The sequence below is a fragment of the Bos mutus genome, chromosome 16, assembly GCF_027580195.1.
Source record: "Bos mutus isolate GX-2022 chromosome 16, NWIPB_WYAK_1.1, whole genome shotgun sequence".
NCBI classification, from domain to species: domain Eukaryota; kingdom Metazoa; phylum Chordata; class Mammalia; order Artiodactyla; family Bovidae; genus Bos; species Bos mutus.
The window spans coordinates 40,785,117-40,846,517 of record NC_091632.1 but is presented as its reverse complement, the minus strand read 5'-3'; the positions used below and the strand labels follow the sequence as shown (position 1 = coordinate 40,846,517).

Here is a 61,401-nt window from a genome sequence, read left to right as displayed (position 1 = left end):
TCTCAAAATTAATAGTTTCCTTATTTTCTTCCTTTCTTCTTTTTTTGGCCACACAGCATGCAGGATCACTGTTGCCTGATTAGGGATCAAACCTGCACCCCCTGCATTGGAAGTGCAGTCTTAATCACTAGACTGCAAGGCAAGTCCCTTTCCCTTTTTAAAGATAGTTGCCTTATATTTTGGATTTCCTTTGTTTTTCATATCTGTACTTTTTCCCCTCATCCCTTAACTTTCCTTCTTCCCAGCTGATAATCAGTTGGTTCCATTTTTGTCTCCAAGAGGCTCCTTCCTGGAACCCAGGCTCACTGATTGTGGCTAAACTTCGTTCCCCTCTGCCGGCAGGTGCCATAAATTTGTCCTTGGACTTCCCCTCACCACCACCCTGGAAATTCCCTTTGCTCCTCTAAGCCTGCCTTCCTGGGACTTCCTCTTCCTCGTTCTTGGCTATTCAGGTTCCTCCCTCCCCTTCGTGGACCACATCTTCCAGCAGCTTCCTGAGAAAGTATACAGAGCCAGCTGAAAGGTAGGTGCTGGAGTAAGAGAGATGGAGGTCAGAACAGCAGCTTTCTTACTGCCAGGCCTGTTTGGAGGAGGTGGCTCCCTGTCAGCCAGCCAAGGGCACATCCTCCCTCTACACCCTAGAATTAAGTGCACCCACCCAGCTGTGCCGGAAAGCGGCAGCCTCCCCAGATGGGCGAGACCGATGGGACACCTGCTCTCCGCAGGCTGGCAGAGACTGAGGAGCAGAGAGGGAGGGGAGCACGAGGAAGTCCAGTTCCTTCTCCCCAGTGTCCCCAGCCATGCAAGTCATAATCCTGGAGAGAAGGTGTGAGTTGAGGGGCGAAGCGGGAGGATGTGGCTAGGCCTGAGCATCAGAATTTTTAAAGTCTCTTGGGTGATTGGATGTAGCCAGGGCAAGAACCTCTGGCCTAAACAGAAGTGAGCAAGTTGGAAGAAAAAAAGGATTACCTTGGCGATTCAGTGGTTGAGACTCCACACTTCCACTACAGGGGGCACAAGTTTGATCCCAGGTCAGGGAACTCAGATCTCACATGCCACAGGGTGCAGTCTAAAAAGAAGTGAGCAGGTGTTTTTTAAGGGCTCCTGTCTCCAGCCCCCTCCTCACCTGGCCTCCTCTCTACTCCACAGGCTTTGGGCTCCTTGCCTCCACCTGCTCTCCTCCCCTGTATCACCAATCCTGCCCCTCTCCCCCTCTATCACCAGTAACAGCTCAGTTGCATGTTTCTCTCTTGTTTCAACTAGGACTGAGTTTGTGTTTCGGTTTTGTGTTCTTCTTATTTTAAGAGAGATTTCCACCAGCGGAGTGGATGGAGGGGGGAATAAAAGACACTTTCTGCTATCTCAAAAACAAACCATGGGGCACAGCCCAGTTGAATGACTTCTTTTACCAAGAGTTTTCTTACACTTTTTAGAAATGACTCAGAGAGATAACAAATGGGTCTATGTCTTTGAAAATATTTCTTGTTTTGAAAGGGAGTAACAGATAAAGGATCTGAGCATCTGCTGCCAAGAGTGGATGGCTTTTAGGTCACAAGTGGTGGAGGTGGGTGGTACCCAGACTGCAGGCCTCGGTGTAGTGGAGAGGGGAGTACAGCCAGACTCTCTCCTTATGAAGCCTCTTTAAATGATATGATATAGTTCCGTTTATTATGGCGACTTCCCCCAATAACCCCTTTAATCAGCACCACACAACAGAATCATTCATCTTCCCTTACGTGAGCAGGGAGTCTAGTTTTGGGCACTCACCAGCAGCTGCACAATTTTGGCCTAAGCCTCACTTTTAACATCTCTGAAATAGACATACTTTTATGTGTGCCATATGCCTCTAAGAGTAAACATGAGGTACCGATTTGATCACATATGATGAGTTAAAAGGCATTTATCAGAGGTGTTACCATTATAATTCACCCAATCCTTTTTCCTCCAAGTCCAGGGGGAAGTCTCAACTGGGTGGCAGCCTTGCACAGGACATATCCTTCTGCATGACCTAAATAAATAAATTAAAAGTTTCATTCTGCTTTCACATTCAAATAACAATTGCCAGGGGATCAGAAAAAGCAAAGTGCAAACATAAAATAGTCTATATTTTTAAGCAAGTTGTGCAGCTAAATTCATATACAATATCCTGGGAAGGAAGAATTTAGGGGATCATGCTAGATGGTGCTAGTGGTAATGAACCCGCTTACCGATGCAGGAGACATAAGAGACTAGGTTCCATCCCTGAGTCAGGAAGATCCCCTGGAGGAGGGCATGGCAATCTACTTTAGTATTCTTGCCTGTAGAGTCCCATGGACAGAGGAGCCTGGTGGGCTACAGTCCATGGGGTTGCAAAGAGTTGGACACACCTGAGGCACCTTGGCATGCACTCATGCACCACATTTAACTTAGAAATGAACTGGGGGCAAATCACACTGTAGCAGTCTGCTCCAGCTGCCATGACACAACACGGCAGACAGCAATAGAAATTATTTTCTCACAGTTCTGGAGGCTGAAGGCCCAAGGTCAAGGTCCAGCATGGTCAGGCTCTGGTGAGAGCACCCTTCCTGTCTTGCAGATGGCCACCTTCTGGCTGTGTGCTCACAAGATGGGGAGAGAGTTAGGGTATCTCTTCCTTTTCTTATAAAGACACCAGTTCTGTTTGGATTAGGGCCCCACCCTTGTGACCTCATTTAACCTGACTTCCTTAAAGGCCCTGTCTCTGAATATAGTCTTATTGAGGGTCAGAAATTCAACTCATGGATTCAGGGGGACACAATTCAGTTCCTCCTCTCACATGTGGGTTCTGTCTTCCTGAATGAGCAGTGATAGAAAAAGTGAGTGTCTGGGACTGTAGCCAGTGTCTAGTCTAGACCAGAAGTAGAAATAAACTGGAATTTCCAGAATTAAAACTGTGGATCATGGCCAAGCTGATCTCCCAGGCTTGGGGGAGCTTTCCAGACTCTGGGATATCAATATGAACTGCCTCCTGAAAGCCCTAATGTCTGCTCGCTGCTCATTAATGCTTTTGGAAATCAGCTGAACCCTTGTAAACATTTAACCGCTGTTCTGAAGCATAGCTGCCTTCACACTGATGATTCTGGAAGCATTTTCCTTTGATAACTCATTGGAGGAGGTTGATGGAAATACTACATTTCTGAATCTGAAACCGCAAGAAGATTTAAGTCTCTGCCTGTTGGCGTTGAGGTCAGAGGATCTGCCACCACGGAATTCAAAGTTCTTTGTGGTTTGACATAATAGCTACCTATTAAGTTTGCCTTCTGCTTGACCTGTGCAACTGCCATTTAGGAAAGGGAAAGCTGTCATCCATCATGTGTCTTTATAAAGAACTTCTTTAAACTTTATCTTATGAAACTGTTTTCATAATTATTTAGCTTTGCTCCATTTCCAGAGCCTGCACAAGATGTACAAAGAGAGAAAAAATGCAACCCTTTAGGATCAAGCCAAAAAAATCTTCCAAACTAACAAGAATAAAAGGGGTTGGTAATTTTTTTTTAAAAGAACGTAAATCATATCATGGGTATTCCCTGGTGGCTTAGATGGTAAAAAATCTGCCTGCAATGCGAGAAACCCAGGTTTGATCCCTGGGTCAGGAAGATACCCTGGAGAAGGAAATGGCAACCCACTCCAGTATTCTTGCCTAACATATCATGAAATAGGCCCAAAATAAAATCTACTTTATTAAAAAAAAAAAAAAAACAATAACAAAACTGCCAGATTTTGTTCTGGTGTTCCTTGAGTGATTCCTTCAGCATGCATCATCCAACATCATTATGTCCACACCCCTCTACAATGATATCTAATGCTCAGAATGCTGATCCCAAGGCCCAGTACATCCTGAGTCATAATTCATGATGAACTAATTTGCAGTGGAAAACTGAAAAGAGCACCGAAATATTTGGTTTCTTGGATAATTTGCTGACTTTTAAGTCATATAAAAGCTGTATCTTTATGCATATTTTTTAAAGTTCATTATGAAGTATACTGTCAAGGTAAGAGAATAGAACATATTTTGTGTAACAGTTTGTGCACTTGATTGATAATTCTAAAAACTGGGCAAAATATATAGGCTTTGTTTGTACTTTCGCCCAGGCCCTACAAAGGTTAGAGCAGACCTACCTTCCACAACATGCCACTCCAGACTCCTTCTATCTTTATGTTCTACCATCCTTAGCATGTCACTTTCGGCTTTGTGGATTCTGACCTCATGGTTCAAGGTGGCTGCTCCAGCTCCAGTTTCATGGCCACGTTCCAAGGAGGAAGATGAAAACAAAGAAGAAGAGGATAAGGCGGCAGTGTATCACAAAAACAAAGTATTTAGATTGCAAAGATAATTGTGGTTTCAGGCAGTGAATTTTAAATCATTAAATCTAGGTTGAAACACATCTTTATTAATCAAAATAGGAACCATTATTATCAACACATTTTTGTCAAGGAGAAATAAGTTTGCTTATTCCTGTAGTGTAAAGATCCATGCTTTGGGATTCAACGAACTGTTGGAAAGCATTTTCTGCATACTGCTGGTTGTGAAGGGTTTTCCTTGCAAAAAGTTGTTGAGATGTTTGAAGAAGTGGTAGTCAGTTAGTGAGAAGTAAGGTGAATATGGAAGATGAGGCAAAACTTCGTAGTCTAAATTGTTTAACTTTTAAAGTGGTGATTGTGCAATGTGCAGTCAGGTGTTCTCATGGAGAATTGAGCCCTTTCTGTTGACCGTTACTGCCTGCAGGCATTACAGTTTTCGGTACATCTAATTGATTTGTGAATTAGAATGAAGAGACATCACTTTGCTGACAAAGGTCCATCTAGGCAAAGCTGTGGTTTTTCCAGTAGTCATGAACAGATGTGAGACTTGGACCATAAAGAAGGCTGAGTGCCAAAGAATTGATGCTTTTGAACTGTGGTGCTGGAGAAGACTCTTGAGAGTCCCTTGGACTGCAAGGAGATCAAACCAGTCAATTCTAAAGGAAATTAACCCTGAATATTCATTGTAAGAACTGATGCTGAAGCTGAAGACCCCAATACTTTAGCCACCTGATGCCAAGAGCCAACTCATTGGAAAAGACCCTGATGCTGGGAAAGATTGAAGGCAGGAGGAGAAGGGGACAACTGAGTATGAGATGATTGGATGGCCTCATGGACTGGATGGACATGAATTTGAGCAAGCTCCAGAAGGTACTGAAGGACAAGGAAGCCTGGTGTGCTGCAGCCCGTGGGGTCACAAACAGTCGGACATGACTGAGTAACTGAACAACAACAAAAGCAACACTGATTTGCTGAGCATACTTCTCAGGTGTAATGGTCTCGCTGGGATTTAGAAAGCTGTAATGGATCAGACAGACAGCAGACCACCAAACAGTGACCATGACCTTTTTCTGGTGCAAGTTTGGCTTTGGGAAGTGCTTTGGAGTTTCTTCTCTGTCCAACCACTGAGCTGGTCATCACTGGTTTTCATATAAAATCCACTTTTCATTGCATATCACAATCCAATTGAGAAATGGTTCATTGTTGTGTAGAATAAGAGAAGAAGACACTTCAAAATGACATTTTAAAAAAAATTTGTGGTCAGCTCATGAGGCACCCACTTTTTCACCTTTCCAGTTTGCTTCAAATGGGGAACAACCCTAGAATGGTCAACACTGAGTTCTTTGACAAAGACTGGTGCGGGGAAAGGTGAAGGCAAAAGGAGAAGGGGAATACAGAGGATTAGATAAGGTTAGATAGCATCACTGACTCAATGGACATGAATTTGAGCAAACTCCAAGAGATAGTAAAGGACAGGGAAACCTGGCATGCTGCAGTCCATGGGGTCTCAAAGAGTCAGACACTACTGAGGGACTGAATAACAACAGCAATTGGAGAAAAGGAGATAATGGTTATTAAACAGGCAAGTACCAGTGTCTGCCACATGCAAGGGCCAAGAGCAATGACTCCTAGGGATGCCTGGTCCCAGGATTCATGAGTCACGTGAAGTTGCCTAATCACACCTGAGTGACTGTCCACACAAGATGCTACTGACAGGTCAAGGTTCTGATGGACCTGAACGTGGAACCTGGGGTAGAGCTGAGACCACAGACAAGGGGGCCATCAGGGAGCCCAGCGTGGAGCAGCTATGGAAGAAAGAGGCACATGGACCAATGCACAAGGTTTCCAAATTTGTTCTAGAAGGCCACCTGGCAACTCATCTCAAAAGCTTTGAGAAAATAGGAACTTGCACTTCTGAAGAGGCTGATTATAGCTCAGCTCAGATTATAGCTCCACCCAGGTCCTGGAGTTATTCTGAGAACAGGTGACTCAGACTGCCCATTTTTTTGAGCTCCCTCAGGACCACCTCTGGACATGAGTTTGAGCAAACTCTGGGGATTAGTGGAGGACAGGGGAGGCTCGCATGCTGCAGTCCATGGGCTTGCAAAGAGTCAGACACGACTTAGCGACCGAACAACAGGACCTCCTGTGCCTTTGTGCCTCCATCAGCCAGAGCTGGTTTGAGTGGCAGTCTCAGATCTTCCATGTGAAGGGCCTGAGGGGCAGCATTCTGGCAGACAGTGAGATGAAGAGACACAGCAAAGCTGCCAGGCAGGATTTGCACAGCAAGATGCTAGCATTTGCAGATTATTTTTTATTTAGGTTGCTGGGATGGTAGTGGGGGGATTAATGGTAAATTTCAAACACAATCACCGAATCTCAACCTATATTAAAAATGTTTATTTAAACTTTATCACATTTAAGGAAAGACATACTCTTCAGTGTTAGTCATGTCCTACTCTTTGGGACCTCATGGACTGTAGCCCACCAGACTCCTCTGTCCAAGGAATTTCCCAGGCAAGAATACTGGAGTGGGTTGCCATTCTCTTCTCCAGGGGATCTTCCCAACCCAGGGATCGAATCCGGGTCTCCTGCATTAGAAGGCAGATTCTTTATGGTCTGAGCCACCACGGAATGCCACACAAGAAGTTAAGTTCCAACTGAGAGTCCCAGGGATTGAACCTGGAGCCTCATGCTTAATTTACTCTAAATGAATTCCTTTAGGAAAAGTATAATTTATCAGCAAGTTTTAAAGCAATGTATTTTGTGACAAATGTAGATTCAAAGTTAAGTATGTATTGATGGCATCAAAAAAAGAACTGATTTTATAGATTATTTGGAAATTTTTGCATTTTTAAAACTAGGTTTTAATAACTGAGGTTTTTATTTATAGATAAATCACACTATTTTTCCTTCTAAATGACAAATGGGAAGGTTCCAGACTACCAGTTGAAAGCACCCTCAGCAAAAACACAACCTGGGTGTGCATAATCTTTATTCCTAAAAAATGACAAGCAAGATTGGACATCATTGTCCTATCAGATCAGATCAGTCGCTCAGTCGTGTCCGACTCTTTGTGACCCCATGAATCGCAGCACGCCAGGCCTCCCTGTCCATCACCAACTCCCGGAGTTCACTCAGACTCACGTCCATCAAGTCAGTGATGCCATCCAGCCATCTCATCCTCTGTCATCCCCTTCTCCTCCTGCCCCCAATCCCTCCCAGCATCAGAGTTTTTTCCAATGAGTCAACTCTTCCCATGAGGTGGCCAAAGTTTCAGCTTCAGCATTATTCCTTCCAAAGAAATCCCAGGGCTGATCTCCTTCAGAATGGACTGGTTGGATCTCCTTGCAGTCCAAGGGACTCTCAAGAGTCTTCTCCAACACCACAGTTCAAAAGCATCAATTCTTTGGCTCTCAGCCTTCTTCACAGTCCAACTCTCACATCCATACATGACCACAGGAAAAACCATAGCCTTGACTAGACGAACCTTTGTTGGCAAAGTAACGTCTCTGCTTTTGAATATGCTATCTAGGTTGGTCATAACTTTCCATCCAAGTAGTAAGCGTCTTTTAATTTCATGGCTGCAGTCACCATCTGCAGTGATTTTGGAGCCCCCAAAAATAAAGTCTGACACTGTTTCCACTGTTTCCCCATCTATTTGCCATGAAGTGATGGGACCAGATGCCATAATCTTCGTTTTCTGAATGTTGAGCTTTAAACCAGGTTTTTCACTCCCCTCTTTCACTTTCATCAAGAGGCTTTTGAGTTCCTCTTTACTTTCTGCCATAAGCGTGGTGTCATCTGCATATCTGAGGTTATTGATATTTCTCCTGCCAATCTTGATTCCAGCTTGTGTTTCTTCCAGTCCAGCGTTTCTCATGATGTACTCTGCATAGAAGTTAAATAAACAGGGTGACAATATACAGCCTTGACGAACTCCTTTTCCTATTTGGAACCAGTCTGTTGTTGCATGTCCAGTTCTAACTGTTGCTTCCTGACCTGCATACAAATTTCTCAAGAGGCAGATCAGGTGTTTTGGTATTCCCATCTCTTTCAGAATTTTCCAGTTTATTGTGATCCACACAGTCAAAGGCTTTGGCATAGTCAAGAAAGCAGAAATAGATGTTTTTCTGGAACTCTCTTGCTTTTTCCATGATCCAGCGGATGTTGGCAATTTGATACTTTTAGCTTTTAATTTTGGAAAATTTTAATTTGGATCTGATGAAAACAACTAAGAAAGCTGGGAAACCATATTATAGCCAATTTGTGGAAATGTTATCATTCTGGTGGTGCAGCGGTGAAGGATCCACCTGCCAGTGCAGGGGACACAAGAGAGGTAGGTTCACTCCCTGAGTCGGGAAGATCCTCTGGAGAAGGGCATGGCTACCCACTCCTGCATTCTTGCCTGGAAAATTGCATGGACAGAAGAGGCTGGCAGGCTACAGTCCATGGCGTCGCAAAGAGTCAGCCCCAGCTGAGCGCACACATGCACATACACACACATCTTGCCATTTAGCCTTTATTTCTCATCATCAGTGTTTCTTAAGCTTTCTTTAATCCAAGAGGCATTATGGTTAGAAATTTAAAAATGGGGACGTCCTTGATGGTCCAGTGGCTAGGAGCTTCCCCTGTGAGGGCACGTGTTCTCTCCTTGCTCGGGAACTAAGACCCTGCATGCCATGTGGCACAGCCAAAAAATAAAGTAGAATAAAATCTGTTCTAAAAAAAGAAATTTAAAAATGAAAATGATTTCTGTGTACCAGACTGAGGGCCCAAGGTGTTGATACAACTCAAGGCTCAGAGAAAACCAACCAAAGATTAAGTTTAGTCATTGTTCTACTTTAAAAAATAGAAATTGGAAGCATGTCACTGCTGTCTTTAAGGCTGTAAACCTTTGGGTCTACCACGACAAACTTCACTTCCTCCCAAATCTCTTGCTGATATCTCAGATTCTTGAGCTCAGGGCCCATCTTTCCAGTCCACTGACTGCTCCTCTGTCTAACTCTGCTCAGATGTCCTGTAATTTCTGTGACCAGAGAAGACATTCAGCCATGCTGTCCCTCGGCCAAGATGAACTAAGCCTGCGCCCCCAGAGAGCTGGTAAGACAGCAGCTGTAGAAACATACAGTTCTGGGTTTCAACATGCAAACGACCACATTTCCTTGACCCCGGGTGTCCTCGGAAACATTCCCCACCAATGAGTACAAATTCTGCTCTTGGAATGTGGTAAATTGAGAAATTCAACACAAACACCCCAATCTGACAGCCTTCCTTCTGGCCTTTCATGGCATTGTTTATGGAGCTAGATTTTCGCAAATGCATTCCTTTAGGTTCAAGGTTTTAGACTTTTTTTTTTTTTTTTTCATTTTTCCCTTCAGCCCAGAAACTAAATTTTTTCCTAAAAGGAAGCTGGTCGTGGTTCTCTTGTTCTACGGTACGGGCAAGTGGACTGGGTCAGGTTTCAGTCGCCCTGTAATCATCCTGCCATTCTGATGGCCAACCAACTTCCTTTTATGGAATTGCTTCTTCCCCTTCAGGGCAACCTGATGGGACTGAAAACCCTGGCTCAGGCCTCCCACTGAGGGCTTGAAAGGACATGCTTCCAGGTCTCCCAGAACCAGAACCGGAACTGCATCATTTCCATTCCAAACCCAGGGCCCACACCACACATCCCTTCTAAGAGCCAGTGTGGCCCTTCTAATGCATTCCCTTTTGCTTAAATTCAGTTCTAACCAGTGCTGCTGCTGTCTGCGTGCTCAGTCGTGTCTGACTCTTTGTGACCCCATGGACTGTAGCCTGCCAGGCTCCTCTCCATGGGATTCTTCAGGCAAGAATACAGGAGTGGGTTGCCATGCCCCCCCCTCCCCCACCAGGGGATCTTCCCGACCTGGGGATCAAATCCATGTCTCTTATGTCTCCTGCATTGGCAGGTGGGTTCTTTACCAGCTGAGCCAACTCTACCAGTGACCCCAGTGTAAACCACAGGAGCCCATCCCTGTCTGTTCCAGTCAGAATTCTGGGCAGAAATTAGCTTTAGCTCAAATATTGATATATATTGGAGTAGGAAATGGCAACCCACTCCAGTACTGTTGCCTGAAAAATCCCATGGACAGAGGAACCTGGTGGACTACAGTCCATAGGGTCGAAAAAAGTCAGACACGACTGATTGACTGAGCACGCATTGATATATACTCTCTGTCAGAAAAAATGTGGACCTGTTAGGTACCAATGAGATGTGCTCAAACCTCCTGGAAGTCTGTCCCAGAGGTGAATCCTCACATAGCCACAGTTGTTTTTACTAAAGTATTTTATTTTCTTTTCCATGAAAATCTTCAAAGGATTAATACAATCTTCTTAGAATGGGATTATGGGCCTCACACCAAACTCTGCATGAAACATTCATTTTAAGGAGCATTCATCCAGAGTCCTGGGGTCAATTCTGGGAAACAAAGTATCCAGAACGTTGGGCATCTGGAACCGGAGCTAGAGCTCACGGAAACCCAGGCACCAACTTCAATTTCTCTTACCCAGTGAGGATATGACCTGAAACTGAGTTTGGTTCAAGAAACAAGAGAATCCAATGTTGATAAGCACTTTCTTGAACACCACCGTGATTGCTGGAGCAAGCTCTTCTTCAGCGAGGATAATGAGCCCAGGGTATAAAAAGTTCAAGGACATAGAAAAAAAACATGGACTGTATTGATGGGCCCCTTTGTGTCCATGGGTTTCCCTGATTACACAGTTGGTAAAGAATCCGCCTGCAGTGCAGGAGACCCCGGTTGGATTCCTGGGTTGGGAAGATCCTCTGGAGAAGGGATAAGCTATCCACTCCAGTATTCTTGGGCTTCCTTGGTGACTCAGCTGGTAAAGAATCCACCTCCAAGGCAGGAGACCTGGGTTCGATCCCTGGGTTGGTAAGATCCCCTGGAGAAGGGAAAGGCTACCCACTCCAGTATTTTGGCCTGGAGAAGTCCATGGACTGTACATTCCATGGGGTTTCAAAGAGCCAGACAAGATTCAGCAACTTTCACTTTGAGTCCATGGAGGCGTCCACTTTGGTTCCTAGAAAGCTACTCTGAGTTGTATCTCAGAATACAGTATGTCCCCTACATACAAACCTTCAAGTTTTGAACTTCCTAAGATATCAACATGCATTCCACAGTGTCAGGTGTGACTGACATTGCAGCTTGTCCTCCATCTCTTACTGCTAATGATCCTTCAGCTCTGCCATCTCCCACCTCCTATCCCTCCCCAGTCAGTAACTCTTCTTGCCTCTTCACTTGATGGCAGCCCCTGTGTGCCGGCTGTTGGACTATACTATTGTAATTTGCAAGGTACTGTACTGTAAGATTAAAAATGTTTCCTATATTTTTTGTGCTTTTTATGTATTATTTGTGTGAAAAGTATTATAAACCTATTACAGTATAGTACTATATAGCTGCTGCTTGCTCCTTGGAAGGAAAGCTGTGACAAACCTAGACCCCATGTTAAAAAGCAAAGACATCGCTTTGCCAACAAAGGTCCATACAAAGCTATGATTTTTCCAGTAGTCATGTATGGCTATGAGAGTTGGACCATAAAGAAGGCTGAACGCTGAAGAATTGATGCTTTCAAATTGTGGTGTTGGAGAAGACTCTTGAGAGTCCCTTGGACAGCAAGGAAATCAAGCCAGTCCATCCCAAAGGCAATCAGTCATGAATATTCATTGGAGGGACTGATGCTGAAGCTGAAGCTCCAATACTTTGGCCATCTAATGTAAAGAATGGACTCACTGGAAAAGACCCTGATGCTGGGAAAGATTGAAGACAAAGAGGAAAAGGGGATGACAGAGGACAAGATGGCTGGATGGCATCACTGACTCAACGGACATGGGTTTGAGCAAATTCCAGGAGGTAGTGAAGGATGGGGAAGCCTGGCATGCTTCAGGCAACAATTATATAGCTAAGTGTGTTAGTTGAGTATCTAGGCTAATTTGTTGGACCTACAAAAGCACTCTCAAAGTGGAGCTCATTCATATGTGGGGTCTTAGGGTACATCTGCTTCCACGCTTGGGAAGGAAAGGCTGCCCCACTTCCTATGAGCCTTTGTTCAAAAAATATGGACTTTAACCTAATCTTATAGAGAAGGTGTATGTGTGGGCTCTTCCCACTAGATGCTAATCCAACCAACATACCAAGATGGTGTCAAAACTGAAATTGGCATCACCATTCTTGCAATATTCATCCAGTTGAAAGAAGAACCAGTGAACTAGCTATTGCCAAGATGGAAACAGATGAGCCCATGGTGTGAGGCCAGGGGTGGTTGAAAGAATTATATCTGTAGAATTTACCCAGTTCCCTAGAGGAGACCATTTATGATCAGTGATGACTCAAAGGAAGTTGACTTAGGGCAGTGTAGTCCAATGACTGCTTCCTGGCTTTCCCAACCCTATCAGTCTGGGATGTGGGACAGCTCTGGATCTCAGAGGGAGTCAAAAACATAAGGAACCTCAGGGCATTTTGCCTAAACAGAACAAGAACAAAAGCCAGAACCCTCTCAAACTTCTAGACCTCACTACCATGATCACAGGAGGATGGGATCAGCCAGATTCCAAATATGGGGACTTTCTTTTTTCCCCAGAACTTTTAACTGTTTATTTTGTATTGGGGGTAGAACTGATTAACAATGCTGTGGTAGTTTCAGGTGAACAGTGAGGGGACTCAGCCACACATATACATATACATGTATCCATTCTCCCCCGAACCCTCCTCCCATCCATGCTGCCACGTAATACTGAGCAGAGTTCCATGTACTATACAATAGATCCTTGTTGGTTATCCATTTTATTTATTTAATTTTATCTTTGAAGCTTCAGTATATTTTTCATTAGTTAATTATATTCAGTTCAGTTCAGTTCAGTCAGTCATGTCGACTCTTTGCAACCCCATGGACTGCAGCACACCAGGCTTCCCTGTTTATCACCAACTCCCAGAGCTTGCTCAAACTCATATCCACCAAGTCGGTGACGCCATCCAACCATCTCATCCTCTGTCGCTCCCTTCTCCTCCTACCTTTAATCTTTCCTGGCATCAGGGACTTTACTTAGATTGGCCATGGTTTTACTGTAATATCATTCATTTTTTTTAATGTGGAAGTCTTTTTTTTTTAACACCAAAAACATTCTGTGTTGGGGTATAGCTGATTAATAATGCTGTGATAGTTTCAAGTGGACAGCAGAGGGACTCAGCCATACATACACATGTATCCATTCTCCCCCAAAACCCTCTCCCACTCCCACTGGCACATAACACTGAGCAGAGTTCCATGTGCTATACAGTAGGTTTTTGTTGGTTATCCATTTTGAATATAGTAGTGTGTACATGACCTTCCCAAAGTCCCTAACTATTCCCTCCCCCCAGCAGCCATGCTTTGCTTCTCTAAGTCTGTGAATCTCTTTCTGTGTTGTAAGTAAGTTCATTTGTATCATTTATTTTTAGATTCCACAAATAAAGAACGTCATAGGATATTTCTCCTTCTCTGACTTATTTCACTCAGTTGGAACACTCTCTAGTTCCATTCATGTTGTTGGAAATGGCATTATTTCATTCTTTTTAATGGCTAAGTAATATTCCATTGTATATCTGTACCACATCTTCTTTATCCGTTCCTCTGTTGATGGACATTTAGGTTGCTTCCATGTCTGGGCCATTGTAAACAGTGCTGCAATGCACAGTGGGTTGTGTGTATCCTTTTGGATCATGCTTTTTCTCCAGATGCATGCCCAGGAGTGGGATTGCAGGATCACAAGCTCTATTTTAACTTTTTAAAGAAACCTCCATAAAATGTGGGGACTTTCTACAGGACAGACAACCCAGGTTCTCCAACAAACAAACATCATGGAAAAAAAGGAGGAGGGGGTTATTTCAGCTTGAAAGAAGCATAAGAGATCTAACAGTCAAATGCAATATTTGGATATTGTTTGGATCCAATTTTGAACAAATTAACTGTAAAATCCCATTATTGAGGCCCTGGGGGAAATTTGAACTCAGTTGGGTATCAGATGATTGCAGCAGTTTGTACTGTGTCATCCTGGCCAAGCTGGAGCTATATTTTTGTAGACCCCTTTATTGAAGTAGTTCTGGGTTAGTAGAGGCCAAGAGAGGGATTCTCACCAGACTTGGGAGACAGAGGCTCTCCAAGGTTGCGATGATGCCATACAGGACAGGGGCACAGAGGAATCAGTGGATTCCAGCTTGTCTTCCTCTGTCCCCACCCAACACTTCTCCCAGTCCACCAACTCTGCAGGCCTACGGTGGTCCTGATCCCATCCCCAGATGCTTGGCTGTGGTTCACTCTGACCCAAGCAGTTACTATTTTACAGTTCAATTCAGTTGCTCAGTCATGTCTGACTCTTTGTGACCCAATGGACTGCAGCACGCCAGGCCTCCCTGTCCATCGCCAACTCCTAGAGTTTACTCAAGCTCATGTCCATTGAGTTGGTGATGCCATCCAGCCATCTCATCCTCTGTCGTCCCCTTCTCCTCCTGCCTTCAAGCTTTCCCAGCATCAGGGTCTTTCCAAGGAATCAGTTCTTCACATCAGTGGCCAAAGTATTGGATTTTCAGCTTCAGCATCAGTCCCTCCAAAGAATATTCAGGACTGATTTCCTTTAAGATGGACTGGTTTGATCTCCTTGCAGTCCAAGGGACTCTCAAGAGTCTTCTCCAACACCACAATTCAAAAACATCAATTCTTCGGCGCTCCTCTTTGTTTATAGTCCAACTTTCACATCCATACATGACTACTGGAAAAACCATAGCTTTGATTAGACGGACCTTTGTTGGCAAAGTAATATCTCTGCTTTTTAATATGCTGTCTAGGTTTGTCATAGCTTTTCTTCCAAGGAGCAAGTGTCTTTCAATTTCATGGCTGCAATCACCATCCCCAGTGATTTTGGAGCCCCCCAAAAATTAAATCTGTCACTGTTTGCTCTGTCTCCCCATCTGTTTGCCATCAAGTGATGGGACCAGATGCCATGATCTTAGTTTTCTGAATGATGAGCTTTAAACCAGGTTTTTCACTCTCCTCTTTCACTTTCATCAAGAGGCTTTTGAGTTCCTCTTCACTTTCTGCCATAAGGGTGGTGTCATCTGCATATCTGAGGTTATTGATATTTCTCCTGCCAATCTTGATTTCAGCTTGTGCTTCATCCAGCCCAGCGTTTCTCATGATGTACTCTGCATATAAGTTAAATAAGCAGGGTGACAATGTACAGCCTTGACATACTCCTTTCCCGATTTGGAACCAGTCTGTTGTTCCATGTCCAGTTCTAACTGTTGCTTCCTGACCTGCATACAGATTTCTCAAGAGGTAGGTCAAGTGGTCTGGTATTCCCATGTCGTTAAGAATTTTCCAGAGTTTGTTGTGGTCCACACAGTCAAAGGCTTTGGCATAGTCAATAAAGCAGAAGTAGATGTTTTTCTGGAACTCTCTTGCTTTTTACTATTTTACAGGTATTTTGTTAATTGTGTTGGGTTGATAGTTGTTGCCCTCAGAAAGACTGAGCACAGAAGAACTGATGCTTTTGAATTGTGATGCTGGAGAAGACTCTTGAGAGTCCCTTGGACAGCAAGGAGATTAACCAGTCAATCCTAAAGGAAATCAACCCTGAATATTCATTGGAAGGACTGATGCTGAAGCTGAAACTCCAATACTTTGGCCACCTGATGCGAAGAGCCAACTCACTGGAAAATATCCTGATGCTGGGAAAGATTGAAGACAAAAGGAGAAGGGGACAGCAGAGGAGAAGATGGTTAGATAGCATTACTGACTCAACGGACATGAATTTAAGCAAACTCCAAGAGACAGGGAAGCCTGGCATGCTATAGTCCATGGGGGTCACAAAGAATTGGACATGACTTAGTGACTGAACAAAACCCATAGAAAAAGAAAAAGTCTTCTTCTGTCCCAGGCACATACTGAAGTGTTAATGGGTAAAATTATGTCCTGTGTGCAGGATGATGAAACAGCATTGAGAAACAGCGTTGATTAATAAACGGGATGGGGGGCATGAATATTCACTGAAAGGACTGGTGCTGAAGATCCAATACTTTGGCCACCTGATGCAAAGAGCTGAATCATTGGAAAAGACCCTGATGCTGGGACAGATTGAAGGAGGAGAAAGGGACGACAGAGGATGAGATGGTTGGGTGTCATCACCTTTTCAATGGACATGAATTTCAGCAAGCTTGGGGAGTTGGTGGTGGACAGGGAAGCCTAGCATGCTGCAGTCCTTGGGGTCGCAGAGTCAGACATGACTGAGCAACTGAACTGAACTGACTGGGCCTTGCTTTATTCACTGTGTGTATCTGGTTTGCTTGAAAGTGCTCATGATAAAATTTTGGGTGGAAGGGGGAGTTAAGGAAATGGCCCAAAGACCCCCCTTCCTGGACTACAAAAGTATAAAATGGGGTCGTGGGCAGGGTAGGGTGACAGCTGGCCAATTCTTCAATTAAAAAGAAAGAGAAAAAAACTAAGAGGGGCAGGAATCTGATGAACACATTCACATCCCAGAAAAGCAAAGAAAACCACTTAAGTCTTCCTATTCCTTTTAAACCATTTAGAATACATTTTAGCATATGTGAGCTGGTCTGGCTGTTCTTACAAAGTTTAAGAAATCTGTGACCTTGGAACTCTGAGACGTGTGTCAGATATTGAATCTTTTTTAATGGTGGTTGGAGGACTGTGTTTCAGACATCAGTATGTACTTTTTCAAAGGTACATTCTATACTGAATTCTTACATATTTGAGATATAGAACTTTTTTTTTAAGGAAAAAATGTAAAAATCTGCATCGTCTCAGAGGCATTGTTTTGGTTAGGAGGGAAGATGACAGGACTGCAGCCAACAAAAGCAGAAAGGCGGAGAATGGCAAGGGGCCTGCGGTTTTGTTCACGAACGCTCTTCTCCAAGGCTGAACTTCTTGGAAAGGGGTTTATTTTGTTTCACGCTGACCCAGCTCCACTTCTAGGTCATTTTAGGATCTCAGTTGGTGGCCACAGCCTTTGAGGTTTTTGAGCCAAGTTCCTTCTTTAAAAAAGGGGGGAAGGGGATATTATTTAAGTACAAAGATGTTATATGGACAATATTAAACAAAATAAAATAGATTTTTTTCTTGGAAAACTAAATTCTCAGTGTTGGTAGAGTGCATCAAGTCAGTGAACTCAAACACAGTGTGCATCTGACAGAAACAACATCAAGAGGCAAAATACTGCACAATGTTTTTAAAGTGATAAAAGCCATTCCTGGAGCCCTAGCTCAGGATGTAAGAGCAAGGAGGGAGGAAGTTGGAAAGTCAGACAAAACAGGGTGCCCCAGGCAAGACAGAGGGAGTAGGATGCAGACTCAGAGACACAGACAAGGAGATAGTCAAGATGCAAAATGCTAACCCCAGAGGAGGCACCTGCTCTATCCTCGAGGTTTGCATGAGGCTCCTGTAACTCTCTGTCTCACAATCAAGTAACAGTAACATGGGTGGGGAGCTGAGGCACAAAGTCTTCTAAAAGTTTCAGTTCCTGGTGGTTTTCCCTGGGAAGGAGATAAGAATTCACCACCCCAAAATCTTCCTCTTTGGCATAAGAATTATTTTGAGTTGAAAGCAATTGAGAATCAGCAAATGCAGGAGAAGCTCTCTGCTCTCCCCTTAACTGCCTAAGATCAGGGCACACATTTGCAAGTATGAAAGTGTCCTCTGTCCCCACTCGCACTCCCCAAATCCCACGGTCCCACCCCACCCCTGTACCAGAAGAGGAGAGAACTCATGACAGAGATGAAAAGTGACAGCAAGCCGAGGTGGCGTCAGACCTGCCGGGACTATCCCAGCAGTCCAGTGTCTGAGACTGTGCTCCCAGTGCAGGAGGCACGAGCCTGATACCCATTCAGGGGACCCCGCATGCTGAAACCAAGACCTGGGGTGTGTGTGTGTGTGTGTGTGTGTGTGTGTGTGTGTGCGCATGCTGGGCTCAGTCATATTTGAATCTTTGCAAGCCCATGGACTGTAGCCCGAAAGGCTCCTTTGTCCATGGGATTTTCCAGGCAAGAATACTGGAATAGGTTGCCATTTCCTCCTCCAGGGGGTCTTCCCAACCCAGGGATCGAACCAGAATCTCTTGTGCTTCCTGAATTGGCAGGAGGATTCTTTACCAGCTGCGCCACCTAGAAAGACCTGGTAACAGCCAAATAAATAAATCAGTATTTCAACAAACATGCAACAGCCCTGACTATAAGAACTTTTATCTTCCATTAGTTCCCCCATATATTTTCTACTTTCTTCCCCAGGATTTATCATCTCTTGAAGCCCAAACTCTCCTTCCTTGGTTAAAAATGGTATCTTTTATGATATCCCCAAATCTACTGATTCTTTGAGTTCTACTTTGTTAATGTGAACTCTCATTTATGTAAATGTGTTTTAAACTTGCATATTCTGCCCCCCTTAAACTATCTTTTTTCATTTAATTCTAAGTCCCTCAGCACAGAACCTAAGAGGGTGGAGGAAACATTTTTTTCCTCCCCGACACCTGCATGCAAGGACTAATGAAAATTAAAACACAAATCAGAGCCCTCTGCTTAATTCCCAGCCCCCATGAAAAAAACTCACTGAAGGCAGTTAAGATTGTGAGGCTACCGTGACTTGGCAAAAGAATTCATTTCTATAATAAATCACTGGCCCAGACCCTTCCCAGGTCCAAACAGAAAGCCCAATATCAGGGTGACCTGCTCAGACTTTGACACAGCACTCACTCACTCAGCAATGGTTGTACAGGTTTCTACCATTACTGTGTACCATATTTTTTTAAAGAGTTTTGTTAAGACATAAGGGCTTCCCAGGTGGTGCTGGTAAAGAACCCACCTGCCAATTCAGGAGATATAAGAGACTCAGGTTCAAACCCTGGGTTGGGAAGATCCCCTGGAGGAGGAAATGACAACCCACTCCAGTATTCTTGTCTGGAGAATCCCATGGACAGAGGAGACTGGTGGGCTCTAGTCTATAGGGTCACAAAGAGTTGGACATGACTGAAATGACTTAGCACACACATTTTAAGGCACAAAGTAAAACAGACAAAAGATAAAGTGCACATTAGGAAGTGTACAATTAGGGATTTCCCTGATGATTCAGTAGCTAAGACTCCACGCTCCCAATGCAGGGGGCCCAGGTTCCATCCCTGATCAGGGAACTAGATCCCACATGCCTCAACGAAAGATTCCACATGCCTCAACAAAGACTGAAAAGCCAAGATCCCACAGGCTGCAACTAAGACCCCGAACAGCCAAAATAAAAATTTTTGTAAATGTGTGCAGTTAGAAAAGCTTTGTGTGTTCATACATCCATGAAACCATCATTCTAATCAAAATAGTGAGCAGTACCATTACTCCCCTGAAGCCTCCTCACTCCTTTTTGATATTATAGTATTTTTAGGTACTTAATTATGTTTGTGAATGTAACATCATTGCATTTTAGACTTTTTTGGCAATTAGCTTAGCCTTTTGGCTCTTCAACCCTTCTCCTCTGAATCCCTCCTGATATCCACCCAATCTGGACATCTTTATTCCAAGCTCTCCCAATCCTCATCACCACTTACCACCTGCACCTCCCCACCAAGTCCTCTTGCCACCATCCTAAGGCAAATTCCCTCAACTCAGGGACAGTGGTTAGGGTCTGTGATCTGTGAGCTCACAGGGCTCCAACGGCTCCTGGGGAGGGGTATAGATGTGAAGGAGGTGCAAAGCTTGGACAAACCAGACTCCAAGAGATGGAATGCTTATGGAGGTTCAGTTTTCATCTCCAGTTATACCATCTAATGAATTTGAAAATCTTTAAATAGAATTCTGACGTCATTAAAAAATAGCATTTCATATTACTTGAAATAAATACTAAAATTCCAGCATTGTCATTTTCCTGTGACATTGACAAAAGCATATGTCACTGGACTGAGTCACCCTAAATAAGATAGTTTTTATCTTTGAGGTGTTTGAGCTCTGAGGTGCTCATATAATCCATGCATGAGGATCACTTATATTAGATTAGACATTTATATTAGAACTTTCTATAGTTGTCCTGGTCTTACTTCTATTTTAAAAATCCCTAAGATGTACCACTTCTCAAGGCAGATGCAATGTAAAATTAAATTTTCAACTGAAGTATGTTATAGCTCGAGTTGTTCTGAGGATTTTTGTTTTGTTTTGTTTATTAATTAATTTTAATGGAAGCAGACATTAAATCTAGATTAATTAAAGAAGATTGAATCTTCTTGAAATGTTACATTTAAATTTAAGGAGTACCTTTAGACTTTCAAATTCTTAGTATTAACTGAGTTGTATTTTTCTGACATTCTTAATTAGCTTTAGGAAAGTTGAACTGAGCAATACTGAGGTATTGAAAACCTATTTAAATGACAAAATTATCTGAATAACAAACAATGGTGCTAACTCGCGTTTTAACAAGTGAACAAAACCTTAAAGGATATATTTAACTGCCTTTTCCCTTTCAGAGATATGATCTCATAATTGCATGGAATTACACCTGAGATATCAGATGTCCTGTGCTTACCTTCTACGTGCTCTGCTGGAGGGAAGCTAAGATCCTTCATTCTTTTCAGACAACTGGTTCTTCAAAGACGCTGACAAACCAGATAGTCCAGAACTGCACACTCTGGAGCTAATTCCACGAGCAGCTGAGACCAGGATGGATAGATTCTTGGATACAGATAGGGAAGTAGAGAGAGGAATGGAGAGGCTGCTGAACCAGGAGCACTTGTGCAAAGTAAACATGAATTCTGAGGTGATGATAGACAACACAGAACTTTAAAGGTGCAACCAAGGAAATGGAAGCTAAAAGCTTGCAAGTGGCCCTTCCTGACCTCCCTCACGTGTCTCCCCTTTCCTTTCCTTTTTTTTTTTTCTCCCTTTTTCCTTCTCTTAGCATCTTGTCCCTTTCTCAATAATTAAGTCTGTAATTCATGAAGGTCAATAGAGCAAAGGAGGTGTGTGTGAGGAGAGGTGGCCCAGAGAGGGGACTCAGAGCTCAGGATTCTATGCATATTCTAGGTCCAGATAGGGTGTCAGAGCCGATAGAGGGAGGAAGTCCACATGGGGGAGGAGGGGTGGAGACTGATTCTATACAGGGCATGGATCAAATAAGTAAGTATACTTAGAAAAATGGGATCTAGGTTTCTCACTGTAAGAGAAAGGAATTGCAAATATGGAAATAGAGAAGATGAGAAAGAGCCCTGTGATATTGGATTGAAATTGAAGGTGTTGGTGTGAACTCAAAGGTGTCAATAAAAATACACATGGAAATGAATGTGTGTGTGTTGACACATTCGTGTATTTTCTAGCTCTGTCTACCGAGAGGTTCTTGGTGCAGCAATAGCTCCATAGCCATGAGCACACCTAGTGCCCAGATCGTGGTTTCTAAGTACCATTCCCCACTAAAAGCTCCTTGGAGAAGCAGCTGGTTCTAGGGCTAGGACAGGGTATGTAGAAGTCGAACCTAGAACATCTATCTGTGTCAGGAAAAAATATGGAAATGCTCAAAGGATGACAGGGAAATGTCACAAAGACACAGAAGTCAGCTTGAAGGGGCTCAAATATAACACAATTTGAGCATAAAAAGAATTGTAACGGATTACAACCCATTGAGGGCTTCCCAGGTGTCACTGGGGGGTAAAGAATCTACCTGCCAATGCAGGAGATGCAAGAGACTCAGGTTTGATCCCTGGGCAACCCACTCCAGTATTCTTGCCTGGAAAACCCCATGGACAGAGGAGCCTGATGGGCTACAGTCCACGGGGCCACAGAGAGTCAGACACAACTGAGAGACTGAGTACATACATAACCCATTGAATAAAACAGAAAATCATGAATCCATACTGCATTAAGGACTTGATAAGAAATGGGATGTTTTCAGTTCCTCCCTCAAAATATATATTGAGACTTCCCTGGTGGTCCAGTGGCTGGGACTCCAAGCTCCCAGCAAGGGGGTACGGGGGCCTGGCTTCCATCCCTGGTTCCATCTCTGGTTCCATCCCTGGTCAGAGAACTGGATTCACATGCTGCAACTGGGAGTTTTCATGCTGCAGCTTCAAAGTAGGGCCTGGCACAGCCAAATAAATAAATAAAATAAACATAATTTTAAAAATACATATTAATCACAGAGAGCAAAAGAGTGGTTTCCTGGTGAAGAAGCCTAGCAAATGCCATTTTATCTAATGATGGAACAATTCACAATCCTGCACCACGCGTGATGATGCCATAAAGAACACAACCTCACCTCTGAGCTGTGTCTGCTAAAGATGCACAATTTAAATCTAACCATGAGGAAATATCAGGTTTCCTGGGTAGTGCAGTGGTAAAGAATCTGCCTGCTAATGTAAGAGACGTTAAGAGATATGGGTTCAATCCCTGGGTCATGAAGATTCCCCAAAGAAGGGAGTGACAACCCACTTCAGTGTTCGTGCCTGGAAAAATCCTGTGGACAGAAGAGCCTGGCGGATTACAGTCCTTGGGGATGCAAAGAGTCGGACACGACTGAGCACACTCACATAGATGAATGAGGAAACATCAGACAAATGAAAGTGCAGGAAGAGTCTACAAAACAACTGTCCCATTCTCTTCAAAAATAACAAGGTCACAAAGGTCAAGGAAACAGTGAGGAAGGGTATATGACACAATCAGTACATGACCGTGAACTGGATCCTTCCACCATAAAGGCCATTCTTGGAACAACTGACAAACTCAAGTGGTGTCTGAGAGTATGGTGATGGTGATGAGTCGCAGCTAATTTCCTGGTGCTGATGGTTGATGGCAGTTATGGAGGAGCATGTCCTTGTTTGTAGAAGTACCAGCTGACGTATTTGGTTTTGATGGGTCATCAGGTTGGCAACTTACTCTTAAATAGCTCAGGAACAAAGTTTTTTTCTACTGTATTTGCAACTTTTCAGTAGATCTGTGTGGTTAGTAAAAATATATCAAAAATTTAAATAAATAAGGCATCGTATTATTTTCTCTTAAATATATGTCTTAAAGGAGTTCATTCACCACCTCAAAGAAGTCAGTCTAGAAGAAATCAGACAGTAGGAGGGAGACCTTCTCTGGTCTGGATGAATCATTCCTTCTTTTTGCCTTTCCCAACCAAAAACCCAGGACAGAAACTCTCGGGAATTTTTGCATGACCCCCGACTTGGCCCATCGCTGCTGTTGTTGTTCAGTTGCTAAGTTGTGTCCGACTCTTTGTGACACCATGAACTGCAGCACTCCAGGCTTCCCTGTCTTTCACTATCTCCTGGAGTTTACCCATCAAAGTATTTATCAAACTGTAATTGTTACTGGCCATTTTCTTATAAATTCTATGAGTCTGAACACATTGTCTGACTTGGTCACTACTGTATGCCCAGTTATTGTTTTTTAGTCACTAAGTCATGTCCAGCTCTCTTCGACTCCACGGACTGCAGCACACCAGGCAACTCTGTTCTCTACTATCTACTGGAGTTTGCTCAAATTTATGCTCACTGAGTCAATGATGCTACCTAACCATCTCATCCTCTGCCACCCCCTTTTCCTTTTGCCTTCCATCTTTCCTAGCATCAGGGTCCTTTCTAATCAGTTGGCTCTTCACATCAGGTGGCCAGATTATTGGAGCTTCAGCTTCAGCAATATTGTATGCCCAGAGATTAGGGCAATTCCAGGTTGTTTAGGAAAACCACACTATTTTCCCCTACTCTCAAGTCTTCACTCCTGACACCAGATGTGTGTGGGTTTTCCCACACCAGACAATAGTCCAGCCCTCCTGCAGACACCAACTGCATGTTCTATGATTCAACTCAGTTCTGTTCTGTCCCAAAGGGCAAAGGCTCAGTCCCACAAGACATCCCCCACTCCAGTCACCAGCTGCAAATCCATGTTGTCATCTGTGCTTCTGACTGGCTGGTTATGAATCAGGATTCCTACATTCCCCTTCTTGGATTTGAGCAGATGCTAGAACGACCCATAGATCTTAAGAAAACACTAACATTTATTGGTTTATTATACAAAAAAGGATAACGTGTACAAGTGAAGAAGTACACAAGGTCCCAAGGGTCCCCAGCCCAGGAACCTACTGTGCCCATGGAGTTGGGGGTGAGTGTGTCACCATCCTGGTCGGGGGATGTGTTCACCAACAGGAAGCTCTCTGAACCCTGTACTTTGGGGATTCTTATGGAGACTCCATCATGGCAGCACGATGGATCCTTAAGTCATTTTCCAGCTCCTCTCTCTTCTCTAGAGAATGGGAGGTGACGCTGAAGGTGCCAAGCTTCTAATCATGGCTTGGTCTTCTGGTGACTGATCCCTATCCTGGAGCCATCCAGGAGCTACCTCTTAAGAACAAAAGGTGCTTCTCTCACTCAGAAAATTACAAGGGTTTTTAGGAGCTCTGTGTCAAGAATCAAAGTCAAAGATAAAATGGTAGAACCTGGGGCAGAAACACACACACACACACACACACACAGTAATTCCTGAGTAAGAATTTGCTGAATGAACAAAAAAATAGTTCACCCTGACCCCAAAGAAGTCTTTCCCTGTAGTTATGGAACTCTTTTTTTCTTTTTTGAAGTTAAGTGTGTAGTCACTCAGTCGTGTCTGACTCTTTGTGACCCCATGGATTATAGCCCACCAGACTCCTCTGTCCATGGGGTTCTCCAGGCAATTATACTGGAGTGAGTAACCACTCCTTTCTCCAGAACTCAGTTCTGACCCAAGACTTGAACTCAGTTCTCCTGCAGTTGCAGGCAGATTCTTTAACTCAGATTCTCTAAGCCACCAAGGAAGTCTTTTTTTTTTTTTACTTTTATTTATTTTGGGGGACAGGGGTACCATGCCACACAGCATGTCAGATCTTAATTCCCAGACCAGGGATCAAACCCATGTCCTGTGCATTGGAAATGAGGAATCTTAACCACTGGACCACCAGGGAAGTCCCTATGGAATTCTTTCAGTCAAATAATTAAAAAATAAAGACCAAGGGACACTGCTGAATTGGTTCTGCTGGAGCCCTTTGCCCTCCATCACGGAACCATCCTGAGATTTTGCAAAAAGACTCTTGTGTCTTGGCCAAGGAGGCCTGGAGAGGCCTGGCGTGAGCCACTGCCATAGATCACCATGACCTTGTTCTGTGAAGGGCTCTCAGTAGGGAAATCTAAAGAGGAAGAAAGTCAGAGAGCTGCCAAGGGCTTCTGAGCAAGGGGTCTCGGATTACAGCACGGTCACCCAAGTTTCAGACTCTCAGTAATGAGGTTATTGAGTGATGCGGATCCTCATAGAAGGATGCCAGGCCTGAAGCACTCGGAAGGACTTTCTTTAAAGACAACTGTTTTATGTGACCCAAGGACGCTGTAGCCCAACCCCTTCAAAGTCTACACACTTCCCACAAAGCAAATCTCCCTGGATTTTCTCCCTGTGAATCCGGGCAACCTCTAGGGCCCGTGGCAGAGCTGACTTCTTCGGTTCAGCCTTTCCACTAGGAAGAGTTTGTGTAAAAAAGAAACCAGTATTCCTTCCACAATGGGGACAATTGTTCCCAGTTACCACATCCCCTTAAATGTTTACCTTTTTTGTTTCACAATCTCACAGGAAATGAGAGGGTCAAGGGTGTTTGAGTCCCCTCTTCCCTTCTGCTGGAGACTTAAGGAGATCACTGTTTTCGCAGTTGCTCAAAAAGGAAATGGTAACAGGTAAGAAATGAACACTTCACCAAAGTCCCCGGATGACAACTATGGGTTTCAACCTAATTCCCCAGCAACTGTGTGAAATGTTTCACTGGAATGACAGAGGGATGAACCTTGGTTGAACTTTTCCTGCTTTCGATGTGCTTCTGGGACATTAGCAAATGGGGCTGAACATTTTAACCATTTCTATTCATCCATTGTATGCCATTGCAGGATGAAATGCTGGCCAGAGAGATGAGGTTCCTTACTCACCAAATGCATGAGGGGTGGTGATACAATGCTGTGAAGAACTGAAAGGAGACCTGGGGACTTCCAACATTCCCCTCTTCCATTTCAGACTCATTCCTCATGATCAGACTGCTACCAGTTTGGTTTTTTGGTGAAGTCAGTACTTACATGAAGATCCATCCATAGGATGGTCCAGCTGGTACAGAAGTGGGAATGTACCTCTACCACAGAAAAGCAGAGGAAAACCTCTGTGGGCTAGAGTCTCTTAATACACCAGTTCAGGGACTTCCCTGGTGGTCTGGTGGCTAAGACTCTGAGTTCCTAGTGCAGGGAGCCCAGGCTTGATCCCTGGTAGGGGAACTAGATCCCACATGCCGCAATTAAGAGTTCACATGTTGCAACTAGAGATCCCACATGCCGCAACTGAGACAAAGAGCAGCCAAATAAATAAATGCATATATTTTTTTAAATGTGTGAGTTCAAGTTATAGAGTTGAATACCTTTAAAGAAAACTCTTGAGAGTCCCTTGGACTGCAAGGAGATCCAACCAGTCCATTCTGAAGGAGATCAGCCCTGGGATTTCTTTGGAAGGAATGATGCTAAAGCTGAAACTCCAGTACTTTGGCCACCTCATGCAAAGAGTTGACTCATTGGAAAAGACCCTGAGGCTGGGAGGGATTGTGGGCAGGAGGAGAAGGGGACGACAGAGGATGAGATGGCTGGATGGCATCACCGACTCTATGGACATGAGTTTGGGTAAACTCCAGGAGTTGGTGATGGACAGGGAGGCCTGGCGTGCTGCGATTCATGGGGTCACAAAGAGTCAGACACGACTGGGCAACTGAACTAAACTGAACTGAAGGACATTTGTAGCTTTTTCATTGCCTTGAAAAACAGCACAAAATTATTTCCAAAACTTAGAAATTTATAATTCAGTTTTAAATACGATCATCATAACTGAACAAAATCAATGGTTTTCAATACAAAAAGAGCTCTACCTCTGAACTTACAAATTTGTGTGCAAGCCTTCTCTCTGCCACTAACTTAGCTGAGTGATCCCAGGGTTAACTGCTTAATCATTCTGTGCCTCATCTGTTAAATGGGGGAAGTGACACTATGTTTCATAGGCTTTCATGAGGGTGAAAAGTGTTAATACAAATAGAGTGGCACCTGCTGCTGCTGCTGCTGCTGCTAAGTCGCTTCAGTCGTGTCCGACTCCGTGTGACCCCATAGACGGCAGCCCACCAGGCTCCCCCGTCCCTGGGATTCTCCAGGCAAGAACACTGGAGTGGGTTGCCATTTCCTTCTCCAATGCATAAAAGTGAAAAGTGAAAGTGAAGTCGCTCAGTCGCCTGGTACAGTAAATACTCAAATGCTCATTTCGTCATGGTTGTGTTGTTCCAGCACTTTCAGAAAGTATTTTGTGTTTGGGAAAGAAACTGAATGTTAAAAAAAGTGAGAAGAGAACCAACAAAAAGTTTTAAAGCCACCAAAACCCTAAAATGGACAAATCCTCACATAGACCAAAATGTGCACTTTCAAGTTTGAAATAATTTTTTTAATGAACATTGAAGTTTGGCCTGCATTTTCAGATGACAACGGGGAGTCCACTATGGCTTTCCTAGTGGTACTTTCAAGACTCTTCCCATTGTCAGTGATGCAAACTGAATTCAAACTAGCTTAGTAAGAGGATGTCTGGGCAGCCTGAGGTAAGCACAATGCAGAAGGCAAGAATGGAGTTTATCTTTAGAGGCAGACAGGATCCATGGCTTCTGATGCCCCCTGAATGTCCCCTCACTCTCACCTACCGAGCCATCAGTCAGACCGCCTGGCTTTGAAGCTGCTTAAATCTTGTCTCTCTACTGATCCTCTCTCTACATGTAGCAGGAGCTGTGGTTGCCAGCAGCTTCCAGTCCCACATCCTAGTAACTCCAAAAGCATGGAGGAAAATTGATTTTCCCTCTCAGACCCACCCAGCTTGGAAAATCTTGAGGAAGAAGTAAGGTTGACGTACTTTGGGTCACCTACCCCTACATGCATGGGTGCTCAGCCTCTCAGTTGTGTCCAACTCCTTTTCAACCCCATGGACTGTAGCCTCCCAGGCTCCACTGTCCATGGGATTTCCCAGGCAAAAATACTGGAGCAGGCTGCAATTTCCTATGCCTGGGGATCTTCCCCACCCAGGGATCGAACCTATGTCTTCTGTGTTTCCTGCATTGGCAGGCACATTCTTTACCACTAGTGCCACCTGAGAAGCCCACCTAACCCTACACCAAGTCTTAAGACCTGGCTCTGAGAGAGAAGAAGGTGGGAAGAGGACAGAGACTGATCAAAATAATGAGAGAAAAGGAGAGGAACGAAAGCAGCAGGTGTCCACAGTGACCTCAGCGACTCCTGGAGGACCAGTCCCACTGTTATAAGTGCTTTATGAGTCAGAGTGCCTTTGAATTAAAATTATTTTAAATAATAAGTTCATTTGTATCAGTTTTTAGACTCCACAAATAAGTAATATATGACGATCAAAATAATGAGAGAAAAGGAGAGGAATGAAAGCAGCAGGCGCCCACAGTGACCTCAGCGACTCCTGGAGGACCAGTGCCACTCTTACAAGTGCTTTATGAGTCAGAGTGCCTTTGAGTTAAAATGATTTTAAATAATAAGTTCATTTGTATCAGTTTTTAGACTCCACAGATAAGTAATATATGATATTGTCTTTCTCTGTCTTGACTTACTTCATTTCATATGCTTATCTCTAAACCCATCCATATTGCTGCCAATGGCATTATTTCATTCTTGTTTATGCCCAAGTAATATTCCATTATATATATACCACATCTTCTTTATTCATTCATCCACTGATGGACACTTAGGTTTTTTCCATAGACATAGAAAATTATCTTGGTTACCAAAGGGGAAAGAGGAAGGAGGGGTAAATTAGGAGTTTGGGATTAATATATATACACTACTATATATAAAATAGATAAACAACAAAGACCTACTATATAGCACAGGGAACTATATTCAGTATCTTATACTAACATTATATAATAACATTAACTTATGGAGGTAGAGAAGACTCTTGAGAGTCCCTTAGACAGCAAGGAGATCAAACCAGTCAATCCTAAAGGAAATCAACCTTGAGTATTCACTGGAAGGACTGTTGCTGAAGCTGAAGTTCCAATACTTTGGCCACCTGATGTGAGGAGCCAACTCATTGGAAAAGACCCTGATGCTGGGAAAGATTGAAGCAAAAGGAGAAGGGGTGGCAGAGGATGAGATGGTTGGATAGCATCACTGACGCAACGTACATGAGTTTGAGCAAACTCTGGGAGATGGTGAAGGACAGAAAGCCTGGTGTGCTGTAGTCCACAGAGCTGCAGAGTCAGACACGAGTTGGCAACTGAACAACAACTATAACTTATCATGGGAAAGAATCTGATAAAGAATAGGTGTATATGTATAACTGAATCACTTTGCTATACACCTGAAACTAACACAATATTGTAAGTCAACCATACTTCAATTTAAAAAAATTTAAGGATTTTATAGCAAGAAATCATATTAATGATCAATAGCATGTATTAGGCTCTCCTGGGGACAGACTTGTTCATGACCATCCATCCCTTCATCATTCTTGAGAGTTCCATTGGATGTAAAGTTCTGTTTATCCAACAGCCAAGGGTGCTGCCCTCCTACCAGGCCCGGGGCAGGCACCGGGTGTAAAAGACAAGCTGCCAAGTGGGGGTGGAGGGAGGAGAGTCTCAAAAGACAGAGACCTGCAGAGAAGGGACAGCTGGCCCGGTCCTCAAGGAATGACTTCATTACGGAGCTAGAAATGGATGAAAATAAGCATTTAAAAATCCACTTCAAACCCTTGGATTTCAGTGACTGTAAAATTCCACTGTCTAACGCAGTTGTAAAGTTGGGTTAAGTGTGTTTTTTTGGTCTAGCTCCGTCCTCTGACTTCCTTACACTTTCAAGTTCGTTTCTAGTCCCTTAGGTCTGTCTGGAAGTTCTAAGAAAGATCTTTTTTGTACATTTTGCTCAACGATTCAGAGGAACGGTTTGTTAGGGTTTGTCATGAACTGACACAGGCCCACCTCCAGGTCTCTGGGGAACCATATGAGGCCTTTTCCAGAGTTATTTCCAGAATAAACAAGGCTGGAAGGAAAGGCCGGCCTCGCGTCACCGCGGCCGCAGCTTCACGTCTCCACTCAGGGCCAGGGGAAAGAACTCCTTGACCTTCTGTAAACATTTCAACACAGTCAGTTCTCTGAGGAATTCGAATTTGTATTTTTTTTTTCCTTTTAGTCCACTCTGAAACATGCATGAAAAAGGCAACTTTTTTTTTTTCCCCTATTGCCATGAGCTCTTTAGTGATGTTGAAAATTTCCACCATGATATTTTTACAGCTATTAACAAAAGAATTCAACAGCCAAAAGTCTCGAGCAGAACACTCACAAAAGAAGTGTGGAAGTACATGTTACCCCAAGTGGCAATGGGAAGAGCTCAGAAGCAGTCTACATGACGGAGAAATATTTCTTGCCACCGGTGCCACCTGCTAAGTTAGAAACACTCAACGCCCTAAACATGGAACTTACAAAATGAAAACACAGTGATGGTATGAAGACAGAATGTTACCTACATATTGTAAGTATTTATACTACCAGTCTGTCATTGACATGTATACCAGGGGAAATGTGGTGGCCTGTGTTCCAAAAGGGATTCCTAGGACTTCCACTGGCCCCCTCCCTGACGGCACACATGAGGGAAAAAAAATCTTTAAATTGACTATTATGGGAAAGGGACTCCAAAGGTATTTTGAGACTAGCTGTGTTGCCAAAAGTGGGAGCTTGAACTCATCTTTCCCTTAGCTGCTCCTCTGTTTCAGGAACACTTGATGAACCCAGAGTTATTCAAATAGAAAACCCAGGTGTAGATGGTATTAGTCTCCTGGGGTCAGGAAGGCTATGGGACGGGGAGGGGACCATGATCAACTGGAGAGGGCAGGTCTGCCTCCAAAGACAGCTCTGTTTACCTCCAGACAACTGGTGCCAATGCACTAGTCTCATGGTCCCTCCTCATGTTTTAAGAGAAAGCCAAAGTCTCCAAATTTTAAATATTGAAAACTAAATAAGGACTTCCTTGGTGGCTCAGTGATAAAGAATTTGCCTGCCAAAGCAGGAGACACTTCAATCCCTGCCATGCGTGCACCACCAGGAAGCACCGTGAGTCAGAATGATTGGCCAAAGACAGCCCGGAAACTAATCCCATCACCAAAAAACCAGAGACTGAGCCACTTGGCAAGCAACTCTCCTGGATTCCCTTACCCCACTGTTCTCCGTCTGGGCACCCTTTTCTAATAAAGTCTTTTGCTTTGTCAGCATGTGTTTCCCCTTGGACAATTCATTTCTGAGTGTTAGACAAGAGCCCACTCTTGGGCTCTAGAAGGGGTCCCCCTTCCTACAGCAATATGAAATATATTTGGTCTTTGCCCCCTGTTTCTGGCACAGAGTTCCTAAAACCCTTGTACTTCCCTGAGCCATGAGAGTGTCTTTTGCCATTCATTAACAAAAGGTGTGAGCTCCTTTTGATCACACTTGAGTTTTTGTTAAAAAGGTGACTCTGGGTGGGGGCCCTAGATTGCCTCTAATGGAGCTGGTCACCAGAGGACCAAATGGTGTGTCTATAGTGGGGAAGGGAGGGAGGTGAAGATTAAACTCTATAAAAACTCTTGAACAACAAGTTTTGATGGTGAGATGGTGAATACGGGGGAAAACTGTGAGAGTTGTGTGCACAGAGAGGGCAGTAGCAGCTCCCAGCAGCCACCCCTCACTCCCCATTCCCTCAGATCTTGCCTTGGGCATCTCTGCCATTCAGCATTCCTGAGTTGTGTCTCTCATAATAAACTGATAAGCATAGGAAAAGTGCCTTCTTGGGTTCTAGCAAGTAATCAAAATTTAGGAGGGAGTGGTGGTGAGACAGGAAGGGGACAGGGTACAATCTTAAGAAAAATGACGCTGCTGTTGAGAACATGACATAAACTGGTTAGAACTAACTAGGTCCAAGATTAAACCAGTCAATCCTAAAGGAAATCAACCCTGAATATTCACTGAAGGCCTGATGCTGAAACTGAAGCTCCAATACTTTGGCCAGCTGATGCGAAGAACCGACTCATTGGAAAAGACCCTGATGCTGGGAAAATTGAGGGCAGGAGAAAAAGGGCAACAGAGGATGAGATGGATGGCATCACCAACTCAATGGACATGAATTTGAGCAAACTCTGGGAGATGGTGAAGGACAGGGAGGCCTGATGTGCTGCAGTCCATGGGATGGCAAAGAGTCAGACCTGATTTAGTGACTGAACACATACATTGGTCCAAGATGGTGCCTGAGTCAACTACCTGGCGTGGGGTGGCAAAGAGTCAGACATGACTTAGCCTCATATGCTAAGCATACATATGCTTACATATGCTCAGTATGTGCCCATTGTCATATATCAGCAAGCTAAATAACACACCCACAGGCACCATGACAGGCCAACCATAAAAGGCCAAAAAGTGGGTGGTGGCCTAATTCTTTGGAATCCCCATCCCTTTTCCAAAACAGTTGGAATAATCCTCCTACTCATTAGCCTGTGAAATTACCCACTCCTATAAAAACTGACAACACTGTACCCTGGTGTCTCTCACCTTCTGAGATGGCCCACACTCTGTCTGTGGAGTTTGCATCTCCCTGAATAAACCTTCTTTCACTTTACTATGGCTTACTCTTGAATTCTTTCCAAGAATTCAAAACCAAGAACCCACATTCAGCAGCCAATCCCAGGACTAGCCTAAGCCCTGAGACGTGACTGACCTCTCATGCCCCACTTTCTCTCCTGCAACTGTGGGGCCAGTTGGTCAGAAGTACAGGTGGCCCAGGACTTGCACCTGGCTTCTAATGTGGGAGCCGTCCTGTAACACTGAGCCCTTAAGTTGTGGGGTCTGCATTAACTTCAGGCAGTTAGTATCTGAACTGAATTGAATTGCAGGGCTCCCAGTTGGTGTTGGAGAGTTAAAGAAAGTGTTATTGACACCAGAACACTCTGCTGCTGTTGCTGCTGCTAAGTCGCTCCAGTCGTGTCCAACTCTGTGCGACCCCATAGTCAGCAGCCCATCAGGCTCCCCCGTCCCTGGGATTCTCCAGGCAAGAACACTGGAGTGGGTTGCCATTTCCTTTTCCAATGCATGAAAGTGAAAAGTGAAAGTGAAGTCGCTCAGTCGTGTCCGACTCTTCATGACCCCATGGACTGCAGCCTACCAGGCTCCTCCGTCCATGGGATTTGCCAGGCAAGAGTACTGGAGTCGGGTGCCGTTGCCTTTTCTGCCAAAACACTCTAGAGCACTCAAATCTCAAGACTTGGGCCTCACAATTTCCAAGTCAATATATCTGGCATCCAGTTTTAAGTTCCCTAGTATCATCTTCTGTTACATCAAAGTTTCTTTGAAAGGAATAGCCCAGTCTTTGCAAGAAGGGTGTGAGAAGTGATGGAGGTGCCCAACAGGAATGTAACAGGTGAAGCCTGGACTCAGAGCCTGATGGCTGACTCAAATGGATTTATTTGTACACAAGTTACGATCTTGTGGAGAGGAATGTGGTGACAAACAGGTCAAACAGAACTTCCTGCGGTGAGGCACGTACCATTACCAAACTCAGACTTGGCTGCTTGTGGCTTAAAAGTCAATATTTGAGAGGCAAGTATTGTTTGGTAAGGAAGTGACAGTTGCTCAGTCGTGTCGGACTCTTTGTGATCCCATAGACTGTAACCTGCCAGGCTCCTCTGTCCATGGAATTCTCTAAGCAAGAACACTCAAGTGGGTAGCCATTCCCTTCTCCAGGGGACCTTCCCAGTCCAGGGATCAAACCCAGGTCTCTTGAACTGCAGGCAGATTCTTTACCATCTGAGCCACCAGGGACGCTCCTGGAAATTTTCCTTTATTTAGAAAAATAACATGGGGAGAAGGTAGACTTGTGTCCAAAAACCAACTCTGAAGATTCTGCTCAACCATGAACTTTTTAAAGGGAGAATCATTTGGGGAGAGGGTCAGAATCTTTGCATCTTCCTCTATATGTGGACTTTCCCCTGATTGTTTAGTGGTGAGGTAACAGGGCGGTGCTTCAGGAATCTTGTGCTCAGCCTGAAGTTACCATCCTCCACCTGGATGGGGGCCTTAGTTCCTACTGAAGAACTCAAAGATACTGTTATGTCTATTCCTTTAGGAGAAACAAGGACCCTGCCCCCTGTTTAAATTTTATTTAATTTTTAAAACATTTAAGTAATAAAACACTGTGTTCCATAAACAAAAGGATAGTTTAATATCAGAAAACCCACCAATGTAATTCACTATAATTCTGGTTTAGTGGAGAAAATAATACTATCATTTTAATAGATACAGAGAAAGCATTTGATAATGTTCAACAACTTTATTATTTAAAAATGATTTATTGGTAAGGTTGTATACCAAGGACATAAAACAAATATTATGCCTAATAAAGAATTTGAAATTCAACAAGTCAATGTCAAACAATTATAAAATATATAAATACACACATATATGCATATTTGCAATCTCACTGTGACTGGCAGAATTCTAAAATGCAATCTCCCACCTAAATTCCAGGTCCCTGGTACATACACACCTTCTTGCAGCTATTCAATCAAATACTGGGCACTGCCAGGGAGAGGATTTGCAGATGTAATTAAGGTACCAAACTAGCTGGCCTCAAAATAGGGAAAATATTTGGGTAGGCCTGATCTAATCACATGAGCTCTTTAAAAGCAGGGTTTTCTCTGACTGGTCACAAAAAAGGGAGTCAGAGATTTGAAGCATGGAGGGTTCACTGCACCATTGCTGGTTTGAAGATGGAGTGAGTTCCATGGCAAGGAATGTACGCAGCTTGTAAGTATTGAGAATAGCTCACAGTTGACAGCAAGGAAGTAGCACCTCAGTCCTACAACCCCAAGGAGCTGAAAAAAAAATTGCCAACAAGAAACAGATTATGTCTGTAAGCAGATGTTCCTGCTGAGCTTCCAAACAAGAACTAAACCCAGTCCGTATCTTGATTTTAGCCTTGTGATATCCTGTGCAGGAAACTCAGCCACACCATGGCAGACTTCTGACTTACAGAACCTTAAGTTAATAAATAGGTGCTGTTTTACACTGCTAGATACACAGTGATAGAAAATAAATACTCCCTCCACCCAAAATTTTTCCACACCACTTATGCCTGCAGTGAATGTGCATGTTTTCCTTTTACAAAATGAAATCTTATTGTATGTACTATTTTACAACCAGCAAAATGTTCAGTTTGCTAAATCCCACCAAATCAAACACTTTGTTGAAATTTTCATTGGAATAACATTAAATCTATAGGTTGCTTAGGGAAGAATTGGTATGTTTAACAGGTTATGGAAATAAGTCAGACAGAAGAAGACAAATATGGTATGATATCACTTCTATGTGGAATCTTAAAAAACCAAACTTGTGGAAACAGAGAGTAGAATGATGATTACCAGGGATTGGAGGAGTGGGGAAGATGTTGGTTCAAAAGTACAAACTTTCAGTTAGAAGATAAATAAGATCTGGCCATCTAATGTACAGCATTGCAATGACAGATAACAATGTTGACTATATACTTGAAATTTGCTAAGAGACTAGATCTTAAATGTGCTCACCACAAAAAAGAAAAAGCAATTATATGACATGATGGAGAAGTTAGCTAACACTGTGGTGGTAACCACCAAATTGCAATATATATGTGTATCAAATCAACACGTTATAGCTACTCAACATTATATGTCAATTATAAAGCTCAATAAAGCTGGGGGATAAAAAAAGGGAGGTTATGTCTTCAAAAGCATGCTATAATTCTCCATTTGTTTAAGTCTTTAATATCTGCTAGGCAAATTTTATAACATTCTCTACAAAAGTCTTGCTCATTTTTATTATGTCTATTCCCAAGTACTACTGCAAATGATATTGTTTTATTACCTGGTTTTCACTGTTGTTGGTGGTGTGGCACCATTGCAGGAATGATCTTTGGGTTTTGATTAAGTAGGCACATTTCTAAAATCCTTTAATAATGTATCTGTATATTCCTTAGGATTTTCTAAGAAGATAGTCAAATGCATCTACAATGATTTCTTTTTTCTTTTTAAAATCTTATTGAAGTCAGTTGATCTAAACTATTGTGTTTAATTTCTGCTATACAGCAAAGTGACCAAGTTGCACAAATATATATTATTTTTATACTCTTTTCCATTATGATTTGTACAGGATATTGAATATTGTTCCCTGTGCTATACAGGACTTTGTTGTTTATCCAGAATGGTTTCTGCTTTACTTCTGCCTTTTCAATTCTATAATGTTTCTTTCCTTTATTGTCTTATTGCACTGACTAGACTTGGTGTCTTTGAGTTGTTCCTAATTTTAAAAAGAATATTTTTAATGCTTCACCATTGTTTGAGTTTTGTTGTAGTTTTGCTTGTTTGTTTTAAATAAATTATCTTCATTCAATTAAGGATATTCTTTTCAGTTTAAGGGTTTTTTTAAAATTATAGATGAATATTAAATTTTATAACTTGCTTTTCTTCATTGATTTGGGGCAATCACATCATTTTTTCCCTTTAAGCAACTGATGGGAAAAATTATAATAGATTTTCCAGAATAAACTATCTTTCTCATATAATCCTTGAATCTATTTGCTAATACTTGCTTTTAACAGCTATATTCATGAGTGAAATTGGTTAGAAGTTCTTTCTTGTACCATTTTTTTTCTTTTCCCTCCTATTTTTTTAAACCATATTTAAATTTGTTTACATGATTATTTTGGTAGTGTATTCTTAGATTGTAACTAACTTTTTTATTAATCAAATTTTTTATTGAAGAATAATTGCTTTACAGAACTTTGTTGTTTGCTGTCAAACCTCAACATGAATCAGCCATAGGTACACATATATCCCCTCCCTTTTAAACCTCCCTCCCATATGCCACCCCATCCCGCCCCTCTAGGTTGATACAGAGCTCCTGTTTGAGTTTCCTGAGCCAAACAGCAAATTCCCATTGGCTATCTATTTTACATATGGTAATGTAAGTTTCCATGTTACTCTTTCCATATATCTCACCCTTTCCTCACCTCTCCCCGTGTCCGTAAGTCTATTCTCTATGTCTCTTTCTCCATTTCTCCCCTGTAAATAAATTCTTCAGTACCATTTTTCTAGATTCCATATATATATGCATTAGAATACAATATTTATCTTTCTCTTTCTGACTCACTTCACTCTGTGTAATAGGTTCTGGGTTTATCCACCTCATCAGAACCAGCTCAAATGCATTTCTTTTTATGGCTGAGTAATATTCCATTGTGTATATGTACAACTTCTCTATCCATTCACCTGTTGATGGATATCTATGTTGACTCCATGTTCCAGCCATTATAAACAGTGCTGCAATGAACAATGGGATACATGTGTATTTTCCAATTTTAGTTTCCTCAGGGTATATGCCCAGGAGTGGGATTGCTGGGTCATATGGTGGTTTTATTCCTAGTTTTTTAAGGAATCTCCATACCGTCTTCCATAGTGGCTGTATCAATTATATTCCCACCAACAGTGCAAGAGTGTTCCCTTTTCTCCACACCCTCTCCAGCATTTATCGTCTGTAGACTTTTTGATGATGGACTTCCCTGGTGGCTTAGACAGTAAAGCATCTGTCTACGATGTGGGAGACCCAGGTTCGATCCCTGGGTTGGGAAGATCCTTTGGAGAAGGAAATGGCAATCCACTCCAGTACTATTGCCTGGAAAATCCCATGGACAGAGGAGCCTGGTAGGCTTCAGTCCATGGGGTCACAAAGAGTCAGACATGACTGAGCAACTTCACGTACGTATTCTGACTGGTGTGAGGTGATATCTCATTGTAGTTTTGATCTGCATTTCTCTAGTAATGAGTGATGTTGAGCATCTTTTCATGTGTTTGTTAGCTATCTGTATGCTTTCTTTGGAGAAATGTCTATTTAGGTCTTTTTCTCACTTTTTGATTGGGTTGTTTTTCTGGCATTAAGTTGTATGAGCTATTTGTATATTTTGGAAATTAATCCTTTGTCAGTTATTTCATTTGCTGCTATTTTGTCCCATTCTGAGGATTGTCTTTTCACCTTGCTTATAGTTTCCTTTGCTGTGCAAAAGCTTTTAAGTTTAATCAGGTCCCACTTGTTTACTTTTGTTTTTATTTCCATTACTCTAGGAAGTGGGTCATAGAGGATCTTGCTTTAATTTATGTCATCCAGTGTTCTACCTATGTTTTCCTCTAAGAGTTTTATAGTTTCTGGTCTTACATTTAGGTCTTTAATCCATTTTGAGTTTATCTTTGTGTATGGTGTTGGGAAGTGTTCTAATTTCACTCTTTTACATGTAGCTGTCCAGTTTTCCCAGCACTATTTATTGAAGAGGCTGTCTTTGCCCCATTGTATATTCTTGCCTCCTTTGTCAAAAATAAGGTACCCATAGGTACATGGGTTTATTTCTGGGTTTTCTATCTTGTTCCATTGGTCTATATTTCTGTTTTTGTGCCAATACCATACTGTCTTGATGACTGTAGCTTTGTAGTATAATCTGAAGTCAGGAAGGTTGATTCCTCCAGCTCCATTCTTCTTTCTCAAGACTAGTTATTTGGGGTCTTTTGTGTTTCCATATGAATTGTGAAATTTTTTTGTTCTAGTTCTGTGAAAAACGCCACTGGAAATTTGATGGGGATCACATTGAATCTGTAGATTGGTAGTATAGTCATTTTCACAATATTGATTCTTCCTACCCAGGAACATGAAATATCTTTTCATGTTTATGTCTCTCTATTTATGTCATATTTGATTTCTTTCATCAGTGTCATAATTTTCTGTGTACAGTTCTTTTGTCTCCTCAGGTAAGTTTACTCCTAGATATTTAATTCTTTTTGTTGCAATGGTGAATGGGATTGATTCCTTAATTTCTCTTTCTGATTTTTCATTGTTAGTATATAGAAATGAAAGTGATTTCTGTGTATTGATTTTGTATCCTGCAATTTTGCTAAATTCACTGAGTACCTCTAGTAATTTTCAGATACTATCTTTAGGGCTTTCCATGTACAGTATCATATCATCTGCAAACAGTGAGAGCTTTACTTCTTCTTTTCTCATCTGGATTCCTTTTATTTCTTTTTCTTCTCTGATTGCTGTAGCTAGGACTTCCAGAACTATGTTGAATAATAATGGTGAAAATGGACACTCTTGTCTTATTCCTGATCTTAGGGGGAAAGCTTTCAGTTTCTCACCATTGAGAATAATGTTTGCTGCAGGCTTATCATATATGACTTCTACTGTGTTGAGGTAGGCTCCTTATATGCCCATTTTTTGAAGAGTTTTAATCATAAATGGGTACTGAATTTTGTCAAAAGTTTTTTTCTGCATCTATTGAGATTAGCATATAGTTTTTATCTTTCAATTTGTTACTATGGTGTATCATGTTGATTGATTTGTGTATATTGATGAATTCTTGCATTGTTGGAATAAACCCAACTTGATCATGGTGTATGAGCTTTTTGATGTGTTGCTGAATTCTGTTTGCTAGACTTTTGTTGAGGATTTTTGCATCTATGTTCATCAGTGACAATGGCCTGTAGTTTTCTTTTTTTGTGTTGTCTTTGTTTCTGGTTTTGGTATCAGGGTGATGGTGGCCTTGTAGAATGAGTTTAGAAGTACTCCTTCCTCTGAAATTTTTTTGAAAGAGTTTTAGAAGAATAGGCATCAGCGCTTCTCTAAATGTTTGATAGAATTCTCCTGTGAAGCCATCTGATCCTGGGCTTTTGTTTTTTGGGAGATTTTTGATCACAGCTTCAATTTCAGTGCTTGTAATTTGGTTGTTCATAATTTCTGTTTCTTCCTGGTTCAGTCTTGGAAGGTTGAACTTTTCTAAGAACCTGTCCATTTCTTCCAGGTTGTCCATTTTTTGCCATACAGTTGTTCATAATGGTTTCTTATAATCCTTTGTATTTCTGCATTGTCTGTTGTAACCTCTTCTTTTTCATTTCTAATTTTGTTGACTCGATTCTTCTCTCTTTTTTCCTTGATGAGTCTGGCTAAAGGTTTCTTAATTTTGTTTATCTTCTCGAAGAACCAGTTGTTGTTTTATTAATCTTTACTATTGTTTCTTTCATTTCTTTTTCATTATTTCTGCTTGAGTTTTTATGATTTCTTTCCTTCTACTAATTTTGGGCTTTTTTTTGTTCTTCTGTTTCCAGTTGTTTTAGGTGTAAAGTTATGTTGTCTATTTAATGTTTTTCTTGTTTCTTGAGGTAGGATTGTATTGCTTCCCTCTTAGAACTGCTTTTGCTGCATCCCATAGGTTTTGAGTTGTCATGTTTTCAACTGTCATTTGTTTCAAGAAATTTTTTGATTTCCCTTTTGATTTCTCCAGTAACCTGCTGGTTATTTAGAAATGTGTTGTTTAATCTCCATGTGTTGTGTTTCTTACAGTTTTTTTCTTGTAATTGATATCTAGTCTCATAGTGTTGTGGTTGGAGAAGATGCTTGATATGATTTAAATTTTCTTAAATTTACTGAGGTTTGATTTGTGACCCAAGATGTGGTCTATCCTGGAGAATGTTCCATGTGCACTTGAGAAGAAGGTGTATTCTTCTGCATTTGGATGCAATGTCCTGAAGATATCAATGAGATTCATCTCATCTAATGTATCATTTAAGACTTGTGTTTCCTTATTAATTTTCTGTTTTAATGATCTGTCCATGGTGTGAGTAGGGTGTTAAAGTCTCCTACTATTATTGTGTTACTGTCAATTTCTCCTTTTATGTCTGTTAGTGTTTGTCATATGTATTGAGGTGCTCCTATGTTGGGTGCATAGATATTTACAATTGTTATGTCTTCCTCTTGGATTGATCCCTTGATCATTATGTAGTGTCCTTCCTTATCTCTTGTAATCTTCTTTATTTTAAGGTCTATTTGGTCTGATATGAGGATTACTACTCGAGGTTTCTTTTGCTTCCCATTTGCATGGAATATATTTTTCCATCCTCTCACTTTCAGTCTGTATGTGTCTTTAGGTCTGATGTGGGTTTCTTATAGACAGCATATATATGGGTCTTGTTTTTTTATCCATTCAGCCAGTCTGTGTCTTTTGGTTGGAGCATTTAATCCATTTACATTAAAGTAATTATTGATATATATGTTCCTATTGCCATTGTCTTAATTGTTTGGGGTTGATTTTGTAGATCTTTTTTCTTCTCTTATATTTCTTGACTATATAAGTCCCTTTAACATTTGTTGTAAAGCTGGTTTGGTGGTACTGAATTCTTTTAACTTTCACTTGTCTGAAAGCTTTTTATTTCTCCATCAATTTTGAATGAGATCCTTGCCAGGTACAGTAATCTTGGTTGTAGATTTTTCCCTTTCAGTACTTTAAATATATCCCACCATTCCCTTCTGGCCTGCAGAGTTTCTGCTGAAAGATCAGCTGTTAAGCATATGGGGTTTCCCTTGTATGTTACTTGTTGCTTCTCCCTTGCTGCTTTTAATATTCTTTCTTTGTGTTTAGTCTTTGTTAGTTTAATTAGTATGTGTCTTGGCATGTTTCTCCTTGGGTTTATCCTGTATGGGACTCTTTGAGCCTCTTGGACTTGACAGACTATTTCCTTTTTCATGCTGGGGAAATTTTCAACTGTAATTTCTTCAAAAATTTTCTCATACCCTTTCTTTTTCTCTTCTTCTTCTGGGACCCCTTTAATTCGAATGTTGGTGCATTTGATATTGTTCCAGAGGTCTCTGAGATTATCCTCAGTTCTTTTCCTTCTTTTTACTTTATTTTGCTCTTCAGAAGTTATTTCCATCATTTTATCTTCCAGCTAACTGATTTGCTCTTCTCTTTCAGATATTCTGCTATTGATTCCTTCTAGAGTATTTTTAATTTCAGCAACTGTGTTGTTTGTGTTTATTCTTTAATTCTTCTAGGTCTTTGTTAACAGATTCTTGCATTTTCTCCATTTTGTTTTCAAGGTTTTTGATCATCTTTACTATCATTATTCTGAATTCTTTTTCAGGTAGTTTGCCTATTTTCTCTTCATGTATTTGGACTTCTGTGTTTCTAGTTTGTTCCTTAATTTGTGTAGTATTTCTCTTCCTTTTCATTATTTTTTTTAACTTATTGTGTTTGAGGTCTCCTTTTCTCAGGCTTCAAGGTTGAATTCTTTCTTCCTTTTGGTTTCTGCCCACCTAAGGTTAGTCAATGGACATGAGTCTGGGTGAACTCTGGGAGCTGGTGATGGACAGGGAGGCCTGGCATGCTGCAATTCATGGGGTTGCAAAGAGTCAGACACAACTGAGTGACTGAACTGAACTGAAGGTTGGTCCAGTGGTTTGTGTAAGCTTTGTATCAGGTGGGATTTGTGCTGGGTTTTTGTTTGTTTGCTTGCTTTTCCTCTGATGGGCAAGGCTGAGTGAGGTGGTGATCCTGTCTGCTGATGACGGGTTTGTATTTTTGTTTTGTTTGCTGTTTAGGTGAGGTGTCCTGCACAGGGTGCTACTGGTGGTTGGGTGATGGTGGGTCTTGTATTCAAGTGGTTTCCTTTGTGTGAGTTCTCACTATTTGATACTCCCTAGGGTTAGTTCTCTGGTAGTCTAGGGTCTTGGAGTCAGTGCTCCCACTCCAAAGGCTCAGGGCTTGATCTATTCTCCATTGCCTTTCACAGACCTTTGTCAGGGACTCATGGTCTCTCCACAAGGATTTGGCTAGCCTTTGGTGATTTGGTAGGCCACACACTATTCTAATCCAGGGGCTGTCAAATTTCCTTTTTCTCCTTCATGTTTAGTCTAGTTTGACTTGCTCACAGAGTGCCCCACATAGAGAACTTTAATCTGGCACTTCAAACCCAAGTTCTTTGAGAGAAATGACTGTGGTAACTACACCTCAGTTCTTCCAGCTGTATGAATACCAAGGATACTCCTCTTGTACATTTTTGTCTGGTTTTGCTATCATGACTATACAAATCGATTCCAGTTTCAATAAATTAGTTAAGGCATGTTCACTTCATCTCTCTCAGTTAGAAGAGTTTGTGCAAAGTTGGAATTATTTCTTCTGTGAATGTCTGGTAAAAGTTATCAGCAGAATCACCTGGACTTGACATTCTCTCAAAGGAAAATTTTGTTTTGTGTTTCAATTTCCTTAAAGAGTTTAGAACCAGTCAGGTTTACTTTTTCTTCCTGAGCCACTGTTGTTAAGTTACATTTTTCTAGGAATTTATCAATTTGTGATCCTAAAGATGTTTTTAATGTTTTCTGACCATTTTAAGCTCTGCGTATCTGTATTTATCTGCTCTATCTGTATTTATGTGCCCCAGTTCAGTCTTAGTACTGTTGATTTGCACCTTCTGTCTTCCCATCTTGATCAGTTTTATGGGGTGTGTGTTTGGTGCATGGCATACACAGTACTTAGAAAGAATAATAAGTGATTCTCCTATAGCAGCACATCTGTAATTTTCATGTGCATATTATAGTTATATACATACGGTTATGCTCCAATATGCTACTGGAGTTCAGTGGAGAAATAACTCCAGAAAGAATGAAGGGATGGAGCCAAAGCAAAAACAATACCCAGCTGTGGATGTGACTGTTGATAGAAGCAAGGTCCGATGCCGTAAAGAGCAATATTGCATAGGAACATGGAATGTCAGGTCCATGAATCAAGGCAAATTGGAAGTGGTCAAACAGGAGATGGCAAGAGTGAATGTCGACATTCTAGGAATCAGTGAACTAAAATGAACTGGAATGGGTGAATTTAACTCAGATGACCATTATATCTACTACTGCAGGCAGGAATCCCTTAGAAGAAATGGAGTAGCCATCATGGTCAACAAAAGAGTCCGAAATGCAGTACTTGGATGCAATCTCAAAAACGACAGAATGATCTCTGTTCGTTTCCAAGGCAAACCATTCAATATCACAGTAATCCAAGTCTATGCCCCAACCAGTAAAGCTGAAGAAGCTGAAGTTGAATGGTTCTATGAAGACCTACAAGACCTTTTAGAACTAACACCCAAGAAAGATGTCCTTTTCATTATAGGGGACTGGAATGCAAAAGTAGGAAGTCAAGAAACACCTGGCGTAACAGGCAAATTTGGCCTTGAAATATAGAATGAAGCAGGGCAAAGGCCAATAGAGTTTGGCCAAGAGAACGCACTGGTCATAGCAAATACCCTCTTCCAACAACACAAGAGAAGACTCTACACATGGACATCATCAGATGGTTAACACCGAAATCAGATTGATTATATTCTTTGCAGCCAAAGATGGAGAAGCTCTATACAGTCAGCAAAAACAAGAACAGGGGCTGATTGTGGCTCAGATCATGAACTCCTTATTGCCAAATTCAGACTTAAATTGAAGAAAGTAGGGAAAACCACTAGACCATTCGGGTATGACCTAAATCAAATCCCTTATGATGATACAGTGGAAGTGAGAAATAGATTTAAGGGCCTAGATCTGATACATAGAGTGCCTGATGAACTACGGATGGAGGTTCGTGACATTGTACAGGAGACAGGGATCAAGACCATCCCCGTGGAAAAGAAATGCAAAAAAGCAAAATGGCTATCTGGGGAGGCCTTACAAATAGCTGTGAAAAGAAGAGAAGCAAAAAGCAAAGGAGAAAAGGAAAGATATAAACATCTGAATGCAGAGTTCCAAAGAATAGCAAGAAGAGATAAGAAAGCCTTCCTCAGCTATCACTGCAAAGAAATAGAGGAAAACAACAGAATGGGAAAGACTAGGGATCTCTTCAAGAAAATTAGAAATACCAAGGGAACATTTCATGCAAAGATGGGCTCGATAAAGGACAGAAATGGTATGGACCTAACAGAAGCAGAAGATATTAAGAAGAGATGGCAAGAATACACAGAAGAACTGTACAAAAAAGAGCTTCATGACCCAGATAATCACGATGGTGTGATCACTGACCTAGAGCCAGACATCCTAGAATGTGAAGTCAAGTGGGCCTTAGAAAGCATCACTACAAACAAAGCTAGTGGAGGTGATGGAATTCCAGTTGAGCTATTTCAAATCCTGAAAGATGATGCTGTGAAAGTGCTACACTCAATATGCCAGCAAATTTGGAAAACTCAGCAGTGGCCACAAGACTGGAAAAAGTTAGTTTTCATTCCAATCCCAAAGAAAGGCAATGCCAAAGGATGCTCAAACTACCGCACAGTTGACTCATCTCACATGCTAGTAAAGTAATGCTCAAAATTATCCAAGCCAGGCTTCAAAAATACATGAACCGTGAACTTCCAGATGTTCAAGCTGGTTTTAGAAGAGGCAGAGGAACCAGAGATGAAATTGCCAACATCCACTGGATCATGGAAAAAGCAAGAGAGTTCCAGAAAAACATCTATTTCTGCTTTCTTGACTATGCCAAAGCCTTTGACTGTGTGGATCACAATAAACTGGAAAATTCTGAAAGAGATGGGAATACCAGACCACCTGACCTGCCTCTTGAGAAACCTGTATCCACGTCAGGAAGCAACAGTTAGAACTGGACGTGGAACAACAGACTGGTTCCAAATAGGAAAAGGAGTACACGTCAAGGCTGTATATTGTCACCCTGCTTATTTAACTTATATGCAGAGTACGTCATGAGAAACGCTGGGCTGGAGGAAGCACAAGCTGGAATCAAGATTGCCGGGAGGAATATCAATAACCTCAGATATGCAGATGACACCACCCTTATGGCAGAAAGTGAAGAGGAACTCAAAAGCCTCTTGATGAAAGTGAAAGAGGAGAGTGAAAAAGTTGGCTTAAAGCTCATTCAGAAAACCAAGATCATGGCATCTGGTCCCATCACTTCATGGGAAATAGATGGGGAAACAGTGGAAACAGTGTCAGACTTTATTTTTGGGGGCTCCAAAATCACTGCAGATGGTGATTGCAGCCATGAAATTAAAAGATGCTTACTCCTTGGAAGGAAAGTTATAACCAACCTGGATAGCATATTCAAAAGCAGAGACATTACTTTGCCAACAAAGGTTCGTCTAATCAAGGCTATGGTTTTTCCAGTGGTCATGTATGGATGTGAGAGTTGGACTGTGAAGAAAGCTGAGCACGGAAGAATTGATGCTTTTGAACTGTGGTGTTGGAGAAGACTCTTGAGAGTCCCTTGAACTGCAAGGAGATCCAACCAGTCCATTCTGATGGAGATCAGTCCTGGGTGTTCTTTGGAAAGACTGATGCTAAAGCTGAAACTCCAGTACTTTGGCCACCTCATGCGAAGAGTTGACTCATTGGAAAAGACTCTGATGCTGGGAGGGATTGGGGGCAGGAGGAGAAGGGGACGACAGAGGATGAGATGGCTGGATGGCATCACTGACTCGATGGACGTGAGTTTGAGTGAACTCTGGGAGTTGGTGATGGACAGGGAGGCCTCGTGTGCTGCAATTCATGGGGTCGCAAAGAGTCTGACACGACTGAGCAACTGAACTGAACTGAACTGAACTGAATACAATATGGCTAAAGTATTATTGTATTTTGTACCAGTCATTAAATGTCTTATTTTAAGCTACACTGCTGTTGAGTGGAAGATGTAAGGTAGATACTATCTGTTTCTCACTGGTTACAGTTAGAGGTCGATACCCTAACCTCCAAGGGTCCATATCAATGATGTTGAGCTTACAGACCAATTCTTGCCATTACACAGGACAAGATCTAATTTTTGGATAAAAGATTAGAAGAAAAATTTTAATTTTATTGCATAGCAACTTTTTTTTTTTAACTCTTTTTTTTTTTAAATTTTTGCCCAGATCTCTACAACACAGTTCCATTTTCACAAGCACACCTGATGACTGAATCAAGAAGATAATTTAGGCTTCCCAGTGGCTCGGTGGTAAAGAATCTGCCTGCCAATGCAGCAGAAGTGAGTTCGATCCCTGGTCTGGGAAGATCCCACATGCCACGAGGCAACTGGGCCGTGTGCCACAGCTATTGAGCCTGTGCTCTAGAGCCTGGGGGGCAACTACTGAGCTCACATCCCACAGCTACTGAAGCCCACACAGCTTCTAGAGCCTGGGCTCCAGAACAACAGCAGCCTCTGCAATGAGAAACCTGCTTGTCACAATTAGAGAAAAGTTCATGCAGCAACACAGACCCAGCAGAGCCCCAAAATTAATTAATTGAAATTTTAAAAAAGAAGATAATCTTAATTTTGAAAGTCTACATATATTCCATGAGGCTGAAAGTCTTGTCATATTTAAACGGGGGGAAAAAATCCCCCCACCTCCAAATTTTCATTTTTCCTGACTTGACCTCATGCAAAAAATGTTATCACCACTGGACTAGATAATTCATTTATTAATCTATCATGTCCTAGAAATGAAATTAAGAAGATGGACACCTGGTCTGAGGGTCTTGGTTCAGGGAAAAGGAAAAGATATCCATTTTAAATAGAGGAGGGGCGGTTTCCGTGAGATCCGGGAGGTGGCTTAGGTACTTTACGTCAGGTTTTGTACAGTTCTCGGTCTTCTCTCCACAGACTCCCTAGGCCTCGCCTCTGATTTCCCTATGTACCACAACAGTAGCCAGAAGAGGCACTGGACTTTCGCCAGGGAGGAGCAGCTGGCGCGGTTACCGCCGATCCAACCGTAAATTCAAATGCAAAGCAGTGGCGGAACCGGAAGGTGAGGGCTCGGGCTACCGCCCTTAGGCCTTGGGCTCTGAAAACTCTTGCCTGTCCCTCCCTCCCCCAGGACTTACCCCACACCTCCCTCCCGCCTCTTAGGCGCAGAGTGCGTTTATCCATCTAATCAACAGCGAGCACCTTGCCAGGTACAGTAGGTAAGGAGATGGACAACACCTCCATCCCCTCAGTCGAGCGGCGGACTGTATAGTCAGTAACAAGGCAAAGAAGACCCTTGTAGGATGCTAATGTACCAGGGGTAGGTTTCTCTTAGTGGCTGGTGTGGAGAAGATGGGGAAAGGACTTTCCCGGCGGACAGAGCCACAGGTGCAAAGGAGGAGTTCAGAAATCGCAGAGCTGGTCTCCAGAATGCTCTTGATCGTGTGTGGCGGAAGCAGAGTGTTTGAAAGGCTGGAGAACACAGGCAGGGAACTTGTAAGCGGAAGTTCTTCCAAATGACCCAGTCTTTCTTGAACCTCATGAAGAAATAACGCTCTGCAAATATTATGAGAAAAGATTATTGGAATTCTGTTCGGTGTTTAAGCCAGCAATATCAAGATCTGTTGTGGTGCTAAGTCATGTGCAACTCTTGTGACTGCGTGGACTGTAGCCCGCCAGGTTCCTCTGTCCATGGGATTTTCCAGGGTACAGCTTGTATGTATTTCAAGAGCTTTTATCTTAATAACTCAGTAATGAAATATCACCCCTGGATAATAATGCTCACTTGTGAATTTTTGGCTTGCAAAGTAGATGAATTCAATGTATCTAGACCACAGTTTTGCTGGAAATCTGTGGGAGAGCCCTCTTGTACAAGAGAAAGCCCTCGAACAGATTCTGGAATATGAACTGCTTATACAGCAACTTAATTTCCACCTTATTGTCCACAGTCCTTGAGGGCTATTATAGACCCATTGATTTAAAGACTCGCTATCCCCTGTTGGAGAATCCAGAGATTTTGAGGAAAACAGCTGATGACTTTCTTAATAGAGTTGCATTGACGGATGCTCACCTTTTATACACACCTTCCCAGATTGCTCTAACTGCCATTTTATCTAGTGCATCCAGAGCAGGAATTACTATGGAAAGTTATTTATCAGAAAGTCTGATGCTCAAGGAGAACAGAACTTCCTTGTCACAATTACTAGATATAATGAAAAGCATGAGGAACTTGGTAAAAAAATACGAACCACCCAAACCTGAAGAAGTTGCTTTCTGAAACAGAAGCTGGAGAGGTGTCACTCTGCTGAACTTGCACTTAATGTAGTTACGAAGAAGAGAAAAGGTTATGAAGATGATGATTATGTTTCAAAGAAATCCAAACATGAGGAGGAAGAATGGACTGAGGATGACCTGGTAGATTCTCTCTAGCCATTTGAAATTGATTTGTCAATGCTAACTAATCATCAGACGGATGAAGCATGTCTGGCATTTAACTGTATTTGTGAAAGCATCAAAATATATTAAACTTTTCTATTCATCTTATTTAAAAATTTTTCCTTTCAGGGTAGCTTTATGTGAAATAAAACATCTTCAAAGGAGCCAGAGTAACACCAGGTTTGGGTAACCTTACCCCATCATGATTGATATCAAACTAAAGCTATAATTTGCCAAAATAAATAAATAAATAGAAAGGGCATTTTTCTCTGTCTTACATGAGAGCCAGGAAGACAAGTAATTAGCGAAATATGTTTATTCACTCACTCACCATGCATTCATGTAATATAAAAAATGACAATAATGTGTCTGTCTCTAGTATCCCTCCAGAAGACCCAAAGCATTCTTTTGACTTGGTAACTATGATTTATAGATCTTGTCTCTCAAATATAATCAACATCTTAACTGCTTCTTCTTCCTAAAAATAGTTTGGATTATATTTCTTTAAATATATGTACCACACACTTAAGATCCTCCCTGCTGGTTCAGTGGTGAAGAATCCACCTGCAGTGCAAGAGATCGGAGTTTGATCTCTGGGTCAGGAAGTTCCCCTGGAGAAGGAAGTGGTTACACACTGCAGTATTCGTGCCTGGGAAATCACTTGGACAGGGAAGCCTGGCAGGCTACAGTCCTTTGGGTCGCAAAGAGTTGAGCATGACTGAAACGACTAACACTTTCACACTTTCACCCTATACTTATCCACAGGGTACTCACCTACTAATTGTCCAGTCACTCAGACTGCCCTTGCAACTGGTCCCTTTCACCTTGAAACTTCAAAGTATCAAGGCCACATTGCTTCCCTGTGCTGCTCCTGTATTTGGTAATCATAACAAATGCTTAGCACATTAGGGTCCTAGATAAACATTGACATAATCACAGATTCTATCCTTGATAACCACCAGCTTCAAAAATCAGTTGCCTTTGTACCTCAAAATAGGCAATGCAAACCATAATTACTTGCTGCTATGACATCTACCTAGGGCTTCCCTGGTGGCTCAGTGGTAAAGAATCTCTTGCCAAGCAGGAAACTTGGGTTTGAATACTGGTCTGGAATAATCCTCTGGAAAAGGAAGTGGCAACCCACTACAATATTCTTGACTGGAGAATTCCATGGACAGAGGAGCCTGGTGGGCTACAGTCTGTGGGGTCACAAAGAGCTGGACCCCACTTAGAGACTGAACAACAGCAACAGGGATAATATCTATCTGCAGCACATGCGTCTTAGCTGCACATCAAGCTGTGAATTCAGGCCAGTCAAGGTGTGTTGGGAAAGGCAGATCAACTGTACACAGGAAGCTGGGGGGTCACTGTGTCCTTGAGGGCTTCAGGCAATGTCCTAGGCTCACTCCTACTGACTTTCTCCTCCCTTAGTGAAAGGACTTCCACCCCCTCCCTTTCGTTTACTAGGAATTATCTTTACCTAATATGTTCTTACTTCTCAGTCTGTGGGTTTCATTATTTTGCAGCCAGTTTCAAACTCTGGGGGGTGGGGGTGGGAAGGAAACATCCCCACTGCAAGATAGCCATGGTAGAACAAGGGGGTGAGGGTGGTACCAAGAAATGACAGGCGTGCCAGCTAGGACCACAAGGAGTACGGTCAGCGCAGTACATCTGTCTGCACTGAGTACCGTCGGCAGGACATCTGCAGACACAGATCCATGTGGCAAAGAGGAGGTTCCGTGAGCTTTTAGGAAGTCATTATGATGGCCCCTCAAAATTATGTTTGAATGGATGACACTTGAGGACATTGAGCTAAGGGAGATAAACCAGCTACAAAAAGACAAATACTGTACGATTCCACTTCTAGGAGGTACTTGCTGCTGCTGCTGCTAAGTCGCTTCAGTCGTGTCCGACTCTGTGCGACCCCATAGACGGCAGCCCACCAGGCTCCACCGTCCCTGGGATTCTCCAGGCAAGAACACTGGAGTGGGTTGCCATTTCCTTCTCCAATGCGTGAAAGTGAAAAGTGAAAGCAAAGTCGCTCAGTCGTGTCAGACTCTTTGTGACCCTGTGGATCACAGCCTACCAGGGTCCTCTGTCCGTGGGATTCTCCAGGCAAGAGTACTGAAGTGGGTTGCCATTGGTACTTAGAGTGGTCCAATTCATAGAGACAGAAAGTAGAATGGTGGTTGCCAGGAGTGGGGGAGGGGAAATAAGCTGTTTAAGGGCATATAGTTTCAGTTTTGCAAGATGAATAGAGTCCCCAAGATGTAAATGCAACTTTACTGAGGTAACTGCTGTCGCTGTTCAGTAACTAAGTTGTGTCCGACTCACTGTGACCCCATGGAGTACAGCATGCCAGGCTTCCCTGTTCTTCACTATCTCCCAGAGTTTGCTCAGATTCCTGTCCATTGAGTCAGCGATGCTATCTAACCATCTCATGCTCTGCCAGCCCCTTCTTCTTGTGCCTTCAATCTTTCCTAGCATCAGGGTCTTTTCCAGTGAGTCAGCTTTTGGCATCAGGTGGCCAGAGTTCTGGAGCTTCAGCTTCAACGTCAGTCCTTGAGCTTCACATCAGAATTGTGGTGCTAGAGAAGACTCTTGGCAGTCCCTTGGACTGCAAGGAGATCAAACCAGTCAAAATATCAACTATGAATATTATTGAGATAGAATATATACAAAATAAAATAGATATACTTTAAGTATACTATTTGATGACTTTTGACAAATATATATTAATAATATATCCATGTAACTACAATCACAATGAAGATATAAAACTGTATCGGGGATTTCACTTGTGGTGCAGTGGTTAAGACTTCACCTTCTAATGCAGGGGATACAGATTTGATACTTGACCAGGGAACTAAGATCTCACTTGCCTCTCTGCCGAAAAACCAAAGCATAAAACAGAAGCAATATTGTAACAAATCCAATAAAGACTTTAAAAAATGGTCCATATCAAAAAACAAGTCATAAAAAAAAATATATAGAACATTTATAACACTCCAAACTTCTCTTGTGTTCTTTCCCAGTAAATCTGGAGCAAACACACTTGACCCAAGGCAACCAGAGATCTGCTTTCTAGGCTCAAGTTGTCCTTCCTAAAGTGTCACATGAATAGAATGATACAGTAGATACTCTTTTGCACCTGGCTTCCTTCACCTAGCACATTTTTTTAGAAAGTCATTTATGTGAATCATTAATTTGTTTCTTTGTATTGAGTAATAATGTTTGCATGGATATATCACAATTTATGTATCCACTCACCTGTGGATGGACAGTCTGGTTATTTCTAGTTCTTTGGCAATTATTATTAATAAAGATGCTATAAACATTTGTGTGCAAGTCTTTCTATAGACTTACGTTTCATTTATCTTGGATGAGTAACTAGGAGTGGAATTGAATCATACACATAAATTTATGAGAAACTGACAAACTGCTTTCCAAAGTGATTGGACAAGCAATATGTGACAGCTCCAATTTTTCCATTCTCTCATCAATGCTGGTATTATCATGCTCTCAAATTTTAGCCATTCCAATGAATGTGTGTGGTTTTTCTTTTTGTGTTTCCCTGATCTCCAGTGATGTTGAGCATTTCACCTGCGTTTTGCATTGTAAATACCGTCTCCAAGTCTGTGACTCACTTTTTAACTTTCTTAACAGTATTGTGGCAAGAGAAAAAGCTTTAACTTTGATGGAGTTCATTTTTAAAATTTATTTTCTTTAAATATTTTAATTGAAAGATAATTGCCTTACAGAATTTTGTGGTTTTCTGCCATAAATCAACAAGAAACAGCCATAGGTACACCCATGTCCCCTTCCTCCCATCTCCCTCCCTGCCCCCCACCCTTCAGTCTGTTGCAGAGCCCCTGTTTGAGTTCCCTGAGTCATATAGCAAATTCCCATTGGCTATCTATTTTACATATGGTATTGTACATTTCTGTGTTACTCTCTCCATACATCTCCCTTTCTCCCTCCTCTCTCCTCTCTCCTCCTGTGTCCATAGGTCTGTTCTCTATGTCTGTTTCAATGGAGTTCATTTTCAAATTAGTTTTTATGGTTCGTGTTTTTGTGTCTTAGTTAAGGAATTTTTGCCTATCCCAAGAGTTCAAAGATTTTTCTCTATGTATTCATCTACAAGTTTTGCACTAAGAGACATGATCCATTTCACTCATATCCCTTAACTTTGTGTAGAACATAAGGTAAACATCAAGGCTCCTATTTTCCATGTTGATATCTGTTTTTTCCTGCACAATTTGTTGAAAAGACTCTCTTTTCTCCCAAATGAGTTATCCTGCCCACTTTGTCAAAAGTCAATTGACTAAATATATGTGGGTTTATTTTTAATACTCTATACTATTCCATTGACCTATGTGTCTGTCTTTATACCAGTACCACACTGTCTGATTATTGTAGCTGAATATTTTATCCTCAAATCAAATAATGTGAGTCTTCCAACTTTGCCCCTTACTTTCAAAATCTTTTTGGCTTTTCTAGATTCTTTCCATTTCCAAATAAATTTTAGAATCAGCTTGCCAATTTCTACAAAATGTCCGCTGGAATTTTAGCTAGGATTGCAATGAATCTATAAATCAATTTGGAGACAATCGACATCTTTTCTTAAAATTGAGTCTTCCCATCCATGCACATGGTCTACCTATTTATTTATATCTTTTAGAATTTCTCATAACAATATTTTGGAATTTTCAGTGTGCTGATCTCATATATATTTTGTTAAGATTACCCCTGGGTGCTTCATGATTTTACTAGCTATTATAAATAGCTTCTAAATAGCTATTGTAAACAGTAACATTTGAATTTTCAATGGTATATTGTTAATATATAGAAATCCAGTTGATTTTTGTAAATACCTTGGCCTTGAATCCTGTAACCTTCGTATCATGCTCAGTCAGTTAGTCATATCCGACTCTTTGCAACCCCATGGACGGTAGCCTGCCAGACTTCTCCATCCATGGGATTTTCCAGGCAAGAATACTGGAGTGGGTAGCTGTTTCCTACTTCAGGGAATCTTCTGACCCATGAATCAAACCCAAGTCTCTTGCACTGGTAAGTGGATTCTTTACCACTGCACCACCTAGGAAGCTCTCCTAATACCTTACTAACTTCACATCTAATAACATTTGGTAGATTTCTTGGGATTTCCTACATAAAAAATTTTATTATCCATGAATAAAACTAATTTTACATCTTTCTAAAATGTATACTTTTAAGTTCCTTTTCTTGCTTTATTGCACAGATCAGGATCTCTAGTAGAGTACTGAATAGGAAAGACTGGAGTGGGCAGCCCTGTCTTTTTCCCAATCTCTGGGAAAAGCATTCTGTGTTTCATCATGAAGGATATAGTTAGCACTAGGTTTTTTTGTAGATATCCTTTATTAAATTGATGAAATTCCTTTCTATTCCCCATTTTCCATCAGTTATGAATAGGTACTAAATTTTGTCCAAAGATTTCTTGGCAGTGTATGACATTCATTTGGGGAATGCATCCGTGGAGACACCATGTAGAAAAGAGTTATCGTGGCAGTCCTGAGACTGCTGTACTTGGAAAGGTCTGTTTGCAAGATTGCCCTTTGGCTGTCAGCTGGGACATAAGTTTTGGGAGGTTTCCCACCATTCTCAGAACTGATGAGTGGTTCACTGTGCCTAAACTGTTTTTATAAGCAATGTGGTTTATGTTGAACACCTCCTTTTGTTCTAGAAGTCTGGAATTTTGGTATGTGCCAAGCAGAATGCCTATGTGACTAGCTCCCAAGAAAAACCCTGAGCAAAGTCTCTCTTGAGCTTCTCTAGTAAAGAGTATTTTATTGTGTGTTGTGACAACACACTGCTTTAGGAATTAAGCACATGAGTATGACTATATGCTGAACCCTGAGTTCTAAAGAATTACTGAACCTGAAGGTAGTTTGGGGACCACCAACAGAGCATAGATTTGTCCTTTATTCTGTGAGTCATATTTGTTGATTTTGAAAAATTAAACCAACCTTGAATTTCTGGAATTTTGATAAATATCTTCCTTATGTATTATCCTCTCTGCCTCTCTCTTCCTCTCAAGATATATTTATATATATTGAAAGGGAGATTGTTAATGTATTATTAATGGGGAATATTGGCCTATGGTTTTATTTGATAATAATAATTTTGTCTGGTTTAAGTATCAGTGTAATCCTAGCCTCATAAAATGAGTTGGAAATGCTACCTCTTCTGTTTTCTAAAAATTTGTGTAGGATAGGAATTATTTCTTTCTTAAATATTTGTTAGAATTTTCCAATGAAGTCATTTGGGAAGAGCGTCTTTTTTGTCAGGGTTTTTAAATCACAAATTTAATTTCTTTAATAGATGCAAGATTTTTCTATTCTTGAATCAGTTTTAATAACTTGTATCTTTCAAAGAATGTGTTTCATTTTAGTTTTCAAATGTATTGGCATTGAATTGTTCAAAATATTCCTTTATAGTCCTTTTATTATCTGTAGGATCCATGGTGATATCATTCCCCTCTTTTTTAATTTTTTTTTTAATTGGGATATAGTTGCTTTACAATGTTGTGCAACAAAGTGAATTAGCTATATGTATACATATATCCCCTCCTTCTTGGCCCTTCCTCCTGGTTTATCAATTTAATTAATCTTTTCAAAGAACCAGCTATTAGCCCATTGATTTTTCTCTATTGTTTTTACCATTTTCTGTTTCATTGAGCTTCCACTCTTCTCTTTACTTATGCTTATGTTTGGTTTAATTTGCTCTTTTTTCTAGTTTCTTAAGGTGGAAGCTTAGATATTTAATTTTAGACATTTTTTCTGATATATGTATTAAATGCTATAAGCATCTCTCTAAGCAGTGCTTCAGTTCCATGACACAAATTTTGATATATTGTGTTTTAATTTTATTTAGTTCACAATGTATTCTAATTCCTGCTATGATTTCTTCTGAAACTTATGGTTATTTAAAAATGTGTGTAATTAAGAAATACTAGACTGAGTAATATTCCATTGTATACATGTATCACAACTTCTTTATTCATTCATCTGTCAATAGACATCTAGGTTGCTTTCATATCCTAGCTATTGTAAAATAGGGCTGCAACAAACATTGGGGTACACGTGTCTCAATCATGTTCCTCTCAGGATATATGCCCAGGAGTGGAATTGTTGGGTCATGTGGTAGTTTTATTCTTAGTTTTTTAAGGATTCTCCATACTGTTCTCTACAATGCCTGTTATCAGTTTCAGCCATGAAAAAGAACATGAGTCAGTCCTAATGAGCTGGATGAACACAGAGCCTATTATACAGAGTGAAGTAAGTCAGAAAGAGAAAAACAAATAACATATATTAACACACACACACACACATATATATATAGAATCTAGAAAGATGGTTCTGATGAACCTATTTACAGGGCAGGAATAGAGATGCAGACATGAGAACAGACTTGTGGACACAGTAGGGGAAGAAGAGGATGGGATAAATTCAGAGAGTGTCATTGAAACATATGCATTACCACATGTGAAATAGATAGCCAGCAGGAATTTGCTGTGTGACACAGGGAGCTCAACCCAGTGCTCTGTGACAACCTAGAGTGGTTGAATAGGGTGGAGGTAGGAGGGAGGTTCAAGAGGGAGGGGACACGTGTATACTTATGGCTGATTCATGTTGATGTATGAGAGAAACCAATACAATATTGTAAAGCAATTATCCTCCAATTAAAAATAAACTAATTAAAAAAAGAAATACTAGAAATTTTATCTTCTTAATATTTAGAGATTCTTCGGAGATTTTTCTGTCTTGTGTTATTATTGTTTGATTACTTAATTTTAACTAAGTTCCAGAGGCAGGGAATTGGTAAAAGTTGGTACGATACCTTGGCTGTTAAACTATTTAATTTACTTAGCCAACAGATTTTTTTTCATGGCTGCTGCAAAGGTAAATTTCAGACACATATTCCAAATTAATGAAATTTTAGTATGAATGCTGACATTTAACATTATATGCTTTAAGTAAAACTATTAATGATTTTTAACAACCATTACATTTAAACACTCAGGTTCTTGTGCTTTTTAAAACTTTTGAATTTTAGCTATTTGGATCATTAAACTTAAAACAAATTAAAAAAATCCCTAAATAGGTGGAACACAGAGGTTTTTAGAGCAGCAAAACTACTCTATGTGCTTTGTTTGATACTTACCCTTATATACATTTATCCAATGTCAAGAGTGAACTCTAATGTAAACTATGGACTTTGGGTGACTATGATGGGTCAGTGCAGGTTCATTGATTGTAACAAAGGTACCACTCCAGTGGGGGATGCTGATGGTGGAAGAGGCTGTGCATGGTGGGGCGTGGGGGAAGAGGGGGCACATGACCTTTCTCTACTTTCTGTTCAGTTTTGCTGTGAACTTAAAACTGCAGTAACAAATCAAGTCTGTTTTTAAAAAGTAATAAGATTTGGTGACACTCCAAATGCTAGATTAATGTTCCATACTATTTTTGCATCTTTTTTCTGCTCCTAAATCATTTCAGTTTCTCTAATCCCATGTGGTTTCAAATGTGACTTTTAAAAAACTCCCCCTTAAACTTCAATAAGCTTTGCCGGGAGTGACAGTAAAATTACTTAGATTAAGCCCATAATATTTCAGAAATGAAGCATTTTGAGGGCTCAATCAAGTCCCCAGGATGTGAATCAGCTATTAAATTAACATCTTAAGGAAAAAGTTCCCCCTTCCCTCGTCACTCACTGCTTTCCCTACTCAGAGTATAAAATCAGCATTTCATGTGTTGTCCAGCTGTCTCTCCTAGGAGTTCACTGGAGCTTGGTAAATAATATCAGAACTGAGTCATTTATGGTTGAATGACACAGAATGAAGAATAAATGCCTTGCAACCAGTTCCTGTTGCCTAATATGGACTAAGAAATAGACACTTTAACTAAAGTGCCCCACCTGTGACCAAGTGAACCTTTCCCTACAAGGGTGTTGATCTGATTTCCTGATCAAAAAGGAATCCAAAAATACTTTAAATGATCTGTCTGGACCTGAAAGCAAGCCTATTTTCTTTGCTCAAGGGCCTTGTCAACATGAGTCTACTGGGTTTATTCCTTGACTAACTGAGGGTATTTTACCTTTTTTTTGAAGATTCTCAGTTAAAGGTGCTTTTTTATCCTAACAAAAAGTCATATGGCCCAGCGGTCCTACAGGTGACTAGAGTTTATTGCATGGGGAGCAGAAACAAGTTAACTGAAAACAGAGAACTCATATTTAGAACTTGGCAGGTGGGGGGGGGCGGGGGGCGGGGGGGTGGGGGTGGGTGGGAGTGGAGAATGGCAGTGGTATTTTAATAGGTTTTTTGTGTGTTTTTTTCCCCAAAACAACTATCCATTCTGCTGTGACTTAAAAACTCCCAAACAGCAATACTTCAGATAATTTACATCACTAGTCTCTAGGCCTCCTTACGCACTAACAAAGGAAATTTCTTGGAGAAGTAGGACAAATGAGGGTAGGATGACAGCTTTCAGATAACTGGACTAAACTTTAAAAAGCCATAAGGAAAGGCAGTCCTTTTCCTAGGAAATGAAAACAGATTAATAAACCAGATGACTCATAAACTGCTTTCAAATTGCAAAACTGATAATGAATCACTGAAGAAAAACTTTGTATCTCTGAAAATCTGAGTTCCCTTAAAAATGAACAAACGCAGCCTCTGCTGTTCATTAGCATATTCTCATTCACCGACCTGATATAACCTTTGGATGATCTTAAAATAGATCAGCTTCTGCAAAACAGTGCTTGGAAATACATGTTTGAAAACCTGATATGGGTTCTAGATTTCTTTTGAATGAATCATAAGAGTCTGGATGATAAAAAGAATTATGTTTAGAAAAATGTATTAAAACAGGCATTGGCTAAAAGAATATTGGAAATTTCTTCTAGCAGAAATCTGTGTGTTTCTGAATTTTTCTTCAGAAGGCAGTTCCCCTGAACTAAGACGCTAGTTGAAGAGCAACATGGTAAAGAGGAAGTGGCCTTGACCGTCACAGCTACCGATTAACAGGGGAAAGTGTTAAAAGTAGAGATGGACAAGGTGGTTCATTAGGTAAAAAGCCATTAAGAATAGATACATGTATATGTATAACTGAATCACTTTACTGTACACCTGAAACTAATACAACATTGTTAACCACCTATTCGTCAATGCAAACTAAAAAGTTCTTTAAAAAATTAGCCAAGACATCAGAATTTCTATCACACTGTTTAAGAATCTACACTATCACAGGATATCGAAGAATCTACACTATGCTCTTTCAGAACTGGAAACTAATGGATGACCTAAGAAGGCTCCCAAGACCTGGTGAATAATGTCCACACGGAGATGATTTTAATTATTAACTTCAGAGTAACCTTAGACTCTTGTCCAACTTCAGGACCAAATGAGGAAGGACAGTAGTAACAAAGATGGCATATTATTTAATTGCCAGAAAGGTTTGGAGACCTTGAAGGCAGATAAAAATAATATTGAGTGTTGGGAACTTTTTCATGTTTATGTAAGGACAGTTTTACTACCAGTAGTTAGGAAACTGAAATATAAATAAACAATAAAAATTTATCTAGACCATGTAAACATTATGGGTTTTACAATTTGACCTGAAAATCTCCTAAGATTTGCTTGCTGGATGTCCAAGAGATAACCTCTTTGGATTTTAAACCCCAAAAAGGGAAGGGTGGATAAGAAAGGATCCTGAAACCAAATGGTCCTCAACTCCAAAGTCTATATGCCAAGAGGATTTTAAATTCTCTTTACTTTAGGGTAGAGGTAAGGTAGATGTAAATATTTTTCTATCAACCTAAAGGTTAGTCTATTTTTTCTCATGGGACAACTGCAGAGCATTTACACCCTGAAGACCCGGGTTTCAGTCCCTATTCTGCCACTTACTAGTAAAAGGTTCAGGAAGTTATGCAACCTCTCTGAGCCTCAGTTTCCATCTCTATAATGGGGGCAATAGGAACTTCCTCGGCAGTCTAGTGATTAGGACTCCAAGCCTCCACTGCCAGGGACCCAGATTCAATTCCTGGTTGGGAAGATCCCTCAAGCTGAGCAGCCCAGCCAAAAAAGAAAAAAAAAAAAAAAATATGGAGGCGATTAAAACATCTTACATTTGTGAATAGTGTAAAATATGTGAAAATCCCATGTGGGCACACCATGAATGTTGAGTCGATGTGAATCTTAAAGCAAGCAGGAATCATTACTTTCCATCTATAATATTTCATGGTTAAAGTATTTTTAAAAAATCATGATTATTCAGAGAAAAAACTATACTTTCAAACTCATTACCAAAGATATTAGTTTCAAAGATTGTATCTGTAAGACAGCATTTATTGTTTAGTCACTAACTCTTGTCTGACTCTTTTGGGAGCCCATGGACTGTAGCCTGCCTGGCTCTTCTGTCCATGGGATTTCCCAGGCAAGAATATTGGAGTGGGTTGCCATATTCTTCTCCGCGAGATGTTCCTGACACAGCCATCAAACCCACTTCTCCTGTTTCTTGCATTGGCAGGTGGATTCTTTACCACTGAATTACCAGGGAAGCCCAAAGACAGCATTGTACAGCCATAAAAGATTCTAAATACTCATCTGCAAACCCTTGTAATTACCTTAGCAACTGTGATGGGTAAATAAATAGATTTTATTATATGGAGAGAGCAGAAACTGTGTCTCTGTGTTGACCACAGTCTTCTGACTGTAGTAAATACAAGTACACATGGAGACGAGTGTTTACAAGGAACCCAAAGGGATTCTGATGTTTTCTAGCCTCCCTCACTTCAGTTCACTCCCCTGTGGAAAATGTCGCTTTTACTGACCACGGGTGAGCTGCCAGCCCCTTCTGATTTATGGTCTTTTCCTGTGAACTGCCTCTCTCAGCGCTAAAAGCAGGATGTTATGTTCATATTTGTTTTACCTCTCCCCTCTCACCAGGAGTTTAAATCTA

The 61,401-nt window shown here is 41.5% G+C and overlaps 1 long non-coding RNA gene and 1 pseudogene across 1 annotated transcript; one reads left to right on the top strand and one right to left on the bottom strand.

Moving 5' to 3' along the window:
- Positions 1 to 867: 867 nt before the first annotated feature.
- LOC138991190 (uncharacterized) lies at positions 868 to 4,800 on the bottom strand. Its single transcript, XR_011467148.1, has 3 exons — positions 4,138 to 4,800; positions 1,917 to 2,008; positions 868 to 1,069 (listed from the first exon to the last, which is right to left on the bottom strand). It is a non-coding gene; the product is annotated as an uncharacterized lncRNA (long non-coding RNA).
- Positions 4,801 to 47,412: 42,612 nt separating this feature from the next.
- LOC138991189 (cyclin-H-like) lies at positions 47,413 to 52,686 on the top strand (annotated as a pseudogene).
- The last annotated feature ends 8,715 nt before the right edge of the window (positions 52,687 to 61,401 follow it).